The sequence below is a fragment of the Oncorhynchus nerka genome, linkage group LG22 (genome assembly GCF_034236695.1).
Source record: "Oncorhynchus nerka isolate Pitt River linkage group LG22, Oner_Uvic_2.0, whole genome shotgun sequence".
Lineage (NCBI taxonomy): Eukaryota > Metazoa > Chordata > Actinopteri > Salmoniformes > Salmonidae > Oncorhynchus > Oncorhynchus nerka.
This window is the reverse complement of record NC_088417.1, coordinates 72,248,322-72,319,501: the sequence shown is the minus strand read 5'-3', so window position 1 is coordinate 72,319,501 and position 71,180 is coordinate 72,248,322. Positions and strand designations below refer to the sequence as shown.

General features: G+C 42.2%; 4 protein-coding genes across 13 annotated transcripts; 3 read left to right on the top strand and 1 right to left on the bottom strand.

Annotated features, from left to right (window-relative positions):
- The first annotated feature begins 14,631 nt into the window (after positions 1-14,631).
- Positions 14,632-30,528, top strand: LOC115104781 (olfactory receptor 4B1-like). The gene is given in 4 exon segments (XM_029626123.1): positions 14,632-14,737; positions 14,740-15,481; positions 23,215-23,281; positions 30,325-30,528. Coding segments are annotated over 4 exon segments (1,119 nt in total).
- On the top strand, positions 24,045-40,318 carry LOC115105639 (E3 ubiquitin-protein ligase RNF167-like). Of its 3 annotated transcripts, none has more exons than XM_029627881.2 (10): positions 24,045-24,489; positions 33,410-33,569; positions 33,718-33,798; positions 33,887-34,030; positions 34,192-34,279; positions 34,502-34,592; positions 35,019-35,124; positions 35,710-35,803; positions 36,042-36,122; positions 36,228-40,318. In XM_029627881.2, exons 2-10 carry the CDS (start codon positions 33,471-33,473, stop codon positions 36,653-36,655), a joined length of 1,212 nt encoding a protein of 403 aa, XP_029483741.2. In that variant the 5' UTR covers positions 24,045-24,489; positions 33,410-33,470; the 3' UTR covers positions 36,656-40,318. The 3 variants fall into 3 exon arrangements, with proteins under 3 accessions (XP_029483741.2, XP_029483740.2, XP_029483742.2); XM_029627880.2 differs by lacking the exon at positions 24,045-24,489 and adding an exon at positions 32,229-32,323; XM_029627882.2 differs by lacking the exon at positions 24,045-24,489 and adding an exon at positions 32,334-32,500.
- An 8,648-nt stretch (positions 40,319-48,966) lies between these two features.
- LOC115105628 (serrate RNA effector molecule homolog) lies at positions 48,967-60,107 on the top strand. 6 transcript variants are annotated; one of them, XM_065007376.1, is made up of 20 exons: positions 48,967-49,057; positions 50,186-50,312; positions 50,436-50,578; positions 50,655-50,801; positions 53,386-53,574; positions 55,109-55,278; positions 55,471-55,655; positions 55,773-55,907; positions 56,144-56,330; positions 56,425-56,591; positions 56,771-56,832; positions 56,971-57,049; positions 57,183-57,377; positions 57,457-57,627; positions 57,790-57,943; positions 58,033-58,226; positions 58,388-58,544; positions 58,788-58,877; positions 59,602-59,704; positions 59,856-60,107. In XM_065007376.1, the coding sequence occupies exons 2-20, from the start codon at positions 50,190-50,192 to the stop codon at positions 59,929-59,931; spliced, it is 2,727 nt and encodes a 908-aa protein (XP_064863448.1). In that variant the 5' UTR covers positions 48,967-49,057; positions 50,186-50,189; the 3' UTR covers positions 59,932-60,107. The 6 variants fall into 6 exon arrangements, with proteins under 6 accessions (XP_064863448.1, XP_064863445.1, XP_064863444.1 ...); XM_065007373.1 differs by having other exon boundaries at positions 48,980-49,088; positions 59,602-59,715; XM_065007372.1 differs by having other exon boundaries at positions 48,981-49,088; positions 50,186-50,311; positions 50,450-50,578.
- Position 60,108: 1 nt separating this feature from the next.
- On the bottom strand, positions 60,109-63,665 carry LOC115105627 (asialoglycoprotein receptor 1-like). 3 transcript variants are annotated; one of them, XM_065007377.1, is made up of 7 exons: positions 63,558-63,665; positions 63,293-63,412; positions 62,497-62,592; positions 61,314-61,409; positions 60,910-61,049; positions 60,584-60,693; positions 60,109-60,429 (listed from the first exon to the last, which is right to left on the bottom strand). In XM_065007377.1, the coding sequence occupies exons 1-7, from the start codon at positions 63,592-63,594 to the stop codon at positions 60,279-60,281; spliced, it is 750 nt and encodes a 249-aa protein (XP_064863449.1). In that variant the 5' UTR covers positions 63,595-63,665; the 3' UTR covers positions 60,109-60,278. The 3 variants fall into 3 exon arrangements, with proteins under 3 accessions (XP_064863449.1, XP_029483720.1, XP_064863450.1); XM_029627860.2 differs by lacking the exon at positions 61,314-61,409; XM_065007378.1 differs by lacking the exon at positions 62,497-62,592.
- Positions 63,666-71,180: the final 7,515 nt, after the last annotated feature.

Below are 71,180 nucleotides of genomic sequence, written 5' to 3'. Positions count from 1 at the left end.
TTTGTCACTGCGACTTGTATGCTCTAGTCGGCTGGCCCTCGCTACATATTCGTCGCCAGACCCACTGGCTCCAGGTCATCTACAAGTCCATGCTAGGTAAAGCTCCGCCTTATCTCAGTTCACTGGTCACGATGGCAACACCCATCCGTAGCACACGCTCCAGCAGGTGTATCTCACTGATCATCCCTAAAGCCAACACCTCATTTGGCCGCCTTTCGTTCCAGTACTCTGCTGCCTGTGACTGGAACGAACTGCAAAAATCGCTGAAGTTGGAGACTTTTATCTCCCTCACCAACTTCAAACATCAGCTATCCGAGCAGCTAACCGATCGCTGCAGCTGTACATAGTCTATTGGTAAATAGCCCACCCATTTTCACCTACCTCATTCCCATACAGTTTTTATACTGTTTTTTTTATTTATTTATTTACTTTTCTGCTCTTTTGCACACCAATATCTCTACCTGTACATGACCATCTGATCATTTATCACCCCAGTGTTAATCTGCAAAATTGTATTATTTGCCTACCTCCTCATGCCTTTTGCACACATTGTATATAGACTGCCCTTTTTTTTTTTTTTTTTTCTACTGTGTTATTGACTTGTGAATTTTTTATTCCATGTGTAACTCTGTGTTGTCTGTTCACACTGCTATGCTTTATCTTGGCCAGGTCGCAGTTGCAAATGAGAACTTGTTCTCAACTAGCCTACCTGGTTAAATAAAGGTGAAATAAAATAAAATATATAAAAAATCATTGTTCAGGTGTTTCTGCACCCCTACTTCCCGCGGCTATGCCGGTACACATATGCATAGCTCATACAATTATATTTTGTTCGAGTCAATGACAATAAATGTTGCAGAGTAAATACGGGGGTCAAATATATCTCATTGCATTGCAAGCTACTGTATACGATCTCTAGTTGTTTTTTTTGCAAAGGAAAGGGGAAAAACACAGTGACCACTAGGGGTCCTCATATACCCATATTTAGATTAAATGCACTTGATTTTTCATCATTACTGTGTGAATGACAAGCCCATTCAATCTATTTTGTGGTATATAATCTATATTTTTTATACTCAGCAGGTAGGGGCCTAGGTACATTTGTCTACATGACTGGTTTCATATGAGGTGGGTTGCATCCCCCATCCTAAAGTGTAAGAAGGCATTTGATACCACAAAGTCTGCTCTATTTCCATATATCCTAGAATGCCATTTCTCATTTAGTTAGTCCTACTTAACCTCAGAAATGCAGATCAGTTATCAAATCAGTTTACAGAGAAAATACATAGATGCATGTATATGTTTAACAGATCCATTAATTTTCTCCAAAATTTTCCAGATAAGTTCATATACAAATCATATGCAAAAGTTACATTTTACACCAGTGCAGCAAACTAGTTCGTGGACTCTATCAAGTACTGTTGAAATCAAATTGATCTGTGCGTATACGATGACACCTAGTGGTCATATGGTTAATTTCTCCCTAACCGTAATTTTTCTCTCCCCCTCGCTGTTCACTGTTTGTTGTGATCTGGTATGTCACTGAAAAATGTCTCGCCTTCTCCACTTCCTGTGCAAGAACGACGATCCAGATGTCAGAAAATGTGGACTAATATGCAATGTATGAGATATTTTGTTGTATACATTTGTTATGCGATAACAAGATGTAAAGCTAATGGAGATAACACATCTAGCTAGCTACTTTACAGTTTACAACATGCTAGCTCATAGCTATGTGAATGTATGTGTTCTGGCTGTTATTACTAACGTTACGGCAATTAAAATGATCATTGCATCGCATGAGAGCTGCATCTGTGTATGTGCCGGCAGTTTTGCATCCAATAGTACAGTCTGTCCTGGTTGTAATGTTGCCAACATCAGAGACGGCCTACCATCATTAACAACACTAGTCCTGCCATGCATGGAAAGTGAGCTAGCATCCTCTTTGATAATTTAGCTAGCTCATCAAACTGTATTTTCTTTGCTATTTCTGTACGGTGGCATTTATTAGAACCTTGAATCTCATGACTGAACCTCACTGTCACCACTGGTCATATAGCTAGCCATGTAGCCAGCGGGGTTGCATCGGTTTAGATTGGACTTGACTAGAGCTTGCTATGTAGGTAGCTAACGTTGTCTATCTAGTTAACGAACACTAAAATTGCTAAAATGCTAATGTTAGCTATCTAACGACAATACACCATAGTCGTGGGTCCGCAAAAATATGCAAATGGAACTGAACTCATGAAATAAAACATGTTTTAACATTGCAGTTGCTATTGCTGTTTTCGTTGTTTGTTTTTTTGCTTTGTGACATAACACATCATATTTTTACATTTAACTCTGATATAACTAGATGTATCTAATCTGGTTTGGAAATTATGACTAAAACGGATACGGAACCTCAGAAATAAAAGATCCGGTCACGGATTAGGAGCCACTCCCTTGAGATAAAGGCATGGGGCATTTTGTGGGGTTTATGCAGTGTAGCTACATTTAAAAAACAAACAAAAACTTTTTTTCACCTTTATTTAACTAAGCAAGTAAATTAAGAACAAATTCTTATTTTCAATGACAGCCTAGGAACAGTGGGTTGAATACCTTGTTCAGGGCCAGAACAACAGATTTTTACCTTGATCAGCTCAGGGATTTGATCGTGCAATGTTTTGGTTACTAGTCCAACACTCTAACCACTAGGCTACATGATGCTATCATTAGATTCCGTTGAGAACCAAACAGTATTTTTCTCTTTTGAGGTCAAGTTGTAGGTAGAGTGATGTTTGTTTCTGTTGTCCCTGCTACAAGGACAATTTATTTGCAAACAAGTTAGCTAGCTTGTTGGCTTCGTCTGCTCTGTGTTTGTTTCTGGTGGCTGTAATGTTAGTTTGAATGCGACTTTCTCTTCCTCTCCAGCTTGAAAACACCACACAAGAAGTGGTGTGGTATAGGGGTGCCCATGACCTGTGGATTTCTGCTTTAAACTTACTCTACTGGTTGTCTGTGCGGTTTCTCCTTCAGCTTCTAAAAATGCTAGACAAAATATCAAAAGGAAAGTATTTCTAGAGAGCTAGTAGTCAGAAGTTTACAAACACTTAGTTGGAGTCATTAAAACTAATTTTTCAACCACTCATTTACATTTTACATTTACATTTAAGTCATTTAGCAGACGCTCTTATCCAGAGCGACTTACAAATTGGCACTCCAAATTTCTTGTTAACAAACTATAGTTTTGGCAAGTCGTTTAGGACATCTACTTTGTGCATGACACAAGTCATTTTTCCAACAATTGTTTACAGATGGATTATTTCACTTATAATTCCCTGTATCACAATTCCAGTGGGTCAGACGTTTACATACACTAAGTTGACTGTGCCTTTAAACAGCTTGGAAAGTTACAGAAAATTATATCATTTTAGAAGCTTTTGATAGGCTAATTGACATCATTTGAGTCAATTGGATGTGTACCTGTGGATGTATTTCAAGGCCTACCTTCAAACTCAGTGCCTCTTTGCTTGACGTCATGGGAAAATCAAAAGAAATCAGCCAAGACCTCAGAAAAAAATTTGTAGACCTCCACAAGTCTGGTTCATCCTTGGGAGCAATTTCCAAATGCCTGAAGGTACCACGTTCATCTGTATAAACAATAGTACGCAAGTATAAACACCATGGGACCACGCAGCCGTCATACCACTCGGGAAGGAGACACATTCTGTCTCCTAGAGATGAACGTACTTTGGTGCGAAAAGTGCAAATCAATCCCAGAACAACAGCAAATGACCTTGTGAAGATGCTGGAGGAAACAGGTACAAAAGTAACTATATCCACAGTAAAACGAGTCCTATATCGACATGACCTGAAAGGCCGCTCAGCAAGGAAGAAGCCACTGCTCCAAAACTGCCATAAAAAAGCCAGACTACGGTTTGCAACTGCACATGGGACAAAGAACAGACTTTTTGGAGAAATGTCCTCTGGTCTGATGAAACAAAAAGAGAACTGTTTGGCTATAATGACCATCGTTATGTTTGGAGTAAAAAGGGGGAGGCTTGCAAGCCGAAGAACACCATCCCAACCGTGAAGCGGTTGTTGTGGGGGTGCTTTGCTGCAGGAGGGACTGGTGCACTTCACAAAATAGATAGCATCATGAGGCGGGAAAATGATGTGGATATATTGAAGCAACATCAAGACTTGAGTTAGGAAGTTAAAGCTTGGTTGCAAATAGTATACAGATTATTTGTTGAACATGTACAGATGGACTATAGACTACCATGTTGAAAATGAAGAGCTACACCACTGAAATGCTACTGAAAGGTTAAAGTCATGCTGTTGAAATATTACTGGTAGTCTGTATATAGTCTCTAGAGCATCGACAGATAGGTTATCCAAATAAAGTGTTACCAAAAAAATGTAAATGTATTCATAATTTTCACATTCCAATTTAGTATTTAAGCATTTCATTTTCAACGTGGCACTAATAATTCTCCATAATTAGCTACTTTACTGATGTCTTTGGTAGACATTTGGCACATTTTGATATTGACAAACTGCTGACAGGCAGGTCTACAATTGCAGTCTAGTTATAAACCTTTCACTTTTCAGTTTTATTTTCATTCTCAGTTTCTTTTGGGATATTCTTTGTTGTTCTCAGTATATTTTAGGAGTTAGTTGACAACCATATTCTTCATCAGACTAGCTATCTGGGCTACTAGGTCATTAATCCACTCATCCCCTGGAAAGCAATTAAAACCACACTGATGAGACCTAAAGGACACTCCGACCAAATGGAACTCTTTGTGGCTGGTGTCTGGAGGTTAGGGTGAGCAGATGAGGGCGAGTTGTAATGACCTCCCGTCAGACAACACTGTTGTAACTGATGGAACTGGGTGAGGGAGCATGGATGGAGCCATATTCCCTCTGTGCCCAATGTTTTATACAGTCACTTGAAATTATTGGCACCCTTGACAAAGATGAGCAAAAAAGACTAGTTAAATGATACCAAAAGAGAAAGATATTTTGTTTAACAAGTAATATATATTTTTCTCTCAAAATTATTGCCAACCCTGTTTTCAATGCTTTGTGCCAGATGTGTCATTCCCTTATGGGGCACATGCTCCCTCAGATTTGTCCTGTTTAAAAAATAAAGAATAATACTTATTATTTTTATTAGAACATTTCGTTTCTCTGTAATATTCCTAGCCACCTAACAATTTTATAAAGGTGGCTTTAGCTAGCCCAGATAGGTTCCCAATCTCCCAACCTCATAACTAGCTACCAAGAAGCCATTTCAGGCTATCAATCAAGTTAGAGTAGCTAGCTTGTCTAACTATCTTAGATGGCATTCCAGTTGGCAAGGTTGGTAGACTTTAGAAAAGCAAGCAATTACTAAATGTACTGAAGACCGCTGGTGTGTTTGACCAAATACCTCTATTTTCGTCTCATATGACCATAGCTCCTGGTTCCAATACAAGTGCCAATGCCATTTAGGAAACTCCAAGTGTTTACAGTTCATTCCTAAAGAATTCAGACCCCTTGACTTTTTCCACATTTGTAACATTACAGCCTTGTTCTAAAATAGATTAAATCGTCCCCGCCCCCCCATAAATCCACACACAATACCACATGACGACAAAGCAAAAACAGGTTATTTATTTTTTAAATTAAAATAAATAAATAAACATATAGCTCATTTACAGTGGCTTGCGAAATTGTTCATCCCCTTTGGCATTTTTCCTATTTTGTTGCCTTACAACCTGGAATTAAAATAGTTTTTTGGGGGGTTGTATCATTTCATTTACACAACATGCCTACCACTTGACGATGCAGATCATTTTTTTTATTGTGAAACAAGAAATGAGACAAAAAAACAGAACTTGAGCGTGCATAACTATTCACCCCCAAAGTAAATACTTTTTAGAGGCACCATTTGCAGTAATTTTAGCTGCATGTCTCTTGGGGTATGTCTCTATAAGCTTGGCATGTCTAGCCACTGGGATTTTTGCCCACTCTTCAAGGCAAAACTGCTCCAGTTCCTTCAAGTTGGTTGGGTTCCACTGGTGTACAGCAATTTTAGGTCATACCACAGATTCTCAATTGGGTTGAGGTCTGGGCTTTGACTAGGCCATTTCAAGGCATTGAAGTGTTTCCCCTTAAACCACTCGAGTGTTGCTTTAGCAGTATGCTTAGGGTCATTGTCCTGCTGGAAGGTGAACCTCCGTCTCATTCTCAAATCTCTGGAAGACTGAAACAGGTTTCCCTCAAGAATTTCCCTGTATTTAGCAGCATCCATTATTCCTTCAATTCTGACCAGTTTCCCAGTCCCTGCCGATGAAAAACACCCCCACAGCATGGTGGTTTTCTCAGGGTGATGAGAGGTGTTGGGTTTGCGCCAGACAGTGTTTTCCTTGATGGCCAAAAAGCTCAATTTTAGTCTCATCTGACCAGAGTGCCTTCTTCCATATGTTTGGGGAGTATCCCACATGCCTTTTGGCAAACACCAAACGTGTTTGCTTATTTTTTTCTTTAAGCAATGTTTTTTTCTGGACTGTAGCGCTGTCTTAGACGTCTCAGTACGGACATTGCAATTTATTGCCCTGGCCACATTTGCAGTCCTCATGCCTCCTTGCAGCATGCCTAAGGCACGTTCACACAGATGAGCAGGGACCCTGGGCATCTTTCTTTTGGTGTTTTTCAGAGTCAGTAGAAAGGCCTCCTAGTGGCCTAACTTTTCATAACTGTGACCTTAATTGCTTACCGTTTGTAAGCTATTAGTGTCTTAATGACCGTTCCACAGGTGCATGTTCATTAATTGTTTATGGTTCATTGAACAAGCATGGGAAACAGTGTTTAATCCCTTTAAAATGAAGATCTGTGAAGTTATTTCGATTTTTACAAATTATATTTGAGAGACAGGGTCCTGAAAAAGGGACGTTTCTTTTTTTGTTGAGTTTATATATATATATATATTGGTCATGGCTCCCAAGTGGTGCACCGGTCTAAGGCACTGCATCTTAGTGCAAGAGGCATCACTACAGTCCCTGGTTTGAATCCAGGCTGTATTCCATCTGGCTGTGATTTGATAAGAATTTGTCCTTAACTGACTTTCCAAGGTAATTTCTTTTTTTAATTAGCAATTTTGTGTTTTGTAAATATTAAATCACAATGAATTATTTAAATCAATAGTCAATATTTTTATTATTATTATTACAATATTTTTTATAATGGAGGGAGGGAGGGTGGCCAGAGAGTAAATCAAATTAACCCCAAAAGGTTCTTAGAGGAACCATTATGAGGGGTGCTTCGAACAACCTTTTTCAAGGGTTCTTCAAAGAACATAAGGGTTTTTATTTTTTTATTTCACCTTTATTTAACCAGGTAGGCTAGTTGAGAACAAGTTCTCATTTGCAACTGCGACCTGGCCAAGATAAAGCATAGCAGTGTGAACAGACAACACAGAGTTACACATGGAGTAAACAATTAACAACTCAATAATACAGTAGAAAAAAGGAGAGTCTATATACATTGTGTGCAAAAGGCATGAGGAGGTAGGCGAATAATTACAATTTTGCAGATTAACACTGGAGTGATAAATGATCAGATGGTCATGTACAGGTAGAGATATTGGTGTGCAAAAGAGCATAAAATAAAATAAATAAAAACAGTATGGGGATGAGGTAGGTAAAAATGGGTGGGCTATTTACCGATAGACTATGTACAGCGGCAGCGATCGGTTAGCTGCTCAGATAGCAGATGTTTGAAGTTGGTGAGGGAGATAAAAGTCTCCAACTTCAGCGATTTTTGCAATTCGTTCCAGTCACAGGCAGCAGAGAACTGGAACGAAAGGCGGCCAAATGAGGTGTTGGCTTTAGGGATGATCAGTGAGATACACCTGCTGGAGCACGTGTTACGGGTGGGTGTTGCCATCGTGACCAGTGAACTGAGATAAGGTGGAGCTTTACCTAGCATGGACTTGTAGATGACCTGGAGCCAGTGGGTCTGGCGACGAATATGTAGCGAGGGCCAGCCGACTAGAGCACACAGGTCGCAGTGGTGGGTGGAATAAGGTGCTTTAGTGACAAAACGGATGGCACTGTGATAAACTGCATCCAGTTTGCTGAGTAAAGTGTTGGAAGCAATTTTGTAGATGACCTCGCCGAAGTCGAGGATCGGTAGGATAGTCAGTTTTACTAGGGTAAGTTTGGCGGCGTGAGTGAAGGAGGCTTTGTTGCGGAATAGAAAGCCGACTCTTGATTTGATTTTCGATTGGAGATGTTTGATATGAGTCTGGAAGGAGAGTTTACAGTCTAGCCAGACACCTAGGTACTTATAGATGTCCACATATTCAAGGTCGGAACCGAACGGTTGAAAAGCAAATGCAGGCAGCGAACGGTTGAAAAGCATGCATTTGGTTTTACTAGCGTTTAACAGCAGTTGGAGGCCACGGAAGGAGTGTTGTATGGCATTGAAGCTCGTTTGGAGGTTAGATAGCAAAGTGTCCAAGGACGGGCCGGAAGTATATAGAATGGTGTCGTCTGCGTAGAGGTGGATCAGGGAATCGCCCGCAGCAAGAGTAACATCATTGATATATACAGAGAAAAGAGTCGGCCCGAGAATTGAACCCTGTGGCACCCCCATAGAGACTGCCAGAGGACCGGACAGCATGCCCTCCGATTTGACACACTGAACTCTGTCTGCAAAGTAATTGGTGAACCAGGCAAGGCAGTTATCCGAAAAACTGAGGCTACTGAGTCTGCCGATAAGAATATGGTGATTGACAGAGTCGAAAGCCTTGGCAAGAAGACGGCTGTACAGTACTGTCTTTTATCGATGGCGGTTATGATATCGTTTAGTACCTTGAGCGTGGCTGAGGTGCACCCGTGACCGGCTCGGAAACCAGATTGCACAGCGGAGAAGGTACGGTGGGAATCGAGATGGTCAGTGACCTGTTTGTTGACTTGGCTTTCGAAGACCTTAGATAGGCAGGGCAGGATGGATATAGGTCTGTAACCGTTTGGGTCCAGGGTGTCTCCCCCTTTGAAGAGGGGGATGACTGCGGCAGCTTTCTAATCCTTGGGGATCTCAGACGATATGAAAGAGAGGTTGAACAGGCTGGTAATAGGGGTTGCGACAATGGCGGCGGATAGTTTCAGAAATAGAGGGTCCAGATTGTCAAGCCCAGCTGATTTGTACGGGTCCAGGTTTTGCAGCTCTTTCAGAACATCTGCTATCTGGATTTGGGTAAAGGAGAACCTGGAGAGGCTTGGGCGAGTAGCTGCGAGGGGGGGCGGAGCTGTTGGCCGAGGTTGGAGTAGCCAGGTGGAAGGCATGGCCAGCCGTTGAGAAATGCTTGTTGAAGTTTTCGATAATCATGGGTTTATCGGTGGTGACCGTGTTACCTAGCCTCAGTGCAGTGGGCAGCTGGGAGGAGGTGCTCTTGTTCTCCATGGACTTCACAGTGTCCCAGAACTTTTTGGAGTTGGAGCTACAGGATGCAAACTTCTGCCTGAAGAAGCTGGCCTTAGCTTTCCTGACTGACTGTGTGTATTGGTTCCTGACTTCCCTGAACAGTTGCATATCGCGGGGACTGTTCGATGCTATTGCAGTCCGCCACAGGATGTTTTTGTGCTGGTCGAGGGCAGTCAGGTCTGGAGTGAACCAAGGGCTATATCTGTTCTTAGTTCTGCATTTTTTGAACGGAGCATGCCTATCTAAAATGGTGAGGAAGTTACTTTTAAAGAATGACCAGGCATCCTCAACTGACGGGATGAGGTCAATGTCCTTCCAGGATACCCGGGCCAGGTCGATTAGAAAGGCCTGCTCACAGAAGTGTTTTAGGGAGCGTTTGACAGTGATGAGGGGTGGTCGTTTGACTGCGGCTTCGTAGCGGATACAGGCAATGAGGCAGTGATCGCTGAGATCCTGGTTGAAGACAGCGGAGGTGTATTTGGAGGGCCAGTTGGTCAGGATGACATCTATGAGGGTGCCCTTGTTTACAGATTTAGGGTTGTACCTGGTGGGTTCCTTGATGATTTGTGTGAGATTGAGGGCATCTAGCTTAGATTGTAGGACTGCCGGGGTGTTAAGCATATCCCAGTTTAGGTCACCTAACAGAACAAACTCTGAAGCTAGATGGGGGGCGATCAATTCACAAATGGTGTCCAGGGCACAGCTGGGAGCTGAGGGGGGTCGGTAGCAGGCGGCAACAGTGAGAGACTTATTTCTGGAGAGAGTAATTTTTAAAATTAGTAGTTCGAACTGTTTGGCTATGGACCTGGAAAGTATGACATTACTTTGCAGGCTATCTCTGCAGTAGACTGCAACTCCTCCCCCTTTGGCGGTTCTATCTTGACGGAAAATGTTATAGTTGGGTATGGAAATCTCAGAATTTTTGGTGGCCTTCCTGAGCCAGGATTCAGACACGGCAAGGACATCAGGGTTAGCAGAGTGTGCTAAAGCAGTGAGTAAAACAAACTTAGGGAGGTTCCCCCACAGTTTCAATTTGAAGAACCCCTAAAGGATACTCCAGGAAACTTTTCTTTTTAGAGTGTAGGAGTAAATGTCAGTTGGCTTTTCATAGCCAATCCAAAAATAAACTGGTCATAATCAGGACATAACTTTGTAAGGACTGTGTTTGTGCAAAATGTTTGTGAAAAAATAAAGTGTCCAGGCCAAATGCTGACTGTTGCATGAATCGAAGCTGGACGTTCTAAATAAGCGTTCTAATCACACCGGTTTGAGCATACGCTGCAGGGACCACTGTAGAATGATCACACCCGTTTGTTGGTACAAGCAACATTTTGAGAAGTGAAGCAGCATTGCTCAGGTGCGCTCCGGCAGCACCACACCCCTGTGTAGCAGTAGCCTATGTTTTCAAGTTTTTATTACACTTATTAACTGTAGCAGTCAATACAAACTGAAATACATGAGCATACAGAAAATCATAAAAATAGAGACAGTCAGGTCCACAGCATTAGCAATGCACCTCGCTGTCCCCTCACTTTCTCCATCCTTCTGCTTTGTAGATGGTTAGCTGGATAGCCACTCCTCTCCACTAACATTTGGATCATCAAAATGAAGAGATTCTGATCAAAATATTAATTCATTAAAAAAACGAATGACTAAAAATATTTACAAAATTCAAAGGAGAGATCAGCCTCATCCTGCCGTTACAGCACCATGGCGACAACAAAATAAGAATAGGTTTTTTATTATTTTTTTTTATTTCACCTTTATTTAACCAGGTAAGCAAGTTGAGAACAAGTTCTCATTTACAATTGCGACCTGGCCAAGATAAAGCAAAGCAGTTCGACACATACAACGACACAGAGTTACACATGGAGTAAAACAAACATACAGTCAATAATACAGTAAAAAAAAAAAAAGTCTATATACAATGTGAGCAAATTAGGTGAGAAGGGAGGTAAAGGCAAAAAAGGCCATGGTGGCAAAGTAAATACAATATAGCAAGTAAAACACTGGAATGGTAGTTTTGCAATGGAAGAATGTGCAAAGTAGAAATAAAAATAATGGGGTGCAAAGGAGCAAAATAAATAAATAAATTAAATACAGTTGGGAAAGAGGTAGTTGTTTGGGCTAAATTATAGGTGGGCTATGTACAGGTGCAGTAATCTGTAAGATGCTCTGACAGTTGGTGCTTAAAGCTAGTGAGGGAGATAAGTGTTTCCAATTTAAGAGATTTTTGTAGTTCGTTCCAGTCATTGGCAGCAGAGAACTGGAAGGAGAGGCGGCCAAAGAAAGAATTGGTTTTGGGGGTGACTAGAGATATACCTGCTGGAGCGTGTGCTACAGGTGGGAGATGCTATGGTGACCAGCGAGCTGAGATAAGGGGGGACTTTACCTAGCAGGGTCTTGTAGATGACATGGAGCCAGTGGGTTTGGCGACGAGTATGAAGCGAGGGCCAGCCATCGAGAGCGTACAGGTCGCAATGGTGGGTAGTATATGGGGCTTTGGTGACAAAACGGATTGCACTGTGATAGACTGCATCCAATTTGTTGAGTAGGGTATTGGAGGCTATTTTGTAAATGACATCGCCAAAGTCGAGGATTGGTAGGATGGTCAATTTTACAAGGGTATGTTTGGCAGCATGAGTGAAGGATGCTTTGTTGCGAAATAGGAAGCCAATTCTAGATTTAACTTTGGATTGGAGATGTTTGATATGGGTCTGGAAGGAGAGTTTACAGTCTAACCAGACACCTAAGTATTTGTAGTTGTCCACGTATTCTAAGTCAGAGCCGTCCAGAGTAGGTACACTATGTGTCGTCCTGCAAGAGCTACTCATTATATATATCTGTAATCTTTATTTACAGTGCCTTGCGAAAGTATTCATCCCCCTTGGCGTTTTTCCTATTTTGTTGCATTACAACCTGTCATTTAAATAGATTTTTTATTGGGATTTCATGTAATGGATATACACAAAATAGTCCAAATTGGTGAAGTGAAAAAATGATATATATATATTTTCAAATTGGATAAGTGGTGCATGCATATGTATTCACCCATATGTATTCACCCCCTTTGCTATGAAGCCCCTAAATTAGATCTGGTGCAACCAATTACCTTCAGAAGTAACCTAATTAGTTAAATAAAGTGTCACATGATCCGTCCCATAATCTCAGTATATCTACACACACCTGCAACTGTCGGATGTTCAAAGTTTCTGATATTTTTTATAACCCAACCCTGATCTGTACGTCTCCACAACTTTGTCCCTGACCTGTTTGTAGAGCTCCTTGGTCTTCATGGTGCCGCTTGCTTGGTGGTGCCACCAAGCACTGTAATAGGAGAAAACTGAGAAACTCTATGTCAATACCTGAAAATGGTTATCTTGCAATGATCAACAACCAATTAGACAGAGCTTGAAGAATTTAGAAAAAAATAATGGGCAAATGTTGCACAATCAAAGGTGTGGAAAGTGTCACGCCCGGACCTTAGAGAGCCTTTTTATTTCTCTATTTGGTTAGGTCGGGGTGTGATTTGGGTGGGCATTCTAGTTTTCCTATTTATTTGTTTTTTTTCTGGTATGGTTCCCAATCCCAATTGAAGTGTACCTATGATGAAAATGACAGGCCTCTCTCATCTTTTTAAGTAGGAGAACTTGCACAATTGGTGGCTGACTAAATACTTTTTTTGCCCCACTGTACATATGATATGAGTAATGTAGGGTATGTAAACATTATAATAAGTAGCATTGTTTAAAGTGGCTAATGGTATATTTTACATCAATTTCCATCAATACCCATTATTAAAGTGGCTGGAGTTGAGTCAGTGTGTTGGCAGCAGCCACTCAATGTTAGCGATGGCTGTTTAACAGTCTTGCACAATTGTTGGCTGACTAAATACTTTTTGCCCCACTGTATATGTATATACTGTACTCTATATCATCTACTGCATCTTTATGTAATACATGTATCACTAGCCACTCAATGCTACCCTACCTATAAAACCCATTGAAGCAGACCTAAGTCATTTTAAAAATATTGTTGAGATGAGTAGAAATGCTATACAAATTGCACTTTTTAAAAACGTTTTTCAAGAAAATAGAGTTAAAGGATTAAACAGGAGGCTGCAGTCAAATAATATAATTGACTTGAAAGCCAATGTTGTATTAATCAATATTGCTATTAAAATAGTACTCATATAGGAATGGGTAATTGTTTACAAGTTGCTATCTGTCCAATAAAGCCATTGCCAAAAACAACATATTTTCATCTTCTTCTGAGTCTGGCAGCGCAACAAATCCAATGGCGAAATTCAAAGTGCTCCGCACACACCAGCAAAAAGGTTCCTCCAGGTACCCTTTGCTACATTGAAAAATGAAAGGTTACTACAAGAACCCCTCAACCAACCAAAGGTACATTGACTGCAATGGTTCTTCAGGGAACTCCAGGGTTCATTGAGAATGTCCAGGGTTCCCTGAGTCACCCCTAATTCTAAGTGTAAGGTGCAAAAAAGTGAACTATAACCTCTATTCAGCCAAAAAGCGTAACATAAATTATAGGATTAAGAATTATGTGTCTTAAATATTCATTTTGCTCATTTGGTCATTGGAGTCACAGTAGGATGTGGATGTACTTGATCTTGTCAGTCTTGATCTCGTGGCCACTCGAGACCACATAACTGTGGTCTTGTTCTCATCAGGGTCAAACTCAATGTTCCCAACTTGGGGAGGTATACGAGTTATGAATGCAACAATGTTATGAACAACAAGTAGTTTACTTAAGGATTAATCAATTTCCTCTTTTCTCACAGTAGCAATTAATTATGTATATTTTTTTAAGAGAATGAATTAGCGGTGACTCGGGGAACCCTCCCTCTTGAAGAGGTAATAGAAATGCAAGCACACTCATCTGTCATCAAGCCAGTTTGCCACTGTGAAAGGCAAGTACAAAAGGTATAGAGGTATAAATGTAGTATTGAAATTCTGTGAAATGCAGTATGATTTTAATTAGTTTTGTATTGCTAATGAAGTTAATGAAATAACGTTATTTCAGGTCAACTAAAGTCATTATGGCAATCTACCGGTGATTTGTTTCATTTCTTTTAAACAATGCTATGATTGAAACATGCTAATCTTTTTTTTTTCAGCATCAAACATCAACATTGAAATTGAAGGAGATATGGACAACATATCATCGATAGTAATGTTCACATTTTCAGGGCTGGATGAATCTTGGACAAATAGATTAATAATATTTGTTTTTACCCTCCTGGGATTTATTTTGACAATTGCAATTTGACAATTGTTAACGGGCTGTATGGATCCACTGGTGTCTACCCTGCATTGTTGTATACACTGACAGGATCAAATAGGATCTCACTCAGTAACTGTGTTCTCCAGATATTTGTGATCATGACATATTCCTTATGTGAATTTACTCATTTAACTGTGATGGCTCTTGACAGGTACATGGCAATATGTAGACCTCTGCATTATCAAACTGTCATGACAAGAGTAACCGTCTGCAAGTTGCTCATTTTCATTTGGCTGTTTCCCTGTGGTACAACAGGAGTGTCCATTTCAATAATGCTCAGGTATCCTCTTTGTGGATCACACATAGACCGACTCTTTTGTCAAAACTGGGCATTGATAGAAAGACTTGCTTGCCAAGAGGACCTTGTTAAACATATTGTCAATGGGTCTTTCTTTGTGTGGTTTAATTTACTGGTAGCATTTCTTATTTTCTCATATGTCAAAATTATTGTTGCTTGTTGGCATTCCCCAAAAAATCAACACAAATTTATGTCTACTTGTTTGCCTCATTTAATAGCCCTTGTCAACTTTATTATTTTAACAATATTTGATGCTATGGACTCTCTGTTTGGATCCAGGGATGGTCCAAAGGTATTAGGAAAACTCATGTCGGTTGCTATTATTGTCATCCCTCCATTTATCAACCCCATTATATATGGTGTCAAACTAACTCCTATCAGGACCCAGATAAAAAAAACATTTTCAGCAGATACAGAGTTAAATACTTGTAGTGTTAAATTGATCATTAAACATGAATTGGTTATTGCTTATTAGTTCTATTCTTTGTTTTCTGTTTCTCCCTCACACCGTTAGTTAAGCTGTTAAAAACAATAGAATCAGAGCTAAAATAACACCGCCAAAAACCATGGATTGAAATGAGTAATGGAGTGAACTTAGTTGAGCTATTCTACCTCTAATCTGAAGTATTCTTGTAAAGAGTCAGCTTGTACAGCACTGCAAATGTAATAACATATTTAAATGGGCCATTCTGGATGCATATTTAGTAGGGGAATTTGTTTTATTCAATAATACATTTGGCTCTGTTTCCACTTACTGTGTAAAGGAACACAGGATCTATTTATCAGCCCATGTAAAAAGAAAACTGAGTTGATAAAAACAAAAGCTAGATGCCTCGACATGCTGGTTGCTAAGTGAACCTTTATTTAACTAGACAAGTCAGTTAAGAACAAATTCTTATTTACAATGACGGCCTACCCCGGCCAAACCCGGACGACTCAAACCCAAGAGAAAACCTCAAACCATAAGAACAGCTCAAGAAGCAGAACTAGTACAATGCGGCCCTAATAGTCCTACCTTCCATACAGGCATGTCTTTACAAACCTTAACTGTGTGATCCATCAGAAGGCAGCAAACATTTATGGAGGTTTACTGTAATGTGATAATGTTATGCATTATGCAAATTTCAGCGATGCAAAAAACTCACCTACAGTATGTAGAAGTTTGAATGTCTCTCACTGCCATTGAAAAATATGGCCTAAAAGGGCAGACAGCAGAGGTCAAAGAATTATGAGACTATATATGTTCTGCAAATATAGAATAAGTATATTTGATATAAACAACATACATTGGAGATACGTGTGATTTCAGGCTAACATTGCTGCCTCTCACAGAGAGAAAAACATTCCCTGGAAATTGTTAACATATGGACTAAAGCATTTTTTAGATCAGGTGAAAACAATTTTTGCTCTCAAGCTCCTGTCCTGTGATGCTACTGCATCATGAGTAGCCTACTCTTTGCAGGGAAGCAGTTTTACTAAATGTGATTAGGAACAGTATGTCTATTCAGACATCCACATAATTCCATCCTGAGCTTTTCTCACAGTGACCATAGCGTTCCTTATTAAAGTCACTCCTCCCTCAAGACCAACATACAAAACAGGCCACGACTAAAGTTCAGTTCTGTGTAGTTCAGTTCTGTGACGGAGTAGTAACATAATCCTCTTCAGCAGCTAGAATGTCTTGTCAACGTGTGCTCTTCCTGGTGCTCCTGGTTTTCCTATCACTTAATAGTAAGTCTGGATTCAATTTGTGTTTACATGCCTAATGACAATAGCACTTCTAAATTAAATGGTGATATGAATGCATTGGCATTCAATAGTTACATCTAAGTTGCATGTAATACAGTATATGCAATATGTTTTTCTTAAGTTTATTGTTTTATTGGTTCCATTTTGTACTCCTTTTGGTTCTAACTATAGTTGTGCAGAATGAGGCTGCCTCATTTCCCTTCTCTTGCCCCACCCTGAGTGGAGTCTGTCGAAAAGTTTGCCTGCCAACAGAGATGTTCTTTGGACCACTTGGCTGTGGAAAGGGATTCTTGTAAGTTTATATTTCAACAGTTCCACATCAAGTAAATGTACTACATAATGGGACACACTTTCCTTTGGAATATGTGGATTTACTAATCCATTATTTTATTTTCAGGTGCTGTGTTTCTCATTTCTTATGACAACTGAGTAGTTCCTAGATCAGTTCTGATCATTAACACATGGGACATATGTGAATAAAGACATCACCACCATCACAGTTTATGCTATTTTCTTCTTATGTCCCTCCACCTGATATTGGGATTCTGTGGACTGCCTTCCATGACTTAACTGTGTATCTAACTTCCTGTATATTTATTTGTTACACTTTTCCATTTGTAACACCTTCAACTGCAGGGGTTAATATAATCAAATTGGCAGTAAAGAAAAAACATATTTCATTGCAAGAATCATATAGTAGAAAAGCAGCTTAGATGAAGGGGGTGGTGGGTGGGATGATAAATACACTGGGAAAACAATGCAATAAATGTGTGTATTAGTGTTCTCCTGTGAGGAGTGGAGGTAAAACAAACTGTTATGTTACATTATGGTGGTATTATGTTATTCACCACTCTTGTTTGGAAGAATTTATCAAACTTAAAAGAGGGCAATCTTGTATTGCAACATCCATTTCTTGACTATTAATTTCATGATACAGCTCCTAGTGAAAGTCTATAAATCCCTTGCACAGGGGGGGCAAGTTTGGCTGCATCTAGCCCACAAATGCAATTGTATTTGTAACATGTGCCGAATACAACGTGTACATCTTACCGTGAAATGCTTACATACAATCCCTTAACCAACAATGCAGGCATAGAGTTAAGAAAATATTTACTAAATAGGGTAAAAGTTAAAAAAAATATATAATAATAAGTAAGACAAGAAAATTACATAACAATAACATGGCTATATACAGGACCAGGTTTATGCTCACTCTTTGGTGAGGTAGCCTTTCTGGGCTTTTGTTACTGCAATTTTTTTTTCTCAGTGTCTCTTGTACAATGTTCCTGCAGGATTTTTGCATTTTGCTCTTTGGTGCAATAAATAAATAAATAAAAACAATAAACTTAAAGACGTCCTCCAGAGATTATTGAACATTTCCTGTTAAGCGATATCCCAAGTATAAATACATCAGTGTACACACACTAAAGAGTAAAAACATATGTTTTGCACAAATTTGTGTTTTTTTAGACTGCAAACTTCAAGGAGTAGGGCATTCAAGGAGTTGGTCTGATGGTGCCCGCTGATGTCATCGGCCTCCCCTCATGCTTGAGGAGCAAACCTCCCCCCACTTGTGCCATAATGTCATGAGGCAACTGGACCACCTATTGAGATGTGCCTTTTATTAACTAAATCAGGTCATAAATTAGGTGAAAAAGAGACTGGAGTAGGACTTTAAACTCCTGGTGCCTCGAATCCCTTCTTCCACTCCACCAACACCTTCCAGTTGCCAGTGCCAGGTGTTTAAAGGTTGAAGCCCTAGGTCTCTTACTTACAGGTTTTCACGGCCCATTTAGGATTGAATCCCTATGTAGTTGATGGTAGCCTACAGCTGGTCTGGAGGCTGCTACAGCCTATTACATGTGTCCAGCGCTGGGGGGTGGTTCAAGTACCTAATGCAGAGGGGCTGTCCATTAGCCAGTTAGATAGCATTTAGGGTTCATGACCCTAAACCAGCGAGCTAATTCCCCACCCTTACACTTGCAACATTATTCACCTGTCTAAATTCTCCCAGTGGTTCTGATGTGCGTGAACTTGCAAGATAGTTTAGCCTTTACCTTTAGCGAGGCCTAGGCATAGGCTACAACATGACATTTTATCAAAATACTTGCCAGCAATGACCTCATATTCTACCTCAAGTCAACTCATGCATGGGCTGACCCTTGAATCAAATCAAATTGTATTTGTCACATGCGCCGAATACAACAGGTGTAGGTAGACCTTACAGTGAAATGCTTACTTACAAGCCTTTAACCAACAATGCAGTTTTAGAAAAAATGTGTAAATAAACTGAAGGTAAAAAAAATACAAAAATAATATTAATAATAATTAAGGAGCATCAATAAAATAACAGTAGGCAAGCTATTTACAGGGAGTACCGGTACAGAGTCAATGTGCGGGGACACAGGTTAGTCAAGGTAATTGAGGTAATATGTACATGTAGGTAGAGGTAAAGTGATTATGCAGGTAAAGTTATTTGATTAGCTGTTCATGAGTCTTATGGCTTGGGGGTAGAAGCTGTTAAGAAGTCTTTTGGACCTAGACTTGGCGTTCTGGTACCATTTGCCGTGCGGTAGCAGAGAGAACAGTCTATGACTTGGGTGGCTGGAGTCTTTGGCAATTATTTGGCCTTCCTCTGACACCGCCTGGTATAGAGGTCCTGGATGGCAGGAAGCTTGGCCCCAGTGATGTATTGGGCCGTACGCATTACCCTCTGTGGTGACTTGCGGTCGGAGGCAGAGCAGTTGCCATACCAGACGGTGATACAACCAGTCAGGATGCTCTCAATGGTGCAGCTGTAGAACTTTTGAGGATCTGGGGACCCATGCCAAAGCTTTTCAGTCTCCTGAGGGGGAATAGGCATTGTAGTGCTCTCTTCACGACTGTCCTTGTGTGTTTGGACCATGATACTTTGTTGGTGATGTGGACACCAAGGAACTTTAAGCTCTCAACCTGCTCCACTACAGCCCCGTCAATGCGAATGGGGGCGTGCTCAGTCCTCCTATTTCTGTAGTTCACAATCATCTCCTTTGTCTTGGTCAAGTTGAGGGAGAGGTTATTATCCTGGCACCACACTTCCAGGTCTCTGACCTCCTCCCTATAGGCTGTCTCATCGTTGCCAGTGATCAGGCCTACTACTGTTATGCCATCTGAAAAATGAATGATGGTGTTGAAGTTGTGTTTGGCCATGCAGTCATGGGTGAACAGGGAGTACAGGAGGGGACTGAGCACGCAACCCTGAGGGGCCCCTGGGTTGAGGATCAACGTGGCAGATGTGTTGTTACCTACCCTTACCACCTGGGGGCAGCCCGTCAGGAAGTCCAGGATCCAGTTGCGCAGGGAGGTGTTTAGTGCCAGGGTCCGTAGCTTAGTGATGAGCTTTGAGGGCACTATAGTGTTGAATGCTGAGCTGTAGTCAATTAATAGCATTCTCACATAGGTGTTCCTTTTGTCCAGGTGGGAAAGGGCAGCGTGGAGTGCAATAGAGATTGCATCATCTGTGGATAGGTTGGGGTGGTATGCAAATTGGAGTGGGTCTGGGGTTTCTAGGATAATGGGGTTGATGTGAGCCATGACCAGCCTTTCAAAGCACTTCACGGCGACAGACATGAGTGCTATGGGTCGGTAGTCATTTAGGCAGGTTGCCTTGGTGTTCTTGGGCACAGAGACTATGGTGGTCTGCTTGAAACATGTTGGTATTACAGACTCGGTCAGGGACTGGTTGAAAATGTCAGTGAGACACTTGCCAGTTGGTCGGTGCATGCTCGGAGAACACGTCCTGGTAATCCGTCTGGCTCTGTGGCCTTGTGAATGTTGACCTGTTTAAAGGTCTTACTCACATCGGCTATGGAGAGCATGATCACACAGTCGTCCGGAACAGCTGATGCCCTCATGCATGCTTCAGTGTTGGTTTGCCTCAAAGTGAGCATATAAGTTATTTAGCTCGTCTGGTAGGCTTGTGTCACTGGGCAGCTCGTGGCTGTGGTTCCCTTTGTAGTCTGTAATAGTTTGCAAGCCCTTAATAAAGATCTACAAAACATTTAAAGCATTCTACCTTCATTCTGGGCATGTTTAGATCAGTGGCGTAGGCAGTTGTCCGTTGATGGCAGGGCCAGCTAAAATGTAGGTGTGCCAAAATGTAGGCACTCAAATTATCATTCAATTATCATAAAAACATAGCCCACCCTAAACCATACTGTAATCGATTGCACACAACAAACCATCTAAAGTGATTTCACTATCCAGACCAAATAGTATTTTAGGCCTACATAAATCCATCACTCTTGCATTTAACATGCGACTCACACAGAACTAAACATAATAAACCCATAGGCCTATAGCTTAAATTAATAGACTATGAGACTAGAACATAATGCCCTGATATGACACTAATTATCACAGTAGACTTGGCAACCTCTCAGATCACTGTCTCAGAAACCATGAAATTGTAGGCTAGGTGGACACAAGTGTAACCATTAACATTAGGCAGGCCGAGAGAGTCATGTTGACTCAAAACAAATGTACTTTTTTAATTACTCTGCCATTTTTGTCCCCCTGTCCTTGTCCTTTCCTGATGATGGGTTCTGACTTCTAAACTTGAAATATTGTTAGACATCAGGTATCCATCCTATGGAAAGGAGAAGGGCCAAAGTCTGGTTGTTACACCAGAAGTTAATGGTTATCTGTAGGAGGAATGTATATGGTGGAGGTCAGGTCACATTAAGGGAGAAGGAACAGTTTATTACCCACGTCCCTTAACTTCCTGCCTAGCAATAAAGATGTAATGTTTAGAGGGAAGGAGTAGACTTGTGCTGGTGGTAACATGTCTTTGTCTGACCCATTGGGTAAATACACTTTGTTTGAGCTTTTCACAGTTGTCTGTGAGTTTTTACTCTGTTCATTTTAGAACCTAAACAACATGAGCCTAAATAAGTATATCTAACACACTGTTGTTGTTAGAATCTTAGTGCTGAACAATTAACATACATTTGGGATATTTTTCAGCAATTAACCAAAATATTAGCTATTGGCTATTCAATGACATCGGTACAATTATTTTAATTCAAATATTCTACCTAGTTTAGTGCTGAATATGTGGTAATTTACTACAATGACTATACTCAGAGAGTTATGTTTACTCTTTGCTATCCAAGGCAGCGGAGCCCACTGTAACGGCAGATCTCCTCTTCATCTGAAGAGGAGTAAGGATCGGACCAAGATGCAGCGTGGTAAGTGTTCATGACGATTTATTAAAAAACAAACTGAACACTGAAATACAAAACAATAAATGATGTGATGAAACGAAAACCGAAACAGTACCGTGTGGCGACAAACACTCACACGGAAACAAACACCCACCAACCAACAGTGAAACCCAGGCTACCTAAGTATGATTCTCAATCAGAGACAACTAACGACACCTGCCTCTGATTGAGAACCATACTAGGCTGAAACAGAAACCAAACATAGAAAAACAAACATAGACTGCCGACCTCAACTCGCGCCCTGACCATACTAAATAAAGACAAAACAAAGGAAATAAAGGTCAGAACGTGACACCCGCCCCCAGCGCACAATACAGAAGTCAAAATGGGGGCCTCTGTCAACTCAGCCGGGTGAGATGAGATGGACGTGACAATTCGATGTAACCATTTCACTCAAACTTTAGTAACCACTGCTCGTACAACAAACAGAGATCGAAATACAGACAAAATGCCACAAATCGTGAGATTCCTTTTTAGAGAACAGCACAATACACAACAAACCAATGGATAGGGGAGGAGACGAAACAACAGAGTATAACCAGGAGAGGAAACAGGTGGGGGGAAATACGTGCAGGTACAATACCAGACACAAACAACAAGCCAAATAGTCAACCTTTCTCTAAAGCATCTTGAACCATCAGAAGTCTCCCTCCTTAATCATGGTTTGTCTTTTGTTCCTACAGCATCTATTAATAATTTGAAAATCTCTGTAGACCTTCAGAAATTCAGAACTATCAGATTATCTGAGTTTTTTTTCCCTAGAAGTGAGGCTCAATCCACCCGTCCAGAGGTGGTATAATTTAAGTCCCTTCATCCCTCCCAAACATAGAAATCATTCAGTAGAAACATACTGCCGCCTTGTGGGAAGATGGGGTTAAGGTTTGGTGGGAAAATAATAAAAGAATGAAGAAACCCAGTTGAAGTCACGGGGTTGATGCTCACCAAATATCACTTCAAATGCTAATTCCTGCAGTGTAGCGGATGGCACCGAACCTAGCCAACCTGCACATCAAGTATGTTGAAAAAGTTCACATTCTAAAGAAGACGTTTTTTGAGTACCATTGTTTTTTTGAGTACATTTTTGTTCTGACCTTAACTCCCTGATGTCCTTTCACCAATTTGTAAATTCAATTGCAGGACTCCTGCGCTATGGGACATGATGAAGGAGGTCTGGACTTCCTGGACATACGCCTCACCAAATCAGGTACCTCCCTCTCATCTGCTCTATTCAGAAAGAGCACAAACAAATACAACTTCCTCCATGCTCAACGTTGTCACACCCGCCCTAAAGTCACCCTATAAGTCAACTACATAGGGTCAACCACATCTGCTCCAGTGAAAGCGCATTCGACAGAAGGATTAACTCTTAGAAAGATTCAGAGCAATTGGCTACAAAAATACATGGTTAAACCAAGCTGAAAATAAACTCACAGACGTTCCTAGAGCACAAGTACTGAGCAAGCCTAGAAGCCCTAGAGCTCCACCACAGATAGAACAATGAAACCGATATTTCACTGGATGTATAAATGTGAAGCATCCGGTTTGCGTTTCCACTGAGAGGAAGCCCAGTGGCCAGCAGTGAGTGAATAAGGAACGAGATAGATTTTGCCTGACATTCTGATAATTGAATCATCGGTGAAACATTTGATGTCAATATAGTTTTCTGTCTCCAAAACTACACTATGTTACGAACAGAGTGGACTAAGTAGACTTTACCCTTTGCCAAAGTTTTAAAACATTGTGTTGTTTAGAAGGAGAGCAAAGGCAAATTCAGTTATTGCACACGCGCACTTCAGAGTAGGTGTTCCCCAACAGAATCATGCTAATTTGTGCAATAACCTGCCAATAGGATCTCGCTAGCTCGTGCTTGGCTCAATCCACCTCCTTGCTTGTTCTGCCCACTATGGCTCATTTGTTCCCATTTGAAACGACAGGCTGTGGTGTATCTTGGTTTAGTTCTAAAAGTCTTTGGCCAATAAAGGCAAAAATGTGGTACTCGTGAGGAGGGATGGGAGAATCTGTGGCCAGGAACAACAAAAACCAGAAATCATAATGGATTACAATGCAACAGAAGGAGGGGTGTACAATTTATACAAGCTGGTGACTGGCTACAGCTGCAAAAGAAGAACCCTAAGCTGGCCACTTGTGATATTCTTCAACATCTTGGAGATCTCGGCGTACAACGCGTTTGTCATCTGGATGGCGTTGAACCCAGATTGGAACAGAGGGATGTTCCAGAGGAGATGGCTCTTTCTCTAAGAGCTGGGAAAGGCATTGGGAAGACCTCAAATCCAGAGGAGGCAACATATCCCAAGGACCACAGCTTCTGCAGCCATTGTGAGGAGGATTCAGAAGGAGGATGCTGGTGCCCCATCCGCCCAACCCACAGAACCAACAACTCCAATACCGGAAGTAAGTGTGAGTGATGTTGTTGCATGTGTGTGTGCCTGACTCTCTTACCTTGGCTTGCTGTAACTATGTGAGTGAGTGAGTGAGTGAGTGAGTGAGTGAGTGAGTGAGTGAGTGAGTGAGTGAGTGAGTGAGTGAGTGAGTGAGTGAGTGAGTGAGTGAGATGTTAGTAAAATTCCTGAACTAAGTGTTTTCATCATTATTGAATGCAGCAGGTAGCAACAAGAAGAAGCGCTGCGATGTGTGTGGACCCAAGATGGGAAGGAAGACACAGTACACATGCACCAAATGCAGAAAAATAGATTTGCAACACACACACAGTAAAACTGGGCCTGAGTGTCCAGCTTACTCCCTGGACCTTCCTTAGAGCCCTGCATGGGCATTAATTTGAATCCCTACCCATGCCCGCAACATTCTGTCCCTACCCTACCCAGGCCCCGATTGCGTCTGCCAAATTTAAAGGTAATGAACAGTCAAAATCATGTTTTTCATGAAATGTAATGATATTTTTTTATTTAACCTTTATTTAACTAGGCGAGTCAGTTAAGAACCAATCATTTTTTACAATGACAGCCTACCCCGGCCAAACCCTCCCCTAACCCAGACGGCGCTGCGCCAATTGTGCACAGCCCTATGGGACTTCAGATAACAGCTGGCTGTGATACAGCCTGGGATCAAACCAGGCTCTGTAGTGACGCGTCTAGCACTGCGATGCAGTGCCTTAGACCGCTGCACCACTCGTGAGACATATTTGGATGACAGCAGATCAAAGTATGATGCCTATCAGTTAAGAGCGTTGGGTCAGTAACCGAAATGTCGCTGGTTTGAATCTCCGAGCTGGCAAAGTGGAAAAAATCTGCTCCCTGGGTGCCAATGATGCCGGTTAAGGCAGCCCCCTGCACCTCTCTGATTCAGTTGAATACGGAAGACACATTTTGGTTGAATGCATTCAGATGTGCAACTGACTAGCTTTCCCTTTTCCAATGAAAAATGACTGTTGCTGATAAAGTTACTGGTCCCCTCCTGAATGTCAAACACTTGGATTGAGGAGGCGGGATTATTAAGGGGCTCACCTTAACTCTCATTTTATTACACCAATGGTAATATGATATTCTCTTACCTAATTTATATAATTACCAAATCAAATCAAACTTTGTCACATGCGCCGAATGCCTTACAGTGAAATGCTTACTTACAAGCCCTTAACCAACAAAGCAGTTCAACAAAAAGTTAAGAAAATATTTACCAAAGAAATTGAAGTAAAAAAAAATCAAAAAATGAACACAATACAATAACAATAACGAGGCTATATACATGGGGTACCAGTATCGAGTCAATGTGTGGGGGTACAGGTTAGTCAAGGTAATTTATACATGTAGGTAAGGGTAAAGTGACTGTAAATAATAAACAGCGAGTAACAGCAGTGTAAAAACAAATGGGGGGAGGGTCAATGTAAATAGTCTGGGTGGCCATTTTATTAATTGTTCAGCAGTCTTATCGCCTGGGGGTAGAAGATGTTAAGAAGTATTTTGGTCCTAGACTTGGCACTCCGGTACTGCTTGCTGTGAGGTAGCAGAGAGAATAGTCTATACGACTTGGGTGACTGGAGTCTTTGACAATTTTTGGGGGTTTCCTCTGACATACCTACATATGTATGTACGTATGTAGGTCCTGAATGGCAGGAAGCTTGGCCCCAGTTATGTACTGGGCCATACGCACTACCCTCTGTAGTGCCTTATGGTTAGATGCTGAGCAGTTGCCATACCAGGCAGTGATGCAACCGGTCAGGATGCTCTCGATGGTGCAGCTGTAGAACTTTTTGAGGATCTGGGGACCCATGCCAATTCTTTCAGTCTGAGGGGGAAAGGTTGTTGTCGTGCCCTCTTCACGACTGTCTTGGTATGTTTGGACCATGATAGTTTGTTGGTGATGTGGGAACCAAGGTACTTGAAACTCTCGACCCGCTCCACTACAGCCCAGTTGATGTTAATGGGGGCCTGTTCGACCTGCCTTTTTCTGTAGTCCCTTGATCAGCTCTTTTGCCTGGAGGTGACCGACCCTCTTGTACCTTTTAGTTCAGAGTTTCCCAAACTCGGTCATCTGTACCACAAGCAGTGCATGTTTAGTTGTTTTGTCCTAACACTACACAGCTAATTCCAATTATCAAAGCTTGATGATTAGTTGATTATTTGAATCAGCTGTGTAGAGCTAGGGCAAAAACAAAAAGGTTATAGAGTCCCGGGGACCAAGTTTAGGAAACCTTGCTTTAGTTTAAGCTGCTGCAGAAAAACAGTTAGTTCTGCGTTATCTACAGAAATGCAGTAATGGGTACTGGGTGACTGTTGAGTGCCATAAATTGTCTGTCCAATATCTAGTTCCGTAATGCCTGTAAATCTAAGTTGCTCCTAATGGGGGCTGCTTTCCCCATTGTAGATGTAACATGCACCTTAATTGGGGAGAACGGGCTTGTGGTAATGACTGAAGCGGATTAGTGAAATGGTCTCCCCTCAGCAATCTCTTGTGATGCACGTCCCCAAACCTTGCTGGCCGTTTTCTGCTTTGGGAACTGGTAGCTAATAACCCAGTTGTGGAGTTAATTTCATCCATAAGCTTAAAGGGCTCCTGATTTGGCCTCTTTTCGTCAATGCTCATTAAGAAACGCTAGCGACCATGACTGAAGGCAAACGAAGGTTGTCTTGGGGGTGTGGTTTGATGTGAGTTTTTCTTGGATGGGTCTTTGCCATTCAATCACAACCAGTGTTGCCATGCCCATGGTTTTACTGCAAATTGGGCTACTTTGAGAACTATGTTGTGGGTGAAAATGTATTGGTTATGGGTTTTGGGCTACTTCTAAATTGCTCCACGGCCACCATGGCATTTTCTTTTTTTTACATGTATTAATTTCACTGTGACCTGCTGCTGACTATCAGGCAGTGAGGCAGGCTGTTGCTGCGTAAGTAAATGTGGTAGGGAGGGAGCTTAATATACAATCATTGGTAGGGAGGGGGAGGACCAGAGGGGTGTGTGTGTTGAGAGAGCTCTGCAGCAGGCACGTGAGATGAGAGCAGTACGAGCGCACATCATGACAAGTGATCTGAGATTCAACAACGAACAGCACTAGCTAGCTACACAACTGGGCAGGCAGGCAGGGCCGAGAGTATAGGGCCTAGAAGCCTGGAGGTCTGTCATTCGTTACATACTTTAGTCTGAGACTGACATCATTGAAGTCGTTTCTGGTGACAAGAGGTACAAGGACTGTTGTACAAAACAAAGTCATCAGTGATTAGATCGCCTCTTACCAATCAGAGTATCAAAGCCTATGACAAATGTTCAAACTGCCGCTTTACTAATGTGTGTTCAGCCTCTGGCCCAACGGTTTCTGGACCAATCAGATGGCCCTGAATGTTTTCGCAAATGTCTGGGTAGCCAGGCAAGTGTGGAGGGCTGGCTTAGACCTACTACAGCTTGGGCTGGATGACTGGATGATTGACTCTGTCCCTCTGGAGGGGCATAGCAGGGTCGGTAGGACGGCCCCTTCCACCCTTCCCCTCTCCCCCCATCTACCTGGGGCATGGAGCTGGCTGGATGGAGTGGATGTGACATGCTGGTATAAATTAGGTAAATTGATTTTAGTTTACCTGCATTAAAGTCCCTGGCCACTAGGAGCACCGCTTCTGGATGAGCATTTTTCTTGTTTGCTTACGGCTTTATACAGCTTTTTGAGTGCGGTCTTAGTGCCAGCATCGGTTTGTGGTGGTAAATAGATGGCTACGAATAATATAGAGGAAAACTCTCTTGGTAGAGAGTGTGGGCTACAGCTTATCATGAGGCACTCTACCTCAGGCGAGCAATACCTAGAGACTTCTTTAATATTAGACATCGCGCACCAGCTGTTATTGACAAATAGAAACACAAACCCAGCCAGCTCTATATTATCCATGTCGTCGTTCAGCCACAACTTGGTGAAACATAAAATATTACAGTTTTAATGTCCCATTGGTAGGATAGTCTCGACCGTAGATCATTCAGTTTGTTTTCCAGTGATTGCATGTTGGTCAATAGAACGGATGGTATCAGTGGTTTAATCGCTCGCCTACGAATTCTCACAAGGCACCCCGACCTTCTCCCCCTGTATCCCCGTCCTTTCTTCACACGAATGATGGGGATTTGGGCCTGGTCTCAGGGAAGCAGTATATCCTTTGCGTCGGACTCATTAAAGAAAATATCTTCGTCCAGTTCGGGGTGAGAAATCGCTGTTCTGATGTCCAGAAGCTCTTTTCGGTCATAAGAGACGGTAGCAGTAACTTTATGTACAAAATAAGTTACAAACAATGCAAAAGAAACAAACAAAATAGCACAGTTGGTTAGGAGCCCATAGTGCTGAGCTAGTATTGTAACTTTAGCTAATGTTTCATCCCCTCTCGACTGAGGTGAATGAATACACTAGTGAGTAGATACCACAGCCAGGTCAGCTCTAGCCTCTAGTTATCTGTCAGATAGCGATATGAGGTGGTTATTATTACTATGTAACTGCAGCTGTTTGTATTAAAATGTTTTGTAGCTTTTGTTTTGTCACATTACAGAAGTAAATAAACTTGGCAAGCTTTCACCGTTGATGAACCGTTATAGAGAGAGCTGGCCAAAAGTTGGCTTAGCTATTATTTTTTGCCTCAATCAAACTAGACCTGAATGAAATTATGAAACCATCTGCCAAACGATTGAAGATTGACATTTTGATGTTTTTTCAGTGCAATGTGAGTTATATTAGCCAGTATGTCAATGTAACGTTATTGATCTGTCAGTTTACCTAGCTAAGTCCCTACTTTTCCCACTGACACAATAATAAACAGCTCTAAAGTGTTACAGGCTTCAGTGTCATGGTGCACAGTAGAGGTCTGCGTGGACCGATTTCTTCATCCCGCTTCTGTCCAAGTTGGCTTTCTGTCCGACTCCCATCTGCTACTGCAAGGACTGGTCCCAAACCCAACCGCAGTCCCACAATGTTAAGTTAGGCGTATGTGACGTTGCCAGCCATGGTCCCAGAAATGTTGCTCCCTATAGGCAATATCAAATGCACAAAATAACTTAATTAAGAAATAGGTTAAATTACCAGAGATTCTCACATGGCCCTTATATTGTATTACTAGGCTATATCAGTCAATATGCTAGATGTAGATTGAAAAGAGCAGAGTTGTAGAGATATGGGTGATCAATATTTAGGCCAATTTCTAGGCAACGTAGTGGGAGGACCCCCAGACCCCTGCAAGTTATGTCCCCCTCTGCAGATAGCACTGCTGGGTGATTTAAAAAGTCATAGTCAATCGATCAATAATATAATACTACTCTTCGCAAAAATGTTTATCTTTAATTTACAATATGTAGAAAGTATGAGAATAGAAAGGTTCAGAAATGTTGTGTAACATCACAGAACAGTTTAAAAAATATATGGCACATAGAAATCAAAACTGGATGTTGTTCAGAGATAGATGGGAGTGGTTAAGTGGAGCTGAAGGATGGGACTAAAAACAAACAAAAGACAACTATTGTAAAATATACTGTGTGAAGAGGCGACTCCGGGATGCTGGCCTTCTAGGCAGAGTTCTTCTGTCCAGTGTCTGTGTTCTTTTCTTCAACTTTTATTTTTATTGGCCAGTCTGAGATATATATATTTTTTCTTTGCAACTCTGCCTAAAAGGCCAGCATCCCTGAGTCGCCGCTTCACTGTTGATGTTGAGACTTGTGTTTTGCGGTTACTATTTAATGAAGCTGCCAGTTGAGGACTTGTGAGGTGTCTGTTTCTCAAACTAGACACTCTAATGTACTTGTCCTCTTGCTCAGATGTGCACTGGGGTCAATGCTCTGCCTGACCAGAAAGCAAAGACCACCATCAACGCCATCACAGGGGGTATGTACAGCAGGTTTGGCGCTGCAGAGTCCATTCACAGCGACCAAGGCAGAAACTTTGAGTCCTTTGTGTTTGCAACCATATGTGAACGGCTGGGTGTGCACAAGACCCGCACCACTCTGTTTACCAACATGTGATGGCCTCATGGAGCATTTCAACAAAACGCTGGCCATCATCTCTGCCAGATACCAGCGTGACTGGGACAAGCACCTGCCCATGGTCCTCATGGCATGCTGCACCGCTGTCCAAGACTCCACCTCCTACATGCCTGCCTTACTCATGCTGGGGAGAGAGATCCACACTCCTGCAGAGATGGCATTTGGGCCGACCCCCTGATAGCCCTTCTGTTCCACTGGTGCCAGAATAAGCCAGGAGACTCCAGGACTGTCTTGAGACAGCCCACACCTTCGTTAGGGAGAATCTGGGGAATTCAGATGTGAGGCAGAAAATAAACTACGTTGTGTACACCTGGGGAGGCACTTTGAGGCTGAGACGTGGTCTGGGTCTACAGCCCCCTGAGGAAGAAAGGCTGTTGCCCCAAGTTCGACAGGCATTGGGTGGGGTCCTGCAGCATCCTTGAGAGGATGGGGGAGGTGGTGTACCAGGTCCAGCTGCCTCCCAGGGGGAGAAAGGTGGCACTGCACCGGGACAGGTTATCCCCATACAGAGGGGCCTCTTCGCCCACGGACACCCGAGGGACCTTAACCCCCTGTGTCACTGATAGGTCCCCTGTGGCCCCATCCTTTTCCCCCTGTCCCTGCCCTCATCCCCTGTGCACAAGCGGGACAGCCCCATGCCACAGACTGCACTCCCTTTGCCACGAGTGGACACTCTGTCCCCATCACGCCTGTGCAGACAAAGTAGACCTCCGAATCTTTGTTTGTTCTCCCTGCTGGTCAGTTATGTGTAACTGTTTATGAGTTTCTGGTCATGTTTATTTGTTTCGCAGGGTCTAGCATTTAGTTAATTTTATTTTTGATTTATTTCCCCTTTATTTAACCAGGTAGGCCAGTTGAGAACAAGTTCTCATTTAGAACTGCGACCTGGCCAAGATAAAGCAAAGCAGTGTGACACAAACAACAGAGTTACACATGGGATAAACAAACGTACAGTCAATAACACAATAGAAAAATCTATATACAGTGTGTGCAAATGAAGTAAGATTAGGAAGAGCAGTTGGAGGCCACGGAAGGAGAGTTGTATGGCATTGAAGCTCGTCTGGAGGTTAGTTAACACGGTGTCCAAAGAAGGGCCAGAAGTATGCAGAATGGTGTCGTCTGCGTAGAGGTGGATCAGATAATCACCAGCAGCAAGAGCGACATCATTGATGTATACAGAGAAGAGAGTCGGCCCGAGAATTGAACCCTGTGGCACCCCCATAGAGACTGCCAGAGGTTCGGACAACAGGCCCTCCGATTTGACACACTGAACTCTATCTGAGAAGTAGTTGGTGAACCAGGCTAGGCAGTCATTTGAGAAACCAAGGCTGTTGAGTCTGCAGATAAGAATGTGGTGATTGATAGAGTCGAAAGACTTGGCCAGGTCGATGAAGACGGCTGCACAGTATGGTCTTTTATCGATGGCGGTTATGATATCTTTTAGGACCTTGAGCATGGCTGAGGTGCACCCATGACCAGCTCTGAAACCAGATTGCATAGCGGAGAAGGTACGGTGGGATTCGAAATGGTTGGTGATCTGTTTGTATCTGTGTAAACTTTAAAATACATGGTATAAATAACATTTTAAATTCTGTGAAAAACAGTTGTACTGCAATTGAGTGCAATATTCCCAACATGTAGTATGTCTTTGCTGGGGACTCTTATTTTGAAAACATAAAATCCGCGATCGTGGTACCGCCATAATATCCTGCTGCTAGGAGAACGGTAATAACTTTATCGCAGTGAAGAATTGGACCAAACAAGACACTGACTGGTAAAATGATCACACCATTTTCCCCAGATAGCTAGCTAGATAGATATGTTTACATTTCCATAATTGAGACTGTTCTGATTATCAGTATTGAGGAGCAGCCTGACATAAAATACTGTAACTTTCAGATCGCTAGTTACAATCTTAGAACATTAGCTAACGTTAGTTATCCGTGCCGTGGTAAATGAAATTCGTCTTTGTTGTTGTTAGCAGCACACCTAATGTTACCTAGCTAACGTCAGATTGTTCAGCCAATAGCGAAGTAAACTAGCTAGCTAACAGAGTTATTAAGGAAAATAATCGTTTTGTCCACCGGACCGAATGTGTTATTTTTGTCCCCAAGCTTTGATTCCAAAATGTTTAACGTCTTTTAGCTGTGTGTTAATTTAACGTTAGCTGGCTAGGTTGCTAGCTAGCTACGTATAAACTAGTTAGCTACTGTAGTTATCACTGACGAGTAACGTTAGCTAGCTACTGTACTGTATTTGTGTTTTGTATACAGGCACCAACATATCTAAACGTTGATCATAGAAACTATTAACGTTATACTGTGATTTTTCCCCCGTTTATTTGGACTGGTATTGGAATCATTTATTATAATGATATTAATCCCTTACGAAAAAAGATTGCAGTCAGAGAGCAGTGTAATTAAGCAATAAGGCCTGAGGGGGTGTGGTATATGGCTAATATACCACGGCTAAGAGCTGTTCTTAGGCACGACGTAACGCGGAGTGCCTGGACACAGCCCTTAGTCTTGTTATATATGCCATATATCACAAGCCCCCGAGGTGCCTTATTGCTATTATAAACTGGTTACTAACGTGATTAGAGCAGTAAAAATGTATGTTTTGTCATACCCATGGTATACTGTCTGATATACCACGGCTGTTGGCCAATCAGCATTCAGGGCTCGAACCATCCAGTTTATTACTGCAGTTAGAGTGCAGTATAATTGCTGCAAATACTACAATTGCTGCGTTCAAAATACCACAGTTGACTGCAGTTACTGCACATTTACTGCAGTTTCAAAACGACAGTATTTTTTTTGTAAGGGAATACTATAATCAAGGGATTATTTTCACTCCTCAGGCTGAGCTTCCCTGCTACCTTGCCGTACTCATCCCATTCTCCAAACAGACAGTGAGGCAGGATGCTGGGTCTGTGGTGCATGGATGCCCAACTGGGCCTTCTCACTCTGGTGCTGTGCTGCACACTGGCTCCCTTACCTGCGCACGCATACATCTATGCTGTGAGTCCTCATAATTGTAGAACTGTATGATCAAGTTTGTTGTGGATTTACAAGTGATGTTTGCCATTGCATTTGTCATAAAAAAATGCAGTTTACAGTCCCTGTGTGCTGGCATTGATTTTAAAACTTGTGTCTCTCTGTCTGGTAGCATTACAGCAATATGACTAACATGTTATTTGAGGACCTGTCTGCCTTGTTTGGATCATCACTACCCAAAGAGGGACTTATGGTGAGAGGAGGGGAGGGGATAACATTCCCTTTCATCCAATGGATAAATTGGCCAAAATGACCTCATTTTCTTTCTCTTTGTCTTTAAGGGTGTGTTAGTAGAGTCCCGTCCACTCAACGGCTGCACTCCGATAAAACCTCCACCACCACGGCCCACTTCTAGTGATTCCAACACTACCACTACTAAGTACATAGTCCTCATCCGACGCTATGACTGCAATTTTGATATCAAGGTTAGTGTGTGTCGCTATGCTGTTCGGTTGCTTGGGACATATGGTGTTTTTCCATTTGAATTCAACCTATTTATTTATTGCAACATATTCAGTGTATAACCACACTGCGTGTCGTGTTTACAATTATTATAGTGTGAATTATGATTTTGTATTTAATGCAGGTGCTGCATGCACAGCAAGCGGGATTCAGTGCAGCCATCGTTCACAACATGTACTCGGAGACTCTACTCAACATGAACTACAGCAATGGTGAGGATCCTGAAATCGTCTTCAACTTCCCTAAGCTGCCTTTTTCCATTTCTGACAGAATCAGTTCCGTTAGTTTACTTCCCCTTAACCAGGTTGACTGATTTGTGTTCTCACTTCTCAAAACCTCAAGTAGTCTTTAACCAGTATGATCCTCCCAGGAAGTAAATACTTTGGTAATGCTGAGTGACAGTGCTCCCCTTTTTGTTTGTTTTGTGTGTGTAGAAACCATTGCAGAGGAGATTGAGATCCCCTCAGTATTCACCAGCTACTACGCCTCCCAAATTCTCAGGACCTTCATCATTCCTGAACAAGGGTGATTTCCATTGATGTTCAATTATTTTTGTCAAGCGCAACTTCCATGACAACCTGTTCATGAGTGACATCACAGAGGTTCTTTCTAGCGTTATTCACAATGTTAGATGGGGGTACGACTTAACTATCTGCTGATGGTTGCTAATGTAACCATTCAACATGGGTGTGTATTGGCTCTTTGGTAATGGTCTTGCACCGTAATGAAGATGGGACCTTTATTGATTAGAGTTGCACTGAAATGTTGTCATATTCTTCATAACATCTTTGCACTCATCATGATGTCAGCCCCGCTGTGTGTCTGGTCCTATGTGGACGTCATCAGCATGTTGGTGATGGTATTGTCTGGCAGTGTTGTCCCTCTTAGTCATAGTCGCTTTTCTGAAAAATACCCCCATACAAAGCTGACGGTGCTGTATTTGGTATGCAGGGCCTATGTGATCCTCAAGCCGGAGTTTGCCTTTCCACTCTCGTATTATCTCATCCCCTTCACCGGAGTGGTGGGCATGATCGTCCTTGTGATGGTTGTCTTCCTGGTAAGTGCCCTTGGGGAACAGCCTCATTTTGTAATGAATGTGGAATAGATATTAAAAGCCCTGTGTAAAAGCCCATCCTTAGGTCTTGGTGTGGTCACTGGCTATGTCTGAAATCTGTCTTGCCTACTACTTACTAAAACAGCATGCTGTGTACTAATCGTACTACAAACTATTTAGAATGTATTGTTTAGTTAAATCAAATTCAGTGAGCAACACATATCAACATACTAGGCTCATCAATACTGGGAGTGCTTCATCTAGTGTGCAATTGCATTTATTCCCACCATTTGTTCATTCTGGTACAGTGCGTGACTAACTGATAATGTTGTCAAACACACGTGGCTCTTGGAAATGGATGCTTTTGTCAATAGGGTGCAGTGAATTCTACTAGATGAAAAGCCAGGATGTTGAAAAGCCAAAATGTGTAATGACACCCTGGCTTTTAAAGCATACTCATTTTTTGAAATTTCACATACTATAAAACTTTATATTTTAGCATCCCCAAATTGCCTACTGTTTAGAACTTAAGTATGGGTATCTGGACACAGCCTCTGTCTCTTCATTCCCTGTCTTGTCTTGGTTTAGATTGTGCGCTGTGTGCAGTACAGGAAAAAGATGAGGAAAAATAGGCTGACCAGGGAACAACTAAAGAGGATCCCCATTCACAAGTTCACTAAAGGTAACTAGGGGGAGTGTCCCACCACACATTAAAATGAGAATCAGTCACCAGTAAAACTGGTCAAACACATTCTGGAACAGCAGTACTCTATTTCTTCGCTAGAATGTTGAGAAACCCGAATAACAAAAATACAAATCTGATTGTCTGCTCCTGTTATCATTCTGCTCCTGTTGTCGTTACATTACAGTTAGCATTACAATGCATTTACACATACATGTGAATCTTATTCTTTTTCTAGGTGATGAATATGATGTTTGTGCTATTTGTCTGGATGAGTATGAAGAGGGAGACAAACTGCGAGTTTTGCCTTGCTCACACGGTAATTATAAATTATAATGTTTGTCCCTGTATAACTCGCAATTGTTTTTCTCACAGTTCCAAGGTCATGGTTGCAGTAACTGTTTTATTTCTGTCATCTCTTCAGCGTACCACAGCAAGTGTGTGGACCCCTGGCTTACAGGGACTAAGAAAACTTGCCCTGTGTGCAAACAACGTGTAACCCAGCCCAATCCGGAGTACTCTGAGTCCGAGTCTGAGGATGAGAGGGCACGTGGTGGAGACGAAGAGAGGGGGGAGGGCGAAGTTGACACTGAGCGCACCCCTCTCCTCCGCCCCTCCAACCCAGGCTTCCCCTCTGGCAGTCCAGGGGCCTATTCTGCCACTGTCACCACAGTAACCACCGCGCAGTGCCTAGCCTCTCCCCCTCACTGCGACTCGCCCATCCTGGAGTATAAGGGCTACTACTCCCCTCAGGAGGTGTCAGACTCTGATACTGAGGAGGGAGTGGTAGACTCCCACCCATCAGACGATGACACTGCCCAGCTCATTGGTAGGGGCACAGTGGGGGTCTGAGAGCCTGGAGGTAGATGAGATGAAATTACTTTCTGCTAGCTGAAAAGGTTGTCCCCCAGTGTGATTTTTATCACACGAAAAGATAAACTGGTTTATGGAGCTGTGGCTATGAAGTTGTCTCAGTCATAGACTTTCTAGAACACTATTGTCACTCAATGTTGCTAGCTCTAAGATGGTAATATAAAGCCAAGATTCTGCTATATTTTTAGCAGTCCTTTTTAAATCTGTCTTAAACATGAGACACACATTAAGTACAGTGAATCAGTTCAACATTTTGCTTTAAGTCTTTGCCAGTGCACTCTAACCCCCCACCCTCCTCCTAAACTTAATATTTTCACAAAATGATGTGACAGCCAGGTAGTCTCAATCTTAAAAGGTCATTTCTATATTTTTCAACTTAGTATTCTTCTTCACAAGCACCACCCCAACATCAACATGTGAAAATTGTGCGTTTCTATGTTCTGTAGTAAAACAAAATAGTTTCCAATGACATCATTGGTGTTTATTGTGTGATTTTAACCAATTATGAGTCGGCATTGCTTACTAATTGTCTACTAATTGGTTGATGATGACATTGGAAACACTTATCTTTTTTACTACAAAACATAGAAACGTACCATTTCCACATACTGCATGTTGATGTTGGGGTGGAGATTATAAATATAACGTTGAAACATTTGGACATTTCTCTTTAACTGTAGGTATTTGGTTGAAGAAATCCTGTCAATGCACTACTTGACAATTGACATACCCCAAATTCTTATTTTCAATGAGCATACCAGGTAAAATCAATGTAGCATGATTTTCTTTGGTAGTGATTGAATAGAGACTCAACTCATTCACCAGAAAGGAAACTGCAGTGCTGCTGTCTCACAAATAACATATCTTCCCCATGCTAGTAGTATACTGTAACCTGTATGCATTTCTGTAACTGGTTTCTTTCATGATATTGTCGGTAAGTGGGAGTTAAATTTACTCTATGGTGAGTTTCATTCACGGTTTTATGGAGTTTTTTTCCCTCTCTGATGGATCTGTTGGACAGTTAATTTGCCCTGGACCAGTAATCATGTGGCATGTCAAAGGAGAATATATATATTGTAAACCCCACTGTAATACGTTTTTATTGTCCAGCATCGTTTCTTTGAACTACTTTTACTCCTTTTAAAAGGTCAGAATTTGTCCAGTGTAATTTTATTTCAACCTCTTCTATAAAAAAAGTTCTTAATGATGTAATATTTTTTGGGTTTTCTCTCTGTTTATTTTTGGTATAGCTGGTCCTGTGATATGGTGTCCTACAGTGCCAGTCAAAAGTTTGTACACCTACTCATTCAAGGGTTTTTCTTTTATTTTTTACTATTTTCTACTATCTTCTACATTGTAGAACAATAGTGAAGACATACACTATGAAATAACACATATGGAATCGTGTAGTAACCAAGTGTTAAACAAATCAAAATAGATTTGAGATTCTTCAAAGTAGCCACCCTTTGCCTTGATGATAGCTTTGCACACTCTTGGCATTCTCTCAACCAGCTTCACCTGGAATGCTTGTCCAACAGTCTTGAAGGAGTTCCCATATATGCTGAGCACTTGTTGGATACTTTTCCTTCACTCTCCTGTCCAACTCATCCCAAACGATCTCAATTGGGTTGAGGTCGGTTGATTGTGGAGGCCAGATCATCTGATGCAGCATTCCATCACTCTCCTTGGTCAAATAGCCCTTACACAGCCTTGAGGTGTGTTGGGTCAATGTCCTGTTGAAAAACGAATGATAGTCCCAGTAAGAGCAAAACAGATGGAATGGTGTATCGCTGCAGAAGGCTGAGGTAGCCATGCTGGTTAAGTGTGCCTTGAATTCTAAAGTAATCACTGACAATGTCACCAGCAAAGCACCATCACACCACCACCTCCATGCTTCACGGTGGGAACCACACATCTGTTCACCTACTCTGCGTCTCACAAAGACACGGCGGTTAGAATCAAAAATCTCAAATTTGGACTCATCAGACCAAAGGACAGATTTCCACTGGACTAATGTCCATTACTCGTGTTTCTTGGCCCAAGCAAGTCTCTTATTTCTATTGGTGGCCATTAGTGGTTTCTTTGCAGCAATTTTACCATGAAGGCCTGATTCATGCCTTCTCCTCTGAACAGTTGAGGTTGAGATGTGTCTGTTGCTTGAACTCTGAAGCATTTATTGGGGCTGCAATTTCTGAAGCTGGTAACTAATTAACTAATTCTCTGCAGCAGAGGTAACTCCGGGTCTTGCATTCCTGTGGCGGTCCTCATGAGAGCCAGTTTCATCATAGCGCTTGATGGTTTTTGCAACTCCACTTGAAGAAACTTGAAAAGCTCTTGAAATTTTCCGTATTGACTGATATTCATGTCTTAAATTAATTATGGACTGTCATTTCTCTTTGCTTATTTAAGCTGTTCTTGCCAAAATATGGACTTGGTCCTTTACCAAATAGGGCTATCTTCTGTATACCCAGTCTTACCTTGTCACAACAGAACTGATTGGCTCAAACGCATTAGGAAGGAAAGAAATTCCACAAATTAACTTTTAAGAAGGCACACCTGTTAATTCAAATGCATTCTAGGTGACTACCTCATAAAGCTGGTTGAGAGAAAGCCAAGAGTGTTCAAAGCTGTCGTCAAGGTAAATATAAAATATATTTTGATTTGTTTAACACTTTTTTTGGTTACTACATGATTCCATATGTGTTATTTCATAGTTTTGATGTCTTCACTACTATTCTACAATGTAGAAAGTTGTACAAATTAAGAAAACCCCTTCAATGAGTAGGTGTTCTAAAACTTTGGACCGGTAGTATATGTATATATATATATATATATATGTAGTTACACTTATAATATGTATGTAGTTACACTTATAATATGTATATATAATATGGTCTCCTTAAAAGAGATTCCGTCTGCTTTCTGAAGAAGTTGAACAAACTCAGGAATAGGAACACGTTCACTCCTTATAAAATTGACATATCAGAATTCTTGGTTAAACTCTCCTTACATCATCCTTTGTCTACCTGTAGAAGTACATATTATTGTTAGGAGGATAGTGTGTATTTTAAGGGACTATTACCATGCATTGTATATAACATTATAGGATCATATGCACATGCATCAAACTACACTCCCTGAAAAGAGCAGGAGAAGAGGGATACCAGTACTTCAAGTATTTTATATATTTATGGGTTGTCTCCATCACAGCTATGAATCTATTGCTTTCTGTATGCCTTTTATTGATTGTCTCTATACATTGCCTTCCTAGGAATACCAGAATACACAACTATTTGTTGACAAATTATATTGTGAACTGTCCTCCCATGTGACATGATGTATATTTGAAATCACTTGTGTTGGATGAAGGTATTTTGTCAAAATGTACATTTAAGCACATAATCAAAACAATATTCACAGTAGTAATCATGGATAAAAGCTTCTGTGGTGCTCATGCCAAGTATAGGGACCAAGTTTGAAGTTATATTTAACTATGTATGTCTTCTTCATTCATTTATTTTGTCATTGTTGGTTAATCTTTGATTTCTGCTTTTCCATAACCACCTTCCTCACTTTGCTGAACATTTCTGGAGTCTTGTGACATTTGAAGGTGGTGCCATAAAACTAAATTTACACACACAATCTGTTTTAGGTCTTGAGTTTTTATCAGCAAAGAATCAACTGCCTATTGACATTACAGTTAGAAAACCATAGATACCCCTCCCCCTCCAGCAAACTACCATGAGTAACAGGAAGGGTGTATTGACCGTCTGAGTTGGAAAGTGGAAGAGGTAACGGTCATATGATTCACAATGGTCTTTGAAATCAGAATAATCGTTGAAAAGCAATTTCTTGAAAGATAAATGTTCTGTTCATTACCAACTAACTGCAGATCTAGTGACTCATCCTGTACCATAAGCATGAATTTGCATCTATTACCCAGCCGTTTACCAGCCCTGCAGTTCCATTTCAGCCATGAATGGTTATGGTCAATGGATTGAAACAGTCACAATGCCTGAGTCGTTCCTATACTGTGTCAAAAACCCATTAATTAATTTATAAGCATATGCCCCAGAGTACAGTCATTAGGCGAATTAACATCAGTGGTGGAAAAAGTACTACATTGTCATACTTGAGTAAAAGTTAAGATACCTTAATAGAAAATTACTCAAGTGAAAGTCACCCAGTAAAATGCTTCTTGAGTTAGTCTAAAAGTATTTGGTTTTAAATATACTTAAGTATCAAAGGTAAATGGAATTGCTAAAAATGTACTAAAGTATCAAGAGTAAAAGTATAAACCATTTCAAATTCCTTATATTACACAAACCAGACGGAACAATTGTATTGTTTTATTGATGGATAGCCAGGGGCACACTCCAACAAATGAAGCATGTGTTTAGTGAGTCCGCCAGATCAGAGGCAGTAGGGATGACCAGGGATGTTCTCTTGATAAGTGTGTGAATTGGACAATTTTCCTGTCAAAATGTAATGAGTACTTTTGGGTGTCAGGGAAAATGAACGGAGTAAATAATGTACTATTTTCTTTAGGAATGCAGTGAAGTAAAAGTTGGCAAAAATGTAAAACAGTGAAGTACAGTACAGATACCACAAAAAAAACGACTTAAGTAGTACTTTAAACCACTGATTAACATGGAGCATAGCTCAACAAGTCTGGCTACAATATTCTCAGACTGTTTTTCTTTCAATAAGGCTCCACCACACACTTAATTTTTTTACTTTGCATTTATAAAATACATTCAGTTAGTAAAAAAGGCGTAACACATCAGTTGTGTACTTGCACTTTTTGAAAACGTTTGACGTCACTCTGAAAGCATACACAGTGGATTCAATTGTTTTTTTTCTTCATCAATCTACACACAATACCCTATAATGACAAAACAAAAACAGGTTTTTAGAAATGTTTGCAAATGTACTTTGCTCCGTTCATCTTTCCCTCAATCCTGACTAGTCTCCCAGTCCCTGAAAAACGTCCACAAAGCATGATGCTGCCACCACCATGCTTCACCGTAGAGATTGTGCCAGGTTCCCTCCCGACGTGATGCTTGGCATTCAGGCTAAATCTTGGTTTCATTAGACCAGAGAATCTTGTTTCTCATCTTTAGGTGCCTTTTGGCAAACTCCAAGCGGGCTGTCATGTGGCTTTTACTGAGGAGTGGCTTCCGTCTGGCCACTCTACCATAATGGTGGAGTGCTGCAGAGATGGTTGTCCGTCTGGAAGGTTCTCCCCTCTCCACAGAGGAACTCTGGTGCTCTGTCAGAGTGACCATTGGGTTATTGGTCACCTCCCTGACCAAGGCCCTTCTCCTCCGATTGCGCAGTTTGGCTGGGCAGCCAGCTCTAGCAAGAGTCTTGGTGGTTCCAAACTTCTTCCATTTAAGAATGATGGAGGCCCCTGTGTCTTTGGGGACCTTCAATGCTGCAGACATTTTTTGGTTACCCTTCCCCAGATCTGTGCTTCGACACAATCCTGTCTCGGAGCTCTATGGACAATTCCTTCGACCTTATGACTTGGTTTTGCTCTGACATGACCTGTCAACTGTGGGACCTTATATAGTCAGGTGTGTGCCTTTCCAAATCATGTCCAATCAATTGAATTTACCACAGGTGGACTCCAATCCACCTGTGGATGGGCTAGTGGTAGTTGCGGAATGAGTATCAAACATGATTTCTACGTGTTTGATTCCATTCTGGATCTACATCTGTTTATATTAGTTACTGTGCTGTTACTAAGCAGTAATGCATTACGGCAGTGATGGGAGGAAATGCACATGCGCACTGGAATGCCGGGAACGTTAGAGCACGAGTAGTTTTTGACTGAACGACAACTAACTGTACTCCCGTCTCCTGCCTGGTCATTTCTCCACAACACAAATATTACAGTGGCGACGAGGTGATTAAACTACATAAACGGACATTGCTTGAAGGGAAGAATGTTGCGTGAGTAATGAAACTCAAAAAAAGTATGTAATTCGTCAGTTATTTTTTATTTTCTTTCGCCAGTAGAGTAGGCTAGCACTGCTAGTACAGTATTCAGGAGCTGCCAAGTAGCAAGACTATTGGAGTCCAGAATAGCGACACTGCCCTCTGGTGGTTAAATAAAAGAAACTGTCATTGAACCCATTGAAATTAGGCGATCTCAGTGGAGAAATATTGTCAAGGAAGAAAAAAAAAAGGAAGAAGGGACGTAACACGGTGTGTACATTAATACAAATGAGTGCAGTGAATGAAGTAATTGCAGAAACTTCTGAAGTGAAGAAGTAGATGAATATTCAGAAAATTAAGGAATATAAGGAAACTGAACAATTAACTGTGAAAATGGCAACCATTGGTCGAGTACCAGAGTTTGAGGCTACAAAGAGGATTTTGATTCCTATTTGGAGCGTATTGAGCGTTGGCTGGCTGCAAATGAAATCAAAGATGGAAAGAAAGCAGACGTATTTCTCAGTGTTTTGGGTCCAACTGAGTATGGATTGCTGAAAGGTCTCATTGAACCAATGAAAGCAGTGGAGTTGAACTATGCAGAACTGACTGAAACTCTTTCAAGGTATTTCAAGCCTAAGCCAATTCTCATTGCAGAACGTTTCAGATTTTACCAACGTCACCAGAGTCAAGGGGAAACCGTGGCTGACTACATCCTTGCTTTGAAAAGGCTGGCAAGTACATGTGAGTTTGCACGATTTCTTGATGATGCTCTCCGAGACAAGTTTGTATGTGGTCTCACAGGTGAAGCATATCACAGAAGGCTCCTGTCAGAGAAGGACCTGACCTTTAAGAAAGCCTGTGATATAGCACTTGGACTCGAGCTTGCCCACAGGGATACTATTGAGCTATCGGGACATGCAGAACGTCAGAAAGGTGTTCACAAGGTCAGTGATGCACGTGGTGGAAAAAGCTCACAAAAGTCACACTTTTTTCAGTCCCGTCCTCAAGGTTACACAAGAACAAAGCAGCCCACATCTCAAAGGTCTAAGCCAAGTTGCTACAGATGTGGGGGAGATAATCATCAGCACAGTGAATGTCGATTCCAAAAGGAAAAGTGCCACAATTGTGGAAAGGTTGGACATTTGCAGAGAGTGTGTAAAGCCTCGAAACGCACGGCAAGAGCGCACAAAGTGTCAGACGCAGCACAAGAAGAGGAAGGTACAACTGAAACAGTAGTGGAACTGTTCACAGTGTACACAGCTCAACAACTAAAAGATGGAATCTATCTCAACATGGAGTTAGCAGGAAAACCAGTTAAAATGCAGCTGGACACCGGAGCGTCTGTATCCCTGGTTCCAGAGAGACTCTACAAAGAAAAAAACTGAAAGAGTGCCCTCTTCAGCCCGCGTCCATCCGCCTTTCTTCATACACTGGTGACACTATTCCTGTGTTAGGGCAGATCCAGGTACCAGTCCGGTATGAGGGGAAGGAGTGGACGCTACCGCTTGTCATTGTTAAAGGAGAAAAATCAGCCTTGCTAGGCAGAAACTGGCTACAAAAGATCAAGTTGAACTGGGGAGAAATCTTCAGTCTGAGAAATGACAAACCAGTGAGTCAGGCTACACTCACTAACATGCTGGAGAAGCACAAAGAACTTTTCAAAGATGGCTACGGTGAAATACAAGACTTCACAGCAAAAGTCAGAGTGCAAGAAGGAACCAAGCCTATCTTTCACAAACCACGTCCAGTTCCCTATGCTCTTAAGGAAGCAGTAGAGAAGGAACTGGACCGCCTACAGAAGAATAACATAATAACGAAAGTAGCGAGGAGCGACTGGGCCGCTCCGATTGTTGTAGTCCCAAAGAAAGACAAGACCGTCAGAATGTGCGGTGACTACAAGGTCACAGTAAATCGCTGCATACTATCAGAGGAATATCCACTACCAAACGCTGAAGATCTGTTTGCCACTCTAGCTGGTGGGAAGGTTTTCAGTAAGCTGGACCTGGCATTCGCTTATCAGCAACTGAAGCTGGATCCGGAGTCAGAACAGTATCTGACCATCAATACACACAAGGGGCTATTCAGATTCAATCGCTTGGCCTATGGAATCTCGACAGCTCCAGCGATATTCCAACAAACAATGGATCAGATCTTGGACGGTATAGACCATGTTGTGTGCTTCATGGATGACATCCTCGTGTCAGCACCAACCATTGGAGAGCACCTTGTAGTGCTGGACAAAGCGATGTCAAGACTGGAGAAATACGGAGTGAGAATGAAACGCAGCAAGTGTGAGTTCCTCCAGGACTCAGTGGAGTATCTCGGATACAAGATTGATGCACAAGGCCTGCACCCAACCAACAGCAAGGTGGAAGCAATCGTAAACGCTCCAGCACCCACAAATATCTCAGAGCTGAGGTCATTTTTGGGGCTCCTGAACTATTACGGAAAGTTTGTGGCAAACTTGTCCACATTGTTGCATCCGCTTCACCAACTGCTGCAGGCCGATACAAAGTGGAATTGGTCCCCACAATGCGAAGAAGCATTCAAGACTTGCAAACAGCGTCTGCTAAAGAGCAAGTGGCTTGCCCACTATAACACAGAGATGAAGCTGAGACTCGCGTGTGATGCATCTCCATACGGAGTAGGAGCCGTCATCTCACATGTTCTACCGTCAGGTGAAGAACACCCTATTGCATTTGCATCACGGACTCTGTCACCAAGTGAGAAAAATTATGCTCAAATTGAGAAGGAAGCCCTGAGCATAATATTCGGAGTGAAGAAGTTTCACAAATACCTCTACGGAAGGAAGTTCCAACTGCTGACAGATCACAAGCCTCTGTTGGCCATCCTTGGACCAAAATCAGCTATACCAACCCTTGCGGCACTTCGAATGCAACGTTGGGCTCTGATATTGTTAGCCTACGACTACGAGATTGAGTACAGACGATCCAGTGATCACGCAAATGCCGATGCACTATCGAGACTACCGTGCAATAGTGACTCCGACAGTGAAGATGATAGAGCAGTCTTCCAGATCTCTCTCATTGATGAACTGCCCATATCTGCTTCTGACATAGCAGAGGAAACAAGGAAAGACCCAGTGCTTTCCAAAGTCTTGACTTAACATTAGGCGGTTGGCCAACCTTCGTAAATGACGATAACCTTCGTCCATTCATCGACAAGAAAGACCAGTTGTCCACTGATCAAGGGTGTGTTCTGTGGGGATCAAGGGTGGTGGTACCTCACAAATTCCAGAGGAGACTGCTATCTGACCTGCATGAGGGACATCCAGGGATCACTCGAATGAAAGCACTCGCTCGCAGTTATCTGTGGTGGCCTGGACTGGATCAGGACATTCAACAGCATGTAGGCCACTGCTCACCTTGTGAAGCTGTTCACAACAAGCCTGCTGCTGCACCTCTTCATCCATGGTCCTGGGCTGCTACACCTTGGGAACGCATCCATGTGGATTACGCCGAAATTGACAAGCAACACTTCCTTGTTGTCGTCGATGTCCATTCCAAGTGGATGGAAGTGTTCCCTACTCAACTGACCACAGCTGAGAAGACCATCAATCTTCTCAGACACCTGTTTGCATCCTTTGGACTAGTCAAGGAGCTCGTATCGGACAATGGCCCTCCGATCACGTCAAACGATTTTGAAATGTTTCTCAAGAACAATGGGGTAAGGCACATCCTGTCACCACCTTACCATCCGGCATCAAACGGAGCAGCGGAGAGAGCCGTGCAAACCTTTAAGAAGGCCTGGACTAGACTCGAGGTTCAGTCTGTGCCCATCCACCAAAGGCTTCCCCGGTTCCTGTTTACTTACCGTAACACCCCACACACAGTAACGGAATGTACACCAGCTGAACTGTTTCTGAAACGCCAACCACGTACCCGCCTGACATTGTTGAAACCAGACTCGTCAAGCACTGTGGCAAAGCACCAGCTACAGCAGAAGAAAGCTCATGACAGACACTCAAAGACTGTCAGAGAATTCAAAGAGGGAGAGAGGGTGATGGTACGTGATTTCAGACACCCCATGTGCCTGTGGAACTCAGGTGTGATCTTGCAACGCAGAGGACCTTTGACTTACCAAGTCCAAATTGGTCATCGCCAGGTCAACGTTCATGTGGATCATCTGCTACGGTCCAACGCCCCAGCAGAGACATACCGAGAGAACAAGAACAATAACAACCCCCAGGACTATTCTCCTGACTGTGGACGTACGGGAGAGACAGAGCCTGACCTTCCACCCGAACCTGGCCCACCACAGGAAGCCCAGGAGGAGCGGAGATATCCTATTCGACAGCGAAGGGCACCTCAAAGGCTTGACCTGTGAGTTGAGCTGGTTAAGGAGGTAACGGACAGTAAAACAAACACTTTAATATGTCCTAGATAAGGGAAGAAAAATGACATTACCTGGGTTAGTTATTAGGACACAAACTCCATCTTCGGGGCAGAATAATCCCCTGGATTTGTGCTCGGCTCTGAAAAGTCTGCTTCAACCCAGTAGTTGAAAATTTTTTAAGAATGCATTGTTCAGATATTGCATTAGTAGTTACCTAACATATTTACCTTGTTCTCTGGGAGTTAAACACTATGGGGGAGGAGTGTAGTATCTGGGATCTACATCTGTTTATATTAGTTACTGTGCTGTTACTAAGCAGTAATGCATTACGGCAGTGTTACGTTACTACACCTAATAGGAAATGCACATGCGCACTGGAATGCCGGGAACTGTAGAGCACGAGGGGTTTTTGACTAAACGACAACTAACTGTACTCCCGTCTCCTGCCTGGTCATTTCTCCACAACACAAATATTACACCTGACCAAGGCCCTTCTCCTCCGATTGCGCAGTTTGGCTGGGCAGCCAGCTCCAGCAAGAGTCTTGGTGGTTCCAAACTTCTTCCATTTAAGAATGATGGAGGCCCCTGTGTCTTTGGGGACCTTCAATGCTGCAGACATTTTTTGGTTACCCTTCCCCAGATCTGTGCTTCGACACAATCCTGTCTCGGAGCTCTATGGACAATTCCTTTGACCTTATGACTTGGTTTTGCTCTGACATGACCTGTCAACTGTGGGACCTTATATAGTCAGGTGTGTGCCTTTCCAAATCATGTCCAATCAATTGAATTTACCACAGGTGGACTCCAATCCACCTGTGGATGGGCTAGTGGTAGTTGCGGAATGAGTATCAAACAGGATTTCTACGTGTTTGATTCCATTCCATTTGCGACGTTCCAGCCATTATTATGAGCCGTCTTCCCTTCAACAGCCTCCACTGATGTGAGTAGTAGATCTGTGCCAGCATAGAGGGATAGCCAACGAGTGATATATGCTTCAGTAAGGTTGGCTTCTTGGCATTCATAGCAATGGTTATCAACTGTACCACAGACATGGAATGTAAATCACAGAATGTAGAGAAGTTTTTGGGCATACAGGATTTGACTTCAGAAGAGTTAAGTGTTGAGTGGGGGTCCTCCCAGGCCTTTGGATGATGCAAGAGCAGATATGGTCAAAGTAGTGGAATTTGGTAGTGGGTGTTTAGTGTATGGTTAGTTGGAAGGGTTTTACTTTTTGTATTATTATTATTATTGCTTTTATTATTATTATTTTTTCCTTTTTCCTTTCTCATTTAGTATCACAAATTATAATGGATTTATATTATAGTCCAGTTGGGGGCGGTAATGTAACATATTGGATGCCATCCGTTGTTAAACTCAAAAGAAGAAACAGCTGCTTCACAAGGAGATGTGAAGCAGCTCATGTGGGAGTGGAGGGGAACGAGGCAGTTGATGTACTGGCTAAACAAGCACTAAGTAGTGGGGATGTTGATGTGGTAGTTTCAATGAGCAAGGCAGAGGCAAAAAGCATGATATGGACTGTGATGGTGGAGAACAGGCAGGAGCAGTGGAATAGAGATACTAAGGGTTAGGCATTTATTTCAAGCACAGAGGAAAGTTGGGGAGGGGAGAGCAGCAGGAAGGAACAGAATAGAGGAGGCTATATTTACAATATTAAGGGTAGGACACAGCCAGTTTAATAACACATTACATGTGATAGGAAAGCATCCAACAGGAAAATGTGAGTATTGCCAGGAAAAAGAGACCGTGGAGAATGTATTGATACAGTGTGGACATTATTGGAGGGAAAGAGAGAGAAAGACATCTAGTATGAGGGAGAAGGGGATACAGGAAATTAAATAGTATATTGAATGAACGTCATTAGATATATTCTCAAATATGTTATCTTTTTTTTAAAGCAACGGGGCCTGCAGGTGGGATTTAGTTTCTCCCTGTCTCTGCCCCACACTCCAGTACAGTAGGCGGCGATAATGCACCTTAACGTTGGATGCCAACCGCCGATAAATCCCACCGAAGAAGTAGAAGCCGTTTCGCCATTACACGCCTGGAAGAGAGGCCATAAAGGTTTGCTAAAACAACGGTTAAAAAAAAATAGGTATATGTACATCTATAAAGTTTAATGTCATGATGTCAATGGATGTAGCTATACTAACGTTCATGTTACGTATAGGAAGTAACAGGATATTACGCTTTGTGGCACTTAAAATATAACGGCATTCGGCCTGGGCCTAGTAAAAGCACCAACCTTGCTTTGTTTGCGTCTGCCGCTTTTAGTACAATAGTAACGGCTAACGGTAGTTGGCTAGCTATCTTAGCTACAGCGTTGGGTAAGGTAGCTAACGTTAGCTTACTACTTTGAAAATGTAAACTAAGATACTAGTACATTGGAAGTACCTAATTAAGCTACAACTGGCTACCATTAAAAAATAAGTATACCTAGCTAATTTCACTAAACCTACTTTGAAACTCCTATTCAAGCTAGCTAACGCGGCTCAAACACTAATGTTACCTAGCTAGCTAGAAACATAAACAGCTAGGTAGCTACACCATACTAAAGGTGGTTAGTTAGTATCTTTGTACCTACTTGAAATGTCATACAAGATGTTGGTTAGCTACTATAATTTGTCATGCGATTCCCAGTAGCAGTACTAGCAGAGATCAATCAGCAGGCAAATTTCTTTGCGACACATTATTTATTTATTTAGCTCTTTTGCACCCCATTATTTTTATTTCTATGCACATTCTTCCATTGCAAAACTACCATTCCAGTATTTTACTTGCTATATTGTATTTACTTTGCCACCATGGCCTTTTTTGCCTTTACCTCCCTTCTCACCTCATTTGCTCACATTGTATATAGACTTGTTTATACTGTATTATTGACTGTATGTTTGTTTTACTCCATGTGTAACTCTGTGTCGTTGTATCTGTCGAACTGCTTTGCTTTATCTTGGCCAGGTCGCAATTGTAAATGAGAACTTGTTCTCAACTTGCCTACCTGGTTAAATAAAGGTGAAATAAATAAATAAAATTATAGTTAAGGACAAAGTCATGTAGATGTTCATTTGATGATATTACTAGTTAAGGGCAGCCCAGTGTAACTTGATATTTCATTTGCTTGGTACCTAGAAAGCTAACTACCATTTACCATTTGAACGTTTATGCTAATTTGTAGACTGACTTAAAATTTAGGGCGATGGCAGACAGTGATGATGAATATGATCGCAGAAGGAGAGACAAGTTCCGTCGTGAGAGGAGCGACAACTATGACCGCTCCCGAGAGAGAGAGGACAGGCGTAGGGATGACTGGAATGACAGGTGAGGAAGAGGGAATAGACTTTATTCGACATGGGAAGTGACTATATTTGAAATGAGAGAACATTTCCAATCCATTTCATACATGGTATTTCACACGTATCATTTGGCTTTTTCTGTTCACTGGCGCCCATCTGCCAGGGAGTGGGACAGGGGCAGGGAGCGTCGTAGCCGGGGGGAGTATCGGGACTACGAGAGGGGTCGAAGGGAGAGGTTCTCCCCACCCAGGCACGACATGAGTCCCCAACAAAAACGCATGAGGAGAGACTGGTGAGAATCAAATTAATCTACATCACTGTCTTCAAATCTAAAATGTTTGATCTAATCCTCCCTCTGTTTTGATCAGGGATGACCATGGAGGAGATCCCTACCATGGGGGGTATGACTTGGGTTATGGTGGTGGTGGAGGCCCCAGCTACGCTCCTCCACAGCCCTGGGGCCACCCTGACCTGCACCTCATGCAGCCTCACCATGGTATCCCCATCCAGGCAAGGTGAGGAGAGTAGACTGGGCACAACCAACCTATTCATACAGAGATGCCGTTTAGTCGTATGTGGAAAGCAGATAACCATCAAATGGCACCATGTCCCTGACTGGTGCTGTGATTGCTCCAGTGTTAATTTGTCAACCACAACTGACAAAAAACATTTGTCTCTTGACTATTTTTCCTGACGAAACTATGATAACGAAACTGTAAAATAAATACAGTGGGACAAAAAAGTATTTAGTCAGCCACCAATTGTGCAAGTTATCCCACTTAAAAAGATGAGAGAGGCCTGTAATTTTCATCATAGGTACACTTGAACTATGACAGACAAAATGAGAAGAAATTTTTTTCCGATTTCACGACTTGGAATACAGACAATGGTAGGGTTGTGGATTAAAAAAAACAGTCTCTGGTGTGACCACTTTTTGTCTCATGCAGCGCCACACATAGCCTTCACGTAGAGCTGATCAGGCTGTTGATTGTGGAATGTTGTCCCACTCTTCTTCAATGGCTGTGCGAAGTTGCTGGATATTGGCGGGAACTGGAACATGCTTTCGATCCAAAGCATCACATACATGCTCAGTGGATGACGTGTCTTGTAAGTATGCAGGACATGGAAGAACTGGGACATGTTCAGCTTCCAGAAATGATGTACAGATCCTTGCAACATGGGACCGTGCATCAGCAATCTGAAATGAGGTGGTGGTGGCGGATGAATGGCACAACAATGGGCCTCCAGGATCCCATCACGGTATCTCTGACCATTCAAATTGCCATTGATAAAATCCAATTTTGTTCGTTGTCCGTAGCTTATGCTTGCCCATACCATAACCCCACCGCCACCATGGGGCACTCTGTTCACAACGTCTACCATCTGCCCAGTACAGTTAACTGGGATTTATCTGTGAAAAGTACACTTCTCCATTGTGCCAATGGCCATCAAAGGTTGCTTACAAAGCCTAATTTCAGTCAGGTCAAGACCCTGGTGAGGATGATGAACACGCAGATGAGCTTCCCTGGGACGGTTTCTGACAGTTTGTGCAAACCCACAGTTTCGTCAGCTGTCCGGGTGGCTGGCCTGACGATCCCGCAGGTGACGCAGGATGTGGAGGTCCTGGGCTGGCGTGGTTACGCGTAGTCTGCGCATGTGAGGCCGGTTGGATATACTGCCAAATTCTCGACTGACGTTAAAGTATGGTAAAGAAATGAACATTCAATTCTCTGCCAACAGTTCTGGTGGACAGTCCTGCTTGAGACCTAATCTATGGCATTGTGACACAACTGCACATTTTAGAGTGGCCTTCTATTGTCCCCAACACAAGGACCACCTTTGTAATACTCATGCTGTTTAATCAGCTTCTTGATATGCCACACCTGTCGGGTGGATGAGTTATCTTGGCAAAGGAGAAATGCTCACTAACAGGCATGTAAACAAATTTGTGGCAAAAATGAAAGCTTTTTGTGCGTATGGGGACATTTCTGGGATCTTTTATTTCAGCTCATGAAACATGGGACCAACACTTTACATTACATTTACTTTACATGTTGCATTTTATATTGTTGTGTGTATGAAGACAGCATATGACTAGAAAAGGTGTGTACAGCAGTAGTTATCTAGGATGAGCCATGACTAGAATATAGTTTTCTCCCACACAGCTCTGGTGGTCACGTCAGTCACTCCTCAATCTTTTGAACTGATGCGAAGCCAGGACACTTGATTTGTAACTAAGGTCAACTAGAAACCATGTTTACTCTCTCTTTCTTCCATGTAGACTATTTTTGTTTTAAGATCATATCACTAGTTCTATTTTCCCCATGTGCGCTGTTATTCATTCCTCTGCGTTGCTGCTCCCGCGCTGCGGCCTGCAAATGCGAATTGAATATTAGGAGTATAGTAGTACTTCTGCGTTTTTGTAATGCTGAAGCTCCTTTTCAAGGAAACTAATGTTATTTACCCCCTTGAGGGTTATGATGGGGAGAAAATCTGAGCTGTAAATAGTTTAACCTGGAGCCAAGGCTTTATTACCTATATGGTTAATTATGGCTGGCATTGGTTACAATCTGGCACCATCTCAATGTTTTCAGCTAAGGAATATGAGGGGATAGTATAGGCCCAGTTGGACAAGGCTATCTGAATGTGGACATGATGGTAGTTAGCCTAGTGGTAGCCTAGTGGTTAGAGCGTTGGACTATTAACCGAAAGGTTGCAAGTTCAAATCCCCGTGCTGACAAGGTACAAATCTGTTGTTCTGCCCCTGAACAGGCAGTTAACCCACTGTTCCTAGGCCGTCATTGAAAATAAGAATTTGTTCTTAACTGACTTGCCTAGTTAAATAAAGGTCAAATAAATAAATAAAATCATTATTTAATATTGTGACCTGAAATGTCTGTCTAAAACTAGACTAAAATTGTCCAGCGTTTAGGCGTTAATAACTCAAACTTAACGAAGGAAGATATGACTAAAAGGTATTTTAAGACTATCTAAAATTGCAGGCAAAACTAACACGACTGTTCCACCAAATAGATTATCTTGCCCTTAGGTCAATGTTATTTCACACACTTTTTTTTAACCCTGTCCTATGTTTTCTAGGCTAGGTAACATCCATGATATGGACCTGGGCCCACCGCCTCCAGTGATGAAGAGCTTTAAGGAGTTCCTGCTGTCCCTGGATGACTCTGTGGATGAGACTGAGGCAGTTAAGCGTTATAATGAGTACAAGATAGACTTCCGACGGCAGCAGATGCAGGACTTCTTCCTTGCTCACAAAGATGAAGAGTGGTACGTTTATCAGAGCCTTTGCTGAACTATTAGTATTAATAATCAGTGTGCTGTGAATTAGACTGTCTACACTGACAACCTCTATATACAGAAATTGTCTCTGTCAAATAGATCTGATAGTTGAGATTGGAGCCTTTTGTTAATGGCTTGGTAAAGACAGTGTAGTTTGTGGAAGATATTAGACCTTTATTTGACCGGGTGCAATATCAAGACATGTGAGAGTTGAGTCTAGTTGAAAAATGTTATGGACAAATTTGGTTATCTAAAGCATCCTGAACATACATCATTATTTTCAAAATGACTTTGATCTGTTATTGATAGTGTTAAGAAAACCTAGTTTTTGGGGTAGGCTTATTATGCATACCATGCCACTTTTAGATAAGAATGGTGGGTTATTACAATGGTTGGGCACTATCATCGATGGTCAGTAAATAGCCTAGCTAATAAACAGGATATAAAGATTTAGCTCTGAAGTTAATCTGATTGAATTGTCAGTTGTCACAGTTGTAAATAGAATATGGTTGTCTCTGGTGCTTATCACCATTTTTTTTCACCGGTGTGTCCAGGGATCATACATTGTCAATGCTCCTTTTTTAGTTTTCTTAACTTAACCAAACCTTCTTCCCTCCCACTCCTCCCCCGTCCTTCACAACAAGGTTTTTGAAGACGAGACACTGGAACTCTTCACAGGAATCGTTGTTAGACAGCTAGGGCTTGCACTGCGCACAATGCAGTTGCTCTTAGACGTACAGTACCAGGAATCTTAGCTAGACAGGCAAATAAACCACTTTGCGCGCATGGAAATATTTTTTCTTTTCTTTAGTATGTGATGCTTTTTTCCCCCATTTTTGTTTTTGTATTTGGATCAAAGCGAATCCCGAAAATGAAATTGTGTGCACACAAACACAGTAGGGGGGTGAAGTGGAGCGCATTTTTACAGAAGAGACCCCTCTCAGTATATATGTGTGTTGTTATACTGGGAGAAGAAAAGGTAAATTTAGTCCACACCATGGCAAATTTGCCCTTCTGAACTGTAAAATTCTGAACTGTTATGTTCTTTCTTTTTTTGTCCTTTTTGCCTTTCTGCCTTATTTTTGGTGAGTTAACCTAAAGCTTCCTGATATGTTTCACAAACAGCTATACCCACACACAAACATAACACCATGCAAACTTTGTGAAAAATCTACAGTAGCACCTCAAACCCCAGAAAGCACCTAGCATTTTCAGGCCCTGTTTCTTCATATGGCAGTCACTTGATTAGGCCTAGCTAGTTGCATTTAATTGACGGACATGCTGTTTTCCTCCCTAATAAAACATTGCAGGATTCAGAAAAACCAGGTGTCCTTAGTATTTTTTAAATGTAATGTTTGATTTACTGTTTGGGTATAGAACTGAAGTAGATAGGGCCCAGTTCAGTGCTGTAGGCCAGTTTATTTGGCCTGGCCATGCATACAAGTGATTTCTTTAACATTCCTCCACTCCATCCCTGCCCGTCTCTCCCTGTGCCTTTTTGGGGACATTGTTGTAAACGCAGGTTCCGATCCAAGTACCACCCAGATGAGGCGGGCCGGCGGAAGGCGGAGTCCCACAGTGCCCTGCAGAACCGGCTGAATGTCTACATGTTCCTAATGGAGAACAGCTGGTTCGACACGGTCTCGCTGGACATAGAGAAGGCCCAGGCTATCATGAAGGTCTTGGATGCAGGTAGAGTCGTGGGAGGGGAGGCTGTGGGAGGTGTCTCTAATGGCTTCATTCATCTTTCTGTTGGAGAGTATTTTGCTGTCAACCTTCGTTTTAAGCAGTGTCAGGAGGAGTGAAGTGTTTGTATTTGTTGGTGAATATTAGTAACCTCAACAGGTTCTATATCCAAACCCAGTCCTTTCCCCTGTCCTTTAGCTGTGATAAAGATGGAGGGAGGGACAGATTATGACCTTCGCATCCTGGAGCTTCCGTCTGAGGAGGAAGAGGAAAGAGGGAGAGCTGACAGGGCGGCAGCTGGGGGTCCGGGAACTGAGCCCCCCAAAAAAGAGGAGCCTAAGGATATGGACAATGACAGCAAACCCCCAGCTGACAAAGAGAAGGTATGCTGTCTCTTGTTGTAACCACTTTTTCTTTGTCCTGGCCTGCTCTACTCTTGCCCTTCAGAACAGGAATCCCTCTTGTCAGCTGGTCATTGATGTAAGCAAACTCTGCCACAGGGGGAGAATGATGCCTGCAGCATGGAGAAGGGTGCAAACGGTGGTGGTGAGGCAGCAGAAGGAGGGAGTGAGGGAGAAGAGGAGGAAGGAGAAAAAGAGACGAAAAGCAAAGAGGTTGTGCCTGAGCCTAAGAAGGTTAGTGTCTAGCACCCATATGTCTTATTCACTCTTTCTGTCTTTAGAATGAATGTGGTGTGCTTAAAGGGGCCGAATCCTAACTTGAGATCTGTGTGAACGTTTGTGTAGTCTTGTATTGATGACAATGAGAAATTTGTACAGGAGTTAAACACAGATCTTAAGTTAGGATTTGGGCTTATTGACATGGATTTATTGACCCTTGACCACAACCTATTTTCCTTCACATGTGTTAGCTGAGTAAGAAGAGGAAGAGGAAGCACAGTGGAGACAGTGAAGATGAGGCCAGTGCCTCTGAGAGTGACTCAGACTCGGACTCCAACTCCCATCATTCCTCTGATAAACCTGTAGAGAGGGAGGAGGGTGAGGAAAAGGAGGATGAGGGTGAGGAAGGGGAGGACAAGGAGGAAGAAGAGTGTGAAGGTGAGCGACGACAGGACTGAGATGGGGTCACTGTTAAAAATATATTTGAATATTAAAATGTTTTAAGTCTAGTAACACCCCACAAATTGTGTAGCTGACAGAAAAAAAATCAAAGACGAGAAACCAAAGGAAAGAGAGAGGGAGAAGGAAGAGAAGAAACCCAAGGAGGACCAGCCACCGAGACCCCGGCCTCTCCACAGGACCTGCTCTCTATTCATGAGGAGCATAGCCCCCACCATCTCCAAGGCAGAGATCATAGCTGTAAGTTCATTCAATCTGACTGTACAATCATACTGAACACTTGAATGGACTGTCAAAATTATTCTGGATTCCTGTATGAAAAGTTACATTGATGCAAAGGACTCCGATACAGCTGTACCCACACACACAATGACCTTAGGCATCCAAGAGGATGAACTAACCTATTGTTTCTGCCTCAGCTGTGTCGGAGATATCCTGGGTTCATGCGAGTGTGTTTGTCTGATCCCCAACCAGAGCGCAGGTTAGTTCCACTTCCATCTGACCATACCCACAGCCTGACCCCCTCTGCTGCTAATGGACTATAGTGGACTGTTAAAAATGGAACTTCTGTCATTCACCTCATGTTTGTATACCTTTAACCACCTCCGTCCAATGTCAGGTTCTTCCGTCGCTGCTGGGTGACGTTTGACCGTAGTGTCAACATCAAAGAGACCTGCTGGAACCTCCAGAACATCAGAGTGAGTTTAACAACCTCTAATCAAGACTACAACATTAGGTAGTTCTGGACCTGGAACCCGGTGATGAGCAAGATATTGCACTTGAGTCAAGTGAGTGTTCTGACCCTGTATGTCCCCTCTCTGCTGTATGTAGCTGCGTGACTGTGAGCTGGCTCCGGGGGTCAACAGAGACCTGGCCCGGAGGGTCCGCAACATCAATGGTATCACTCAGCACAAACAGGTGCTGCGAAACGACATCAAGCTGTCAGCCAAACTCATCCACTCCCTGGACCACAGAGGCAGGCTGTGGAGCCACAAGTCCCGTGGAGAGGCAGTGTCTGCTGTGGAGGTACACACACAAGCAATTGGGTGTCTTTGCAATACATATGAGTTACTTGTATGTTTAATATTGTATTGTGTGGTATCAGGTGGCGGCCCAGAACCCCATTCTGAAGAACATCACTGACTACCTGATAGAGGAGGTGAGTGCTGAGGAGGAGGAGCTTCTGGGCAGTGTGGGTGGAGCTGACGCAGAGGAGGGCACCAAGGAGGGCTACCCAGCGGAGATCACTGTGGAAAGAGACGACAAGCTGGTCAAGGTCCGTCCATCTGCCTTGGCTCACACTGATACACAGCCGCTTTACACGCTCTTTGTAGGTAGTGAACTGTGTGGGTTTTGTCTGACGCTAATCAAATGGTCAAATTAAGAAGGGAAAAGTAAATTATCTAATGGTGACTTGATTTCCTTAATCTCTTCCCAGGTGTTGGACCGTCTTCTCTTGTACCTGCGCATTGTCCATTCCATCGACTACTACAACAACTGCGAGTACCCCAGCGAGGATGAGATGCCCAACCGTTGTGGCATGATCCATGTGCGCGGGCCCATCCCTCCCAATCGCATCGCACATGGGGAAGGTGAGCACCACACTACTGTATATTCAACACTGGCTGGGCATCATAAACTGACACTATTGACTGATTGTCTCCCCCTGTCATGCACCCAGTGTTGGAGTGGCAGAAGACATTTGAGGAGAGGCTGAGCCCCCTGTTCAGTGTGAAGGAGAAGCTATCGGAGGAGGAGGCAGGAAAAATGGGCCGGAAGGACCCGGAGCAGGAGGTGGAGAAGTTTGTGTTGGCCAACACCCAGGAGCTGGGCAAGGACAAGTGGCTCTGCCCCCTCAGTGGCAAGAAGTTCAAGGTGCATCTGTATTTGTGTGTCTGTATTAGGATGGAAGTAAATTGGTCAAATAGTAAATATTGCATACCCAAAGAGCATTGAGCATGTACTGGTCTTTATCGCCTTCCCAAGGTGTGGTGCAGATTAAAATGTGAATGAATTTGTTCCTTCTGCCTGGCCAGGGCCCAGAATTTGTGCGCAAGCACATCCTGAACAAACACGAGGACAAGATTGAGGAGGTGAAAAGGGAGGTGGTGTTTTTCAACAACTTTCTCATGGATGCCAAGCGACCTTCCCTCCCAGAGATGAAGCCCCCTCCTCCACTCGGCCCAGGACAAGGTGAGAGGGACACGTTGCACATACAAATAGAATCAGTAGACCTGACACGATTCCCTGTTCTCTCTGACAGTCATATCTGTTCTACACCATCCAGTTTTATTTTAACGTTCTGTAACATTACATCTTCCTGAACAGGCCCCTAGTGCTTCTAGAATAGTTTAGGTGTAGGTGATGCTGTATCATTGAATCCTTTTTGTCCATATTATTATTCCACTGACTTTGTCTCTCTCCATCTTTCTGTAGGAGTTCTCTCTCCAGGCATGCCCTTCCCTCCCCAAGGCCTCATGGGCTTTGGGCCCGGTCAGCCTCGTCCTCCTGTCATGGGTTACGGAGGTGAGCCTCTACCTCCCCACCTGTCATATTACCAATCACATTGTGTAAAAGGGACTTAATGAATCAATGGTGGAAAAGTACCCAATTGTCATGCTTGAGTAAAAGTATAGATACCTTTTTAATAGAAAGTTACTCAAGTAAAAGTGGAGGTCACCCAGTAAAATACTACTTGAGTAAAAGACTAAAAGTATTAGGTTTTTAACATAAGTATCAAAAGTAAAAGTATAAATAATTTCAAATTCTTTATATTAAGCAAAGTAGACGGCACCATTTTCATAAATTTACGGATAGCCAGGGGCACACTCCAACACTCAGACATAATTTATAAAAGATGCTTTTGTGTTTAGTAAGTCTGCCAGATCAGAGGCAGTAGGGATGACCAGGGATGTTCTCTTGATAAGTGTGAATTGGACCATTTTCCTGTCCTGCTAAGGATTCAAAATATAACGACTACTTTTGGGTGTCAAGGAAAATCCATGGAATAGAAAGTCATTCAATTTCTTTAGGAATGTAGTGAAGTAAAAGTTGCCCAAAATATAAATAGTAAAGTACACACCCCAAAAAACTACTTTAGTACTTTAAAGTATTTTACTTAAGTACCTTACACCACTGTTTTTACATTAGCACTTGTCCTGACATTTTGTTCAAAGGCAGTTTACAACTATGTAATTAATTTGGTTGCAGCTCTCAGGTGTTCTGACATGACACTACCTTTCTCTTCAAGGTGGACCTCCTTACCCACCAAACCAGTACGGAGGCGGCCGGGGTAACTATGACAACTTTCGTGGACAGGCTGGTGGCTACCCTGGTAAACCCCGCAACAACAGGTGAGACCTTGGTCAGTTATGGACAAACATAGCACCACTAGCTTCTCCTTTTCTGCAAATGACTTACTTGCATTTAGAAACCTCTGTTAATTTTTCTCTGTCCATTTCTATACTGTTCCCCTCCGCTCTGCATCCTGGCTGTTTCCTTCAGAATGTCCCGGGGAGATCCACGCAACATCATTGAATATCGTGACCTCGATGCACCTGATGACATCGACTTCTTCTAGACTATTAATTGTATTTATTTTGTTTTTAATCATTGTGTAATTTCCCTGTCTCATCCCCTTATGTAAAGTAATGATTCATTAGCATTTTTTTTTATGTCTGCAGAGCAAAGGCTCGGTGCAATTGGAACACACTTGAATTGTAAGAAATGTCCTCAATAAAAACTAATTTGACATTAGCACAATTAATTTTTTATATGGGTGTATTAGATCAGGAATACAGCAAACCACATATTTGGCATGCAAAAATCAACAAACGTGACAATCAAATAGAAAACAGGACTTGCTTAATTGAAGCCAATCCTGTTAGTTATATTTCTAATCATAAAGCCTAGAAATGTTTAGCTTTATTAGTTGGGTGCTGGTCTGGCTTTGCAGATGAATGTATAGGTAACAGTGCAGTGGTTGTCATTGAGTTTCCCAGATGTGATATGGGCACAGTCCTCTGTGCCCCCTATAGAATGCCCCGCCCAGTTATCAGGTTGGCCTGGCATCCATTTACTGCAAACACACAGTGAAAATACAGTTATTGTACTATTCAAGCACCCGACATAACAATGAGAACAGAAATTGTCCAACTCATTTAAGTCATTTAGCAGACGCTCTTATCCAGAGCGACTTACAATAATTTTCATAATGACTTGATTGTACTTGCCTCCGGTTCATGATGTAAGGACTCTCGTTGACCCACTCCCACTCTCCAGTCCTCTCATCTGACAGGCCAAGCCAAAAGGGGCGACCAACAGTCATTATGTTTATAAAGACCTGTTACAGTGGGAATGAGTGTCAGGACAGGGTCTTCTAAAGCAATGTCTAAATGCATTTGATGATCAGCAGAGGGCAGTGTAAAGCCCTCAAGAGTCCCGAATTACGCCAGTTCTGTATCTTCAGCGTCCATACTGAACCACTTTGAAAATGAACTAAATGCAACGAACAAATAAGTTCTAAGAACGGGTGTAGGTGTGTGTAACTGTGACGCACCCACTCTTCTTCGTCAGTTAGGATGAGCAGTGTGGCATCCATAGACCTACAGGAGTCTCGGGCTGTGTACCATGAAGCCTGGTAAGCCGAGAAGAAGTAGCAGCTGGAGTTGTGAAGATTCCAGCCATCAGGACAGCCCACTTTAACACGTAGGAGAGATACGGATGGATACACTAACACTATATACAGTTAATTTGAAGAGTGTGACACATGAAGTTGACTATTATATAATACTGAGATTGAATAGGACTAATCTAGGGACCGGGGTTAAGAGCGTGTCAGAAATCAAATCATAGTCATGATGACCATATTTTAATCAGAAAGTATCCCAAGCACTGCAGCTGACAAATCTGATACACTAATGTCCATGATAACCATTAATAAGAAATTGAAAATGGACCAACCTTTCTTCGGTAGTTTTGATGAGTGAAAGGACACACGTTCTGTCATATTTAATACTGATCTCTTCAAATCAGATAACTTCATCTCCAGACTACCAACTGCAGAAAATGGACGTGATGATAACACAAACATTGTCATATTCTGTCTAGCCGATTAAACTCAACTCCACCATTTATGATGTAGCGTTAGTTGTGCGGCGACTAGTGTGGGCGGACTTGAGGTCCGACGTTAAATACAATTACGTTTTTATGAAAACTACTGATTTCAACACCTAAAGAATATTTGGGTCCTGTCATCAATAGTTTCGGATAAAAACTCAATTTTATGTGACGTCGGCGCTCGTCTACCCACAATAGGTCCGCTCAATTCCATCATAAATCGTTGTGTTTAGTCGGCTACCTTCTGTCCTGAACCATTGGATCGTAGACCATGGACTTGAACTGTTGTGTTGTTTCATGTTATACATTTGTGTTATATATTTTTTTCTCATTTCACTCATGCTCCTGTAGCTATTGTTTTTAACATTTAAGTCATTTAAGTCATTTAGCAGACGCTCTTATCCAGAGCGACTTACAAATTGGTGCATTCACCTTATGACCTCCAGTGGAACAGTAGTGCATCTAAATCTTTTCAGGGGGAGGGGGGGTGAGAGGGATTACTTTATCCTATCCTAGGTATTCCTTAAAGAGGTGGGGTTTCAGGTGTCTCCGGAAGGTGGTGATTGACTCCGCTGTCCTGGCGTCGTGAGGGAGTTTGTTCCACCATTGGGGGGCCAGAGCAGCGAACAGTTTTGACTGGGCTGAGCGGGAACTGTACTTCCTCAGTGGTAGGGAGGCGAGCAGGCCAGAGGTGGATGAACGCAGTGCCCTTGTTTGGGTGTAGGGCCTGATCAGAGCCTGGAGGTACTGAGGTGCCGTTCCCCTCACAGCTCCGTAGGCAAGCACCATGGTCTTGTAGCGGATGCGAGCTTCAACTGGAAGCCAGTGGAGGGAGCGGAGGAGCGGGGTGACGTGAGAGAACTGCATAAATTATGCTATCAGATTCGTAGTGATGATTGTGTTCTATATATTTTAATCTAATCTATTCTGTTTCCTAAAAACTGTAACTGACAAGTAGGCTGAAAAAAAAACATACAACAATGTCCAAGATAACCAATAATCAATAAGGATTTGAATATGGACCAACCTTTCTCATGTAGTTTTGATAAGTGAAGGGACACAGATTCAGTCAGATTTGACACGGATCTCTCCAAATCAGATAACTTTCTGTCCACACTGCCAACTACAGAAAATTCCCATGGTGGTAAACAGGTTAATAAAACAGGAAATGTTGATATAGATAGACTATATATGGGTAATAAAAGGAACATTTGTAAGAGCTCATGTCCGGATTTGGGATATGCGCTGTTGGCTGGACGTCATTGAATTTGCGTAGGCTTAAACACTGGTATACACTGATTTATAAAGCCATATTGGGTAAAATACCATTTTATCTCTGTTCTTTTTTAGTCAGGTCGGTAAATACATATCAATTACGGTCCCATTCTGATTTGCTTCTAACAGTACCAAAAATTAGAACAGGTCATGGTAGAAATAGTTTTAGTTACTTAGCTCCGTGGTCCTGGAATTCTCTCCTGAACATTTTAAAATATTATGATCTAGTTTCGTTGGTGGAGTTTAAACACTTGATCGATGTATATTTCATATAAGAGTGTAATTGTTTTTAGTCAAGACTTTCGTGTTTTTTTTTTACATAAAATGTTTTTGTTGTACTGTATGAGTGTTTATAGTTTTGTTTAATGTTGTGTTAGTGTATGTAAGTTGTTTTGTCTGAAATGGTGTTCCCCCTGCTGCTATTGGACCAGGTCTCTCTTGGAAAAGAGATGTTATCTCAATGAGAAAAAACCTGTATAAATAAAGGTAAAATAAATGTAAAAAATAATATATCCTTTATTTTTTGAGGAATCATGTACAGTACTCACACCGACTTGGCATCAGGATGAGCAGAGACAAGGAGAGAGTGAGGGTAACACACAGTGCTGCACACAGGTACCACTGGGACCGGCCAGCAGACAGCAGATGAACGTACCCATGAGAGGATTCTGGAAACACATACGATACATGAACTTTCATTTAGCCCTGGCCCATACATGGTGATGTTGTTGTTATATCTCCTGTCCCTTTTCTTGGCAATCCTGGAGTCACAAGGTTCCTATTCAATACATAGTATACAGTAAATTTCCATACCTGGTCTCCACCATGCTTTATCTTCATTTTCATCCATAGCGAATAGCTCTTGGAGCAATTATTTTGTGTATGTCATTGATTGCTGCAACTGATAGAGACTGGTTCAATGTTTGATTAGTCCTTATGTATCCTGTGAATTGAGGGTGGGTGGGGTGTGGTGGGGTGGGGTTTTGGGAAGTTTGAAGTTTCAATTCCCTTATCATATTTCCTCAGAAAAGAATCGCTGACACAGGTCACTTGCACAGTATGTTAGAGTCAGCATGGGGTCATTATAGTCCCACTGGGCACATACGTCAGTTCAACGTCTAGTTTTGATTTACATTTGGTTGAGTTGTCAACCAACGTGAAATCAACCAAATTATTACTAAAGTGAAAGTCAATCAGTAAAATACTACTTGAGTACAAGTCTAAAAGTATTTGGTTTTAAATGTTTAAAAAGGTAAATGTAAAAGTATTCATCATTTCAAATTACTTATATTAGGCAATCCAAACAGCACAATTTTCATGTTTTTTTATTATTTTAATTTACGGATAGTCAAGGGCACACTCCAACACTCAGACATAATTTACAAATGAAGCATTTGTGTTTAGTGAGTCCGTCATATCAGAGGTAGTAGGGATGACCAGGGATGTTCTCTTGATAAGTGTGAATTGGACCATTTTCCTGTCCCGTTAAGCATTCAAAAAGCACTTTTGTGTGTCAGGGAAAATGCATGGAGTAAAAAGTACATTTGTTTTTTTAAATTTTGGAATGTAGTGGAATATAAGTAAAAGTAGTCAAAAATATAAATAGTAAGTACAGATACCACAACACACTACTTACTGTAAGTACACCACAGGGTAAAAGTTGGGTGCAAAAAAGACAATGCCCTTATGAGGATTTCTTGCAAATCCAATCAGTTTTTCCACGTTGATAGTTTTTCTGGGTTGAAATTATATGGAAAAAACATTGATTCAACCAGTTTTTGCAGAGTGGGGTGTTTCCAGCCTCCATTTCCGTTGAATTTAAAGCTATTAGTTTCAATTCTGTTTTCTTACAATTAGAGACTTGGCAATGTCTTACTGAAACATATCTTTGCATATTTGTGCTTTTCTTACCATAATATGGGCTTGGTCTTTTAACAAATAGGGCTATCTTCTGTATATCACACCTACCTTGTCACAACACAACTGATTGACTGAAACGCATTAAGAAGGAAAGGAATTCCACTAATTAACTTTTAACAAGACACACCTGTTAATTTAAATGCATTCCAGGTGACTACCTCATGAAGCTGGTTGAGAGAATGCCAAGCATGTGCAAAGCTGTTATCAAGGCAAAGGGTGGATACTTTGAAGAATCTCAAATATAACATATATTTTGATTTGTTTAACACTTTTTTGCTATCTACATAATTCCATACAGTCAGGTCCATCAATATTTGGACACTGACCAAGTTACTATTATTTTAGCTGTCTACCACATCATATTGGAGTTGCTGTGAGCCGAATGTGCAGACTTAAATTACAGATTTACATCAAAATCAGGTGAACGGTGTAGGAATTACAGCACTTTTATATGTGCCCCCTCAAAATTAATTGGACAATTGGCTGCTCAGCTTGGCTGCTCAGGTGTGTGTGTTATTCCCTCATTAGTTCATTTACAAGTTTCACATAACAGTTTGCAAACAATGTAAAAAAATATATAAAATCAATGCGTTAATAAAGCCGCATACAAACAAGCTTTTTTGAGGAAGGCAGCTCCAAACTGCAGGTGTTTCAGCCTAGCTCAATGCTTTCTGTGGGGGTGGGGCAGCCAGCGGAAAATACGGAGCGTAGGGGTTGGTAATGATCTCTAGTTGCTCTGTGATTGGTTCAGTGTTCTGTTACTCATGGGGACACTATGTCACTGCCATATCTAAGGGTAGAGCTCGAAAATGCAAGCCCCTTGGATGCTGCCATAGAGTTACATTAGAAGTGCCCTCCAAGAAGGCTCAAGGTCATTGGCCACAGATAAAATGACATCTAATCACGTTATACAGTGGGGCAAAAAAGTATTTAGTCAGCCACCAATTGTGCAAGTTCTCCCACTTAAAAAGATGAGAGAGGCCTGTAATTTTCATCATAGGTACACTTCAACTATGACAGACAAAATGAGAAAAAAAATCTAGAAAATCACATTGTAGGATTTTTAATGAATTTATTTGCAAATTATGGTGGAAAATAAGTATTTGGTCACCTACAAACAAGCAAGATTTCTGGCTCTCACAGACCTGTAACTTCTTCTTTAAGAGGCTCCTCTGTCCTCCACTTGTTACCTGTATTAAAGGCACCTGTTTGAACTTGTTATCAGTATAAAAGACACCTGTCCACAACCTCAAGCAGTCACACTCCAAACTCCACTATGGCCAAGACCAAAGAGCTGTCAAAGGACACCACAAACAAAATTATAGACCTGCACCAGGCTGGAAAGACTGAATCTGCAATAGGTAAGCAGCTTGGTTTGAAGAAATCAACTGTGGGAGCAATTATTAGGAAATGGAAGACATACAAGACCACTGATAATCTCCCTCGATCTGGGGCTCCACGCAAGATCTCACCCCGTGGGGTCAAAATGATCACAAGAACGGTGAGCAAAAATCCCAGAACCACACGGGGGGACCTAGTGAATGACCTGCAGCGAGCTGGGACCAAAGTAACAAAGCCTACCATCAGTAACACACTACGCCGCCAGGGACTCAAATCCTGCAGTGCCAGACGTGTCCCCTTGCTTAAGCCAGTACATGGCCAGGCCCGTCTGAAGTTTGCTAGAGAGCATTTGGATGATCCAGAAGAAGATTGGGAGAATGTCATATGGTCAGATGAAACCAAAATATAACGTTTTGGTAAAAACTCAACTCATCGTGTTTGGAGGACAAAGAATGCTGAGTTGCATCCAAAGAACACCATACCTACTGTGAAGCATGGGGGTGGAAACATCATGCTTTGGGGCTGTTGTTCTGCAAAGGGACCAAGACGACTGATCCGTGTAAAGGAAAGAATGAATGGGGCCATGTATCGTGAGATTTTGAGTGAAAACCTCCTTCAATCAGCAAGGGCATTGAAGATGAAACGTGGCTGGGTCTTTCAGCATGACAATGATCCCAAACACACCGCCCGGGCAACGAAGGAGTGGCTTCGTAAGAAGCATTTCAAGGTCATGGAGTGGTCTAGCCAGTCTCCAGATCTCAACCCCATAGAAAATCTTTGGAGGGAGTTGAAAGTCCGTGTTGCCCAGCAACAACCCCAAAACATCACTGCTCTAGAGGAGATCTGCATGGAGGAATGGGCCAAAATACCAGCAACAGTGTGTGAAAACCTTGTGAAGACTTACAGAAAACGTTTAACCTCTGTCATTGCCAACAAAGGGTATATAACAAAGTATTGAGATAAACTTTTGTTATTGACCAAATACTTATTTTCAACCATAATTTGCAAATAAATGTATTAAAAATCCTACAATGTGATTTTCTGGATTTTTTTTCTCATTTTGTCTGTCAAAGTTGAAATGTACCCTATGATGAAAATTACAGGCCTCTCTCATCTTTTTAAGTGGGAGAACTTGCACAATTGGTGGCTGACTAAATACCTTTTTGCCCCACTGTATCTACGGTAGCTTTGATTGGACTGATCATGTTAACATCATACTTTCAAAATCTTAGCTAGCAGTCATCATCATGAATCAAGTCGATAATCTACTGGCAAATCCTTTTTAATCCTTGTCATATGAAGATAAATAATTAAGAGAAAATATAGATAAAACATATCGGTGCTCATCGGCCATTGGAAATAAACATTACACAAGTTGGAAATTGCAAGCTCAACAATGAGTGGATTGGAGGAAATTATTTGCTATCTGCAAGCATTGCAAAGCAATCACTAGGCTGCTATTCAGTGGAGTGAGTGTGTGGTCCCAAATTTGTGTTTAAGGGTCTCTTTTCCAAGCTTAAAAACATTCAACATTGGCCATGCTGTCAATCCAGCATGATTTCTGCCTTGCTCTAAACAACTGTTATCTCTGAACTGGGAAATCTGACTTCAGTGAGTTCAAGACCTAAACTGGAACATGCTTAACACCCCAGCCATCCTACAATCTAAACTTGATGCCCTCAATCTCACACAAATTATCAATGAACCTACCAGGTACCTCCCCAAAGCCTTAAACACGGGCACCCTCATAGATATCATCCTAACCAACTTGCCCTCTAAATACACCTCTGCTGTCTTCAACCAAGATCTCAGCGATCACTGCCTCATTGCCTGCATCCGTAATGGGTCAGCGGTCAAACGACCTCCACTCATCACTGTAAAACGCTCCCTGAAACACTTCAGCGAGCAGGCCTTTCTAATCGACCTGGCCGGGGTATCCTGGAAGGATATTGATCTCATCCCGTCAGTAGAGGATGCCTGGATATTTTTTTTAAATGCCTTCCTAACCATCTTAAATAAACATGCCCCATTCAAGAAATTTAGAACCAGGAACAGATATAGCCCTTGGTTCTCTCCAGACCTGCCTGCCCTTAACCAACACAAAAACATCCTATGGCGTTCTGCATCAGGGAAGCTAGAAACCATTATACACAGGCAGTTAGAAAATCCAAGGCTAGCTTTATCAAGCAGAAATTTGCTTCCTGCAACACTAACTCAAAAAGGTTCTGGGACACTGTAAAGTCCATAGAGAATAGAACACCTCCTCCCAGCTGCCCACTGCACTGAAGATAGGAAACACTGTCACCACTGATAAATCCACCATAATTGAGAATTTCAATAAGCATTTTTCTACGGCTGGCCATGCTTCCCACCTGGCTACTCCTACCCCGGTCAACAGCACTGCACCCCCAACAGCAACTCGCCCAAGCCTTCCCCATTTCTCCTTCTCCCAAATCCGTTCAGCTGATGTTCTGAAAGAGCTGCAAAATCTGGACCCCTACAAATCAGCCGGGCTAGACAATCTGGACCCTTTCTTTCTAAAATTATCTGCAGAAATTGTTGCCACCCCTATTACTAGCCTGTTCAACCTCTCTTTCGTGTCATCTGAGATTCCCAAAGATTGGAAGGCAGCTGCGGTCATCCGCCTCTTCAAAGGGGGGGACACTCTTGACCCAAACTGCTACAGACCTATATCTATCCTACCATGCCTTTCTAAGGTCTTCGAAAGCCAAGTCAACAAACAGATTACCGACCATTTAGAATCTCACCATACCTTCTCTGCTATGCAATCTGGTTTCAGAGCTGGTGCACCTCAGCCACGCTCAAGGTCCTAAACAATATCTTAACCGCCATCGATAAGAAACATTACTGTGCAGCCGTATTCATTGATCTGGCCAAGGCTTTCGACTCTGTCAATCACCACATCCTCATCGGCAGACTCGGCAGCCTTGGTTTCTCAAATGATTGCCTCGCCTGGTTCACCAACTACTTCTCTGATAGAGTTCAGTGTGTCAAATCGGAGGGTCGGAGGGTTCGGAGGATCGGAGGGTTCAATTCTTGGAACGACTCTCTTCTCTGTATACATCAATGAGGTCGCTCTTGCTGCTGGTGAGTCTCTGATCCACCTCTACGCAGACGACAACATTCTGTATACTTCTGGCCCTTCTTTGGACACTGTGTTAACAACCCTCCAGGCAAGCTTCAATGCCATACAACTCTCCTTCCATGGCCTACAATTGCTCTTAAATACAAGTAAAACTAAATGCATGCTCTTCAACCGATCGCTACCTGCACCTACCCGCCTGTCCAACATCACTACTCTGGACGGCTCTGACTTAGAATACGTGGACAACTACAAATACTTAGGTGTCTGGTTAGACTGTAAACTCTCCTTCCAGACCCATACCAAACATCTCCAATCCAAAGTTAAATCTAGAATTGGCTTCCTATTTCGCAACATAGCATCCTTCACTCATGCTGCCAAACATACCCTTGTAAAACTGACCATCCTACCAATCCTCGACTTCGGCGATGTCATTTACAAAATAGCCTCCAATACCCTACTCAACAAATTGGATGCAGTCTATCACAGTGCAATCCGTTTTGTCACCAAAGCCCCATATACTACCCACCATTGCGACCTGTCCGCTCTCGTTGGCTGGCCCTCGCTTCATACTCGTCGCCAAACCCACTGGCTCCATGTCATCTACAAGACCCTGCTAGGTAAAGTCCCCCCTTATCTCAGCTCGCTGGTCACCATAGCATCTCCCACCTGTAGCACACGCTCCAGCAGGTATTTCTCTCTAGTCACCCCCAAAACCAATTATTTCTTTGGCCGCCTCTCCTTCCAGTTCTCTGCTGCCAATGACTGGAACGAACTACAAAAATCTGAAACTGGAAACACTTATCTCCCTCACTAGCTTTAAGCACCAACTGTCAGAGCAGCTCACAGTTTACTGCACCTGTACATAGCCCACCTATAATTTAGCCCAAACAACTACCTCTTTCCCTACTGTATTTAATTAATTAGTTCATTTTGCTCTTTTGCACCCCATTATTTTTATTTCTACTTTGCACATTCTTCCATTGCAAATCTACCATTCCAGTGTTTTACTTGCTATATTGTATTTACTTTGCCACCATGGCCTTTTTTTGCCTTTACCTCCCTTATCTCACCTCATTTGCTCACATCGTATATAGACTTGTTTATACTGTATTATTGACTGTATGTTTGTTTTACTCCATGTGTAACTCTGTGTCGTTGTATCTGTCGAACTGCTTTGCTTTATCTTGGCCAGGTCGCAATTGTAAATGAGAACTTGTTCTCAACTTGCCTACCTGGTTAAATAAAGGTGAAATAAAAATACATTTAAAAAAGACAACTGGGAACTCTGGGAAAAAATGAGCTCGACTGGGAAAATATGTTTTGAATGGTCATCCAACTCGGCATTGTAAGTCGGGAACTCAGGCCTCTTACTAGAGCTACGATCTGAAGATCACTGAGGTTATCATGATTCAACTGTTTTTTTCAGAGTTCCCAGTTGTCTTGAAAGCACCATAAATCCAGATAATCCCAGACTTTGATGACAAGGTTTGATGAAAAATTTGCCCACGAAAGATCGCCGCACCATCTTCCTGTTCAAGTGAGCACAGCACAACAAGGTGAGTCCAAAATGTCTTGTATGCTGCTGCATAAATGATGTAATATGCCAGGGAGATATGTATACTGTAACTAAGAAAGTAATACTAAGTGTGTGTTGTGTTCTAAGCTGTTAGTAGCCCATGTGCCTCACCCTAATAATTTGGTTTATTTTCCACTCTTAATTTCGGCCTACTGTTCTGACTTGTTGGTGCACATGTAGCCTATAACCTGTTTTAAAGAAATGTAATCATTGAATATTGTAAGAGTTTCATTGTCTGCTTATATGGACCCTTTATTTATCCTATGTTTCTGACTTGGTGTACAGGGAGAACACTGTAAGAACAGCCCATGTTCTGATTTCTGTTGCTGAACATTTCAAAAGTGCTGAACAAATAGTGATATTGACTACGTCCGTCCTAGCTCGCTCATTAATGTCTTAATCGAAATTACGGATTGCCTCTTCCACTTTTCGTACCCTTATGCCATAGTTGTGTACATCTTAATTTTCAGTAGAAACCACGTTTGTTTAAGCA

What these genes read in the sequence shown, in the direction of transcription:
- LOC115105639 (XM_029627881.2), top strand. Translation starts at nt 33,471, where the DNA reads ATGCTGGGTCTGTGGTGCATGGATGCCCAACTGGGCCTTCTCACTCTG. An exon ending in CGCACGCATACATCTATGCT is followed by an intron (nt 33,570 to 33,717) that starts GTGAGTCCTCAT and finishes TCTGTCTGGTAG; the next exon opens with CATTACAGCAATATGACTAA. An exon ending in TTGTGATGGTTGTCTTCCTG is followed by an intron (nt 35,125 to 35,709) that starts GTAAGTGCCCTT and finishes GTCTTGGTTTAG; the next exon opens with ATTGTGCGCTGTGTGCAGTA.
- LOC115105628 (XM_065007376.1), top strand. Translation starts at nt 50,190, where the DNA reads ATGGCAGACAGTGATGATGAATATGATCGCAGAAGGAGAGACAAGTTC. An exon ending in GGGATGACTGGAATGACAGG is followed by an intron (nt 50,313 to 50,435) that starts TGAGGAAGAGGG and finishes TCTGTTCACTGG; the next exon opens with CGCCCATCTGCCAGGGAGTG. An exon ending in GGAACCTCCAGAACATCAGA is followed by an intron (nt 57,050 to 57,182) that starts GTGAGTTTAACA and finishes TGCTGTATGTAG; the next exon opens with CTGCGTGACTGTGAGCTGGC.
- LOC115105627 (XM_065007377.1), bottom strand. Translation starts at nt 63,594, where the DNA reads ATGGATGAAAATGAAGATAAAGCATGGTGGAGACCAG. An exon ending in ATCAAAACTACCGAAGAAAG is followed by an intron (nt 61,050 to 61,313) that starts GTTGGTCCATTT and finishes TACGTGTTAAAG; the next exon opens with TGGGCTGTCCTGATGGCTGG. An exon ending in CCTTACATCATGAACCGGAG is followed by an intron (nt 60,430 to 60,583) that starts GCAAGTACAATC and finishes GTGTGTTTGCAG; the next exon opens with TAAATGGATGCCAGGCCAAC.